This window comes from Balearica regulorum, chromosome 1 (assembly GCF_011004875.1).
Source record: "Balearica regulorum gibbericeps isolate bBalReg1 chromosome 1, bBalReg1.pri, whole genome shotgun sequence".
Classification (NCBI taxonomy): Eukaryota; Metazoa; Chordata; class Aves; order Gruiformes; family Gruidae; genus Balearica; species Balearica regulorum.
Window position 1 is genome coordinate 67,453,401 of NC_046184.1, and position 58,452 is coordinate 67,511,852.

Genomic DNA, 58,452 nt, shown 5'->3' on the forward strand with positions numbered 1-58,452 from the left:
ATAGACAACTGCTTCTGCTTTGGGCAGCATGCCTGCTTCACACTGTCCCAAATAAGTGCCAGGCAGGCATCTCTGCCCCCATTTGCTCACCTCTCCAGCACCTTTTGGGAGGCAGAAACCGTCCTTCATCCTGCCTTGTCCTCAGGGTGCTGAGCCCCTCAGCCCACATCCAACCCAGGTGCTCAGCAATGCTCCCTTCTCCTACCCCAGTGCTCACATCCCCAAAACCAGGCACTGCTGTCCCAGTGGACGCACCTACCTCACAGCGCTGGCCAGATGTGGGTCCTTGGGGTGCGCAGAGCTGCTCACGGAGACACCAGCCCAGGGAGGCACATACTGACCTGCTCCCACCCGCAGAGGGGAGCTATGAGCCCCCCCGCCTCACCCCATACAGTTCCTCATTGCCCATATTGACGAGCCCTTAATGAGCTTTGAGCTCATGTCCACTCAAATCAACACCCTGCATGTCGCGGGTGTGGGGCAGGGGTGCCCAGAGCCACTGGAAAAACACACGTCTCTGGGAGAGAAGAGGCTCCAAGGGCATGGACAGAAGGGAGGGTAGGAGTGTGGGCAGAGGGCCTGGCGCCAAAAAATGGAGGAGGAAGCAGGTGAGTGGGTTGCATGGGATTGGTTGCACCCATATTGCTGCAGCAGTTCCTGCAAGGATGGCTGCAGCAGTACGTAAGAGGCCATGCTAAAGGCACTGTGCATACCCCTTGCCCTCCATGTTTGCAGCTGGACAGTGGTCTCCATCTTCTCCACAAGTAGGGGTGGCTGCAGCTGTGCAGAGGATGCAGAGGTCCAGCACGCCATGCGTGGCAGGGAGGTTGTTGGGTCTCTGTCCATGAGCCTCTCCTGCTTTCACACAGCCCTGCCCCACACTGCCCTTGCACAGGGCCGGGCTTGCAACAGCGCAGCCCTGCGAAGGGGGAACAGGGCAGGCAGGGCTCAGGAGGAATTGTCCCAAAAGACACCACAGTGTCACCGGTCAGGTGCACTACTGGCTGTGGGTGAGGCTTTTGGGGTGGAGGGCGAAGGCAGAGGAAGAGGGATATTTCTCATTTCAAGTGTCAGGTATTGGCCACCAGCCAAGGAAAGGAGCCACATGTGAATGACCAGTAGCTTAGCGTGTAAATCCTCTCATTGGCTCTCAAAGGGGTCACGTGGAGCCTTTATTTCCCTTTTCTTTTTCTTTCTGTGGCCCAAGACAATTTGCATCCACTGGGAGCATGGAGAAGTCTCTCTCAAAGTCAACGTGTGGGAGCTGCCAGCTCTGTGAGCATTGCCTTGTTAGCGGCAGCATTTTCAGAGGTGCAGTGGAAGGATCCCAAGTGAATTAGAGTATAATTCTGCCCAGAGATCACCGGCAAAAATGACAGCTTCTCACTTACCAGCTCCTCTCTTTGTGTGAGAACAGAGCTAGGTATGCTTAAATTAGCGATAAAAGTACACTTAGTGGCTTTCAGCACTGTGGAAACAACATGACCAGTGACCTGGCTTCCCCCCGTACGCCCCAGCCGGTACACAAGGGCTTGCTTCACCCCATCCATAACCCCGCACCAGCTCCCTGAGTGCTCAGGTGGGCTGAGAGTACCCCAGCAATCCCACACGTTTTATTCCTTGTTAGCAAAACTCACCTTCTTTAAAGGTCCCTCGTGTGTCTTTACAGCAGCCAATCACACCTATAACCCCTCACAGCTAAACCTAATGCAGCCCACCTGCCAGAGCCCTTAACCCAAACGGATTGGAGGGAAAACATGCTGCCTTATATCTTTGCTGAGGTTGCTGCTTGTGGTTCCATCTATGTCTGTGCTAATATCCTGCTAATGGGCTATGTTTAAAGATCATGTTTCAGGCTAAGCAGGCACTAGAGGAGCATGGAGGAAGGTGTAAGACCCCCACCAGAGTATTTTGGCCATTAAAGGAGAAAGATGGTGGCAGGAGGGCTGGCAAGAGGGAAAATGGAGAAAGAAAATGATTTTTGCTGGGTAAACCCAGGAGGGTTTGACGTATGAGTGGGAGGATCGCATGCAGGCTGGGGGCATCCTGACAAAAAGGCATCCTCTCTGAGCTGAAGGAAATGCTGTGAGTGGGAATCCCTTCTGAGAGTGAGCCATGGGTCTGACAGAGCACTCTGATCCCTCTCCTCTGCCAGGAAGCCCGTGTTCCCCACGCCGCTCTGTGAGCTTAAGTACCTCTTATTTAGCAGCTAATAAAGTTAAAGGAGAGGTAAACTACATCTGCCTCAGAAATCTTTCCTTTAGACTCCTGTTTGGGATAAAAAAAAGCCAGTGAAAATGTTGTGCTGCTCTCACTCCCTAGAAAACCCATTCTGCATTTATGCAATGAGCGCAGACTGCACTGGCCAGACCTGCAAGGACAGGGAGCATGTCGTGCAGAAGACAGAAATCACTATCGCCCGTCATGCCATGGGGCTCTGCTGCAACTGCTGCCAGCTGAGTCCCACAGGAGCGAGATCAAGTCCCTGCCCGGTGAGCGAAGGCTCACAGTGTTTCGGCGAGCTTCTCCACATGTCTCGGTGAAAGCGGGGCTGGCAGAGGTGCGCTTCCCCCGTCTCCTGGGCAGTGCGTGGGCACAGCCCTGGATGTGCTGGGCCACGTAGGAGGCTCAGCTCTCCCTCGTCGGCCAGGCTTGCTTTGCAGCCGCCACGGGGCCCAAGCTGGGAAAGGGTTTTTTGAATGTAATGCCGTGTTCCTGGGTCAGATTTGCTTTGGCCAAATGAACCACATTAGGGCAGGTACCTGCAGATGGTAGTTTCAGTGGGGAGCCAGCAGCAAAGCCCCTGGCCTCCTTTTGTCAAAAGGAATGAAACTTCAGCTACCCAGATATCATAACTCATCCTTTCCTGAGCACACCGTGCCTGGCGTTAGCCTGTCCATCATTGTTCCCTTTTGGTCTTCAATCTTTCCTCAAGCCCCATTGCTGATGTGACACCTCCTAAAATAAAAAGACAGAGCGAGATGGTAGCAGTTTGCTTGCAGGGTAGGTGCAGATCTCAAGCCTGAGGGAACCAGCCTCTTATACGCGTTTTCATAGCTCCACACACAGTCCTGGCTGAGGAACACCTAAGAACTGCAGCGAGTTGACTGGAAACACTAGGGTTTTTTGCCATAGGCAAAGACATTCACTCCTTTCACTGGAAGCACAGCAAACCATCTCCCCACCTCATGCACTGCTGGCCTGCAGAGAAAACAGGCCAGAAAGCAGCCATTGCCACTGAAAGGGAAAAACTGAATTTGAAAGCAACATGTGTTTTCTGTATAACTTTAGTTGTGCGAGTTAGAGACAGAAGAAACGGGTAGTGAGTGTTGAAGGCACTAGGGAGCATGAATGTCTCTCAGCATCAGTCTGAGCAACCCTTTCGTTTCCCAGAAGAAAGGGAGACCAAGAAAAGAAGAGAGTGCATGGATGTTTCACACTTGGCTAGAACTAGACATGGACTGGTAAGCCCAAATGAATTTGGGAACGTGCCTTAGGAGCGAAGCAGAATTTGTTTGGAAGGGTGGGATTTGGAGCTGTTCTCTTGGTTGTTGTCCATAAACATTCATGAGACTAAATTTTGATTCATGAGCGTGTTCCCAGAAAATGGGAACTTGGCAGATACTCAGGCAAATACTTGCTGGCTTGAATATTTGCATTTGAAGCATTTGGGCTGCCACCTCCAAAGCTTTTGGTGGCTTGGGAAGTATCCAGCAAAAGAGCCCAACCTCACCATATAATCTAGGTGAGTAAACACAAGTGCAAAGAGTGTTTTCTGAATAACAGCTATTGGATGCGATGACAGCAGTAAAAGCAGCCAAATAATCAGGATAGCCATCTCTTCATTTAAAATTCATTTGCAAAAATCATTAGCACAATCATTATAAAATAAGCAGAAGTATAATCACCCGAGGATAATTTGCAAAGAGGAATAGGGTTGCACTCACTGAAAAGAGCTGCTACTAGCTGTGAGGCTGCCTGACTCTGACTAAGCCCACCAAGTCCACCACCTCCAAAGGGAAGCAAAGGTGGCCAGCACAGCAGGTGATGGCAGGCATTGCTTTTTTGAGCCCAGTCTAAGGCATCGTCTCCTCTGCAACCTCAGCGATCCTGCCAGCCTGTGGTGGGGACCAAGCTGGCTTGCCTCCTTCCTCCATCAGCAGGCTCAGAGCTCAGGTCTGGTCTGACTCCCGCCACCCAAGCCCTCCTCCCCCAAACAGTGGGTATAGACAGGGAAAATGTGTAAGACCAGAGTAAGTAAGGCAGGACAATTCCTGTGCTCAGTCCTCCCAGCTTCCACCCACAGGTGCTATACAGGACTCCCAACACAGGTGGCCTGTTGAAAACTCCCCTGGTGGGGTCTAGGGTTGCTTCGTCAGCAGTGACTGGGCTGTTAATACCCGGTAACGTAATCACCGCCCAGCATCGCTGGCCTCTTCTCCCCAGGAAAGCTGCCAGAACCTGAGCTCCTCCTGATCTTGGGCACCTTGTGCAATCACTCCCAGTCAAGGTGGGATGAGCCAGTCCTACAGCATAGGGAGAGGTCTTGCCCCACACATTGGTAGTTCTCCACAGGCTGCCAGCCATACTCCCAGGACACACAACTTCCTTTCCTTCCCCCGGAAACCTGTTCAATACTTTCCACAGCTAGCATTTTTATTTACAGTTACCTTCACCCACTGGTTTTAAATCTACATTTATGCCACTTGCCATGCAGCTGCTAGGAGCCCTTGGGAGCAATTTCATCTGGAGATCACTTGTTTCAAAGACTGGGCATTTTTAAATCACTTTCACTGCCAGCAGCAGAAACAAAGCAGAATGTGGTGGAGGAACAAAAAATGTAAAAGAAATATAGTAAGAACAAAACTGAAAATAAGTACAAGAAACGAAGAGGAATTTCCACCCTGGAGGAGATTAAAGGTGACCTGCAAAAGAAAAATAGATTGGGTTGGAGCACTTTTGTTCAGGACTCACCTATTCATTTTTTCCCCCCCTGGAATACTCTGGAGACAGGAAGAATTAGCGAGATAATGTCACTGGAGATACTGGCAGTAAAACAGCCAAGTTCTGTTAAGCTCAGTGTTCTTTCTGTTGTTTGTCCTGTGCACTTCACCTTAACTCATGTGGTTGAGAAACACCTGGGAGAAAAGCTTCCTCTGCTAAAGGTTTACTAGCACTGAGCTTTCGGTCAGCAAGTGAGACCTGAAGGACCAAGAGTCCTCCACCACAAAATGAAAAAGATCGATGTGACAAGTCCTGAGATGTGTTATGGGAGGAGGGGGGATATTAGGTAGAAGAGAAAGAAAAGACCACTAAAATAAAATCCATGTATTCAAAGAGGTCACAAAGCCATTTTCCCTACTCTTTCTTTCAATGAAGAGCCTTCACTTCCAATTTGTTTGGGTAGAGTACTTCCAGGTGTGTGACCAATTTTTTCATTTGATTGAAATAAATAGAGCTGTGTATATGGAAGTTTCTGAGAGGAGACACACTGCTTCACACTGGATAGCATGCCTATGGCTTTCGTTAACAACAAAAGCACAGTGAAAGCTCAGGCTTCTGCACCATCATAATGTCTCCTTCCCTGGCCGCAGCAAAGCTAGCAATGGTCCTTGAGGATGGCCCGTGCCCGTGGGTAGCCCAGCCCATTTGTCTGATCGTGCTGACAGCTACAGCATCTCACTGCGACACAGATTCAGCTTTCTGCTGGGCAAAGCCAGACCTGAGTTGCCCTTCTAAAGTGTGAGGTTTAATTACCAACGCCTGCCTCCCAGGAGCTTCCAGAAAGCTCTCGAGCTGATTGCTGGTTAGTCTCTAAGCACTGGCAAGGGTATGGCACCTGCCTGTGGGCTTTTGGCTTTCTCCAGAGATGATCCAAAAACTGGAGTCCTCAGTGTGCAAGCATGTCCAGGTGACACAGGGACACTGGTGTTCTCAGGGGGCCCAGGAGGACATGTACCACTGGAGTCCATGGTGGGATTTGGGAGCAGACTCTGAGCACGACAGAGTCGCCCCTTGTCCCCATCTTGCCAGCTATCTATCTCCCCTGCTGCAGGGGTACCTGGGTGAAGCTGGATGACCAATCAATGTCCCTCTGATGTGGACCTCCTGGCCAGCACATCAACAAGGGGCACGAGGCCCCGGGAATCAGAAGCGAGAGCTATCATGGACACGAGCCACAGGATTTCTGCAGGGAGAAGGACTTCTGGCAGGACTTGTGTAACAGCAGGGTTACAGTACTCACTGCTGGGAGGTCTCTTAGGTCTTGTCTACGTATAAGCAACCAGTGTTGCCCCACCTAAATCAAAACCAGTTAGGCTAAATTAAACCAGAGCAGCCCATTTTGCAAGCATGATTATCCCAGTTTAAAGACCATTTGGGTGATAGGTGGACATGGCCACGTTGTTGAAAGTGTGCCTGTGTCTGCAGGTTGTTTTGATAAATGTAGTTTAAAAACCTGAGCATCTTTCTATCAGTGAAATTGTTCTCACAAGGGACTGTGATGATTTAGCTCTATTGCTTCTAATCCATCCAAGGCAGTGTGAAAAGTAACACTGTGTTCAACTTAGCTCAAACCTCATCCTGGTGGACTTAATATAAATTAAAATTAGTGCAAATGGAACATAAATAGAAGTGTCCTCACATACTTTGGAAGATTTAACTGAAATCACATACTGTGTTAAACTAACCCACTTTAAAGTAAATGTGCCCTTAGGTCTAGTTACATCATTGGTATAGCTCTGCCAGGAGAGCATATGATTTTTTCCCTCTTTATTAAGAGGCTTATGCTGATAAAAGCTCTGAGGTAGATATTTTAAACCAGCATAAGTTATAATGATAGAGCTTATGCCACTTCCCAGTACAACTGTATGTCAAAGCTCTCCTACAGGGAGAAGAAGCCTTATTGCGTGGCTGTGTTTGACCTCAAAAGCACAGGGGTGTGCGGAAAAATGTGATAGGTGTGGAGGAAAAAGATGACAGATTTGGGTATGAGATGTAAGTCAGGGCAAGTTAACAACAGAGGCAATATAACAACTGCCCACCACAGGTACTCCATCATGATAAGTACGCGGGCCTTGGGGACCAGAGGGAGGAGGAAGAGCAAAGGCTCCTCTGTGAAGTGCTGCGCAATCTCATTTATCTCCATGTAGGAAGGGACGGTGCCTGCACCATAAGGGAAAATGTCTCCAGCCTGCAGCCTTGCTGCTGCTTGCCCATGTGATGTGCACAGCCAAAACAAGCCCTTGTTTGCAGCAATCGCGTTTCACACCCCCCCAGGGAATTTGCCTCTATCGATAGAATTGGATGGTGGGAAATTGCTTTGCCGTCATTCGATGAGCCGTACGTCAGCCTGTCCCAGGGACTTTGGCCAGAACAACCAGAAGGTGCTGCTGACACCTCTGCCCAGGGTCAGTGAAGCACCCTTCCCTTCCTTCCAGAGAGGGAAGAAATTTTGGAAAGTTTTACCAAGATTACAAGTTACTTCTACTTATAGTTGATGTCCAGAGGCTCACAAACTCAAAACGCCATCAGCAACATATTTACTCATCAGTATCTGTCACAACGTGGATACCAATGGTGTGTTTAAGTCACAAAAAATACCAAAGCGCAATTCTCCTCCAGATGCCCTGACACACATGCACCCATGTGGAGATGCGCAACATCTCAGATCAGTATCTCTAACTTTCTGAAAGGGACTGGCCCCCTTTCGCCTTTCTCCTCTTCACATGAAGCCTCGCAGGAGCCCGAGGACTGAACAGCAAAGGTTTTACTGCTGCCTCCCCTGACCACAGGCTTGAAGAGACCCCTCAGAAGTAACCACACAGGTCAGCAGCCCCCTGCCCTACTAAAGCCCAGCTCCAACTGCCTGGTGACCAGGGCAGCAGGACAGTGGGATTGAGCTTGACCACCCCCAAATGCAAGGAAAATGCCACCCCTGTCTTGAACTGAAAAAGAGGCTGGGGTGGGGGGTCATAATTATATTATGTAAAATTTTAGGTACCAAATAACTTTTAAAAGCTGCACCTTTTAACTGCTGGCCAGGGCAGGTAACTCATTTAAAAAAAAAAAAAAAAAGGAAATGAAATTAATTCCTGCCATTTTCCCAACTTGTCACTGTAAAATCAATATGTTCTTCAAGCGTTCCAATATCCTCCACCCACAGGCTGTGAAAAAAACTAACTGTGCCTGATCACACTGCTCACCCACGTAGAGACACACACTCCTGCGCTTGGGCTCCTGGACAAGGAGGTTTATGGGACAGGACAACTGGAGGCTGCCCCGGGCTCCAGTTTTACTTAGCTGGTAGCTTACACTTTAGCTAAGCAGCAGGTGTAAAGCTGAGCCCTACAAAAGCAGCCAGGAATGGGAGAACCTGGTGTTGGTGACAGGACAGACACCCATGGGACAGGACTTTTTACTGTGAAGATGACTGAGCACTGGAACAAGCTGCCCAGAGAGGCTGTGGAGTCTCCTTCTCTGGAGATATTCAAAACCCGCCTGGACATGATCCTGTGCAACCTGCTGTAGGTGATCCTGCTTTAGCAGGGGGGTTGGACTAGATGATCTCCAGAGGTCCCTTCCAACCCCTACCAGTCTGTGATTCTGTGACCGCATGGGACATGGGAGAGAGGATGCCACTGCCGTCTCCCTGTTACACGACTGACGCACACATCACACTGGTGCCAGTGGGAGCCACAGTCCCTCGGCCTGTCTGGGGAATCCATACCTCATCTGAAAGCGCAACACAGAAAACTAATTCTGCCTGGACATGTTTTCCCCAAAGTTATGAGATTAAGCCTCAGCACCGAGCCAGTTCCCATTGCCAGGCTGCCTCCCACCATCCTGAAGAGGCTAACCCAGGGTTTCTGATTTACACCGCTGTGCCTTGCCACTGGTGGGATTTCTCTTCAGCAGCTCTTGGGCCCAGCTTGCAGCATCCCAGCACAAAGCCCTCTGCTCCTGGAGAGCCTGGTCAAGAAACACCAGACTCCAGCTCTCAGGTCATCCCCACTTCAAAGCTAGTGTGTGGGGAGGAAGGTTCATGTTGCACAACGTGGCAATGGCCCTTCTCCAGGATATGGGGAAGTGACAGGTTGCTTTTTTGTTTGGGGGTGGGTTTATTCCTCCAGGAGAAAAAGAAGCTTGTTTCAGTTCCTGTTGAAATACGAGGTCGAGAAAGGCACCGGACTGCCTGTAATCACTCATCCTTCTCCAGAGACCAGCATGTACGCCATGGCATAACAAAAGCCTCACACTCGATAAAGCATATTTTGGAAAAGTCTAGTGGCCACTGGCAAATAACAAATGACCGTGAGCACGCCTCTGGTCCAGAGCAGGCATCCTAGACAGCTAGCGGGGTAAAGCTCCCCATCCTGACTGTAACCCAGGCTGGGCAGGAAACTATTCAACAGCCTATTAAAAAAAAAAAAAAAAAAAAAAAGGAGAAAAAAAATCAAGAGACCGTTTCACGGCATGGTCTTGGCATGTCACCAAAAGCAAGACAGGACAGAGTTGCCCACAACCGGCTTTGCACAGCCATTGAAAGCATTTCTCCCTGGGAATCCCGTTCCTTTCCACATAGCTTTCCAAACACAGGCTTGACAAACCAGAACAGACAGCTCCAAAAATACATGTCCTCCTTTGCAGAGGCAGTCGTGGGTCAGGGACTCAAAACAGAGCCACAATCCAGCTCCAAGAGCAGTTGTGGGGGCAGGGCTCATTCTGGGTTTAAAAACAAAACAAAGCAAAACAAACACCACCACCACCACCACCACCACCCAAGTGCTGTTAGACACATTTCTTCTCTTCCCTTGGCCCCAGCAAGAGATGCAGGAATAAAGTCTTTGACTTTAATGCCCCAGTCCTTCCCTGCAGCGCTGCGGAGGGAACTGGATGGCAGCATATACACATCTCCTCAGCCTCTCAGGTCTTAAATTTTAATCCTTACTTTTTGAAATCTTATCTTATCTTCTCCTTTGATGACCATTACTCCCCTCTTACCCTGTTCAAACCCAGTGTAGCTAATTAGTAAGAGGTTACCATACGGAAGCGCATGTAAACCAATAAAGCAAAGAACAGCAAGAACGGTCTCTACACCCTCATGACTGCAGACTGCCTCTTTCCTAGCCCTTGTTTGCTGTGCACCGACATCACTTGGCTACTGTCTCTTATTTCTACCTGGGCAAGGCCCACTTCCCTTCAAGACTGGGAAAGCACCTCACCAAGCCCCTCCTGCCAAACACCAGGGAAGCAAAAACTCAGGAAAGTCCCCAGATGGAAGCACAAACCACACAGCCACTGCAGAGCACCCGTAATTTGCACAATGCAAACGTGACATAAGATCTGAGAAACCAGTCTCCCCTGCTCTTCTAAGGGTTTTCACAAACGAAAATGCCCTGTTTCCTCCAGCCCAATCCCTACTGCTCTTTGTCCTTTCCTGGCCCCTGGCAAGGTGCAATACATCACAGGATTGAGGGAAAATCAAGAGCTTTGCTCAGGATGGGGCTGTGGCTGCAGTCCTTGGTAGCTAACTGTGCACTAGGGCTATCGTGGACATAGCTTCTCTCCACCCAAAAAGCTAAGATGAGGGCTGGAGGGAGGGCACAGCTGCATCTCCAGCTCATTGGGAGCTACAGCAGATCACTGTCCTTTGCCTGAGGGCTACCATGGTCACCTGGGTCAGGAGAAGTTTTGAGAGCCAAGCTCCAACCAAGATGAAATGTCACTGCAATTCTCCTCCCTGCAAAAAGCTGTCTTGACGGCCGGAGTCATGAAAATTGAAGATATCCTGAAGATGAGAAGAAATACTTATTACTTCATGCTGAACCAAGGTAGAAGTGCAAGAATTGCTGAGTCGTCCAGAGCCTGGATGGACCCTCCAGGGCCAGGATGGAAAGGGCTCCCCAGTTAGCTGCAGCCGCTGGGACGTGCAAGGGACACCAAGTGCAGGGGACAGCAGTCCAGCCAGACCAGGAATCGTAGAATCAAGTAGAATCAATAAGATCATAGAGTCCAACTGTTAACCTACCACTGCCAAGTCCACCACTAAACCATGTCCCTAAACACCACATCTACACATCTTTTAAATACCTCCAGGGATGGTGACTCAACCACTTCCCTGGGCAGCCTGTTCCAGTGCTTGACAACCCTTTCCATGAAGGAATTTTTCCTAATATCCAATCTAAACCTCCCCTGGTGCAACTCAAGACCATTTCCTCTTGTCCTATCACTTGTTACTTGGGAAAAAAGACCGACACCCACCTGGCTACAGCCTCCTTTCAGGTAGTTGTAGACAGCAATAAGGTCTCCCCTCAGCCTCCTTTTCTCCAGGCTAAACAACCACAATTCCCTCACCTTCATTCAGATGAGGATCTGAGGGAAGAGGCTCAAGAATGACACATTTCTCTTTGGGAAAAAGAAACTTGGCAGAAAAGCAAGGGAAGTGGCTTGTTTGGTGCACACAGCGATGGACACAACCTCTCTGCTGGGAGAGTGGACAAGCAGTGGGGGGATTGTGGCAAGCAGGTAACTCTTAACAACCTGTTTGGGTTGTTTGCCATTTGTTTTATCTTTCTTCAAATTTTGTCCAGGACAAGTTTTCACCTATCATTTCCTTCTTTTTTTTTTTTTTTTTTTTTTTTCCTTTTGCCACTGCTGAAGGAAGAAGGGAGGGAAGGCTGAAAGGAAAGGAATAGGAAAATTTGGAAGGAAAGAAACAGAGAATGAAGAAAGGAGGAGGAAAATACAGACCTTTTGGCTTGATTTCTTCTTTTACAAACTATTTTCCTGGCTTTCTCTTCTGGAGAGAGGGGTGAAAATGGCCTTTTTAATGAAAAAGCCCTGAAAACCCAGAAGTGGTAATTAGGTGATTAATGGATGTCTGACCTTTCTTTTATATTCAGTGTTTTTCCTCCAACCAGGAGGAGCAGCACAGTATGGCCACCTCATAACTTCCCTTGAACTTCAGCTTCAAATGCATCATATCTTGGCATGTTATCAACAATTTCAGGGGAAAAAGTCTATCCCTCCACTCCATACCATCCCTTCGATATTGTATTTACACCCTTTTGGTGTGCAGGAAGGGAGCAGTTTCCCATCAGACTCACAGGCCTCCAGAAATGCCCGTTTCCAGGGGCTGATGGAGACCTGTCAGATCTGTCATACGCACGCAGCAATGACTGAGATGTTTGCATAAGTTTGGCAAACCTTTACTTGGTCTCTAACTATGCCTGCATGCTGGGGGGGGTCTCATAGGAAAAGACAGATGTTGGTGGCATTTTCCCCTGTTCCCCCAGCTGGGTGTACCTGCGTCACTGAGCTTTCCCTTAAACTTCCTGAGACTCTGCCAATCCCATCCAAAGCATCGGGATTAATTTCCTCATCCTAGGAATTTTGTAATTGCTTTCAATGGGGACAGCAGTACCTCCTTTGACTTTATTAAAATATGCTGCTTCCTGGCAGAGGTGGGATGCTACTATCAGATTATACATAAGCAACAGAGGAACTCGTTCATGCAGTATTTATTTTCAATAACACAGCTCCACGTTCATGCTCAAACCTGAAAAGTGATTTATTTCTCTAGGATTTTTGCAGTGTTATCCAACTACCTCAGAAAAAGGAGTGAACACATTCCACGACTTCCCCGGCAGTACGACACTACCTTACACCTAAAAGGCATGGCAGCAGGAGCAAAGGGGTTAAATGCCCTAGAAAGGGTCATACAAGAAACCCACGCTAATGCCTAAGACTGAATCTGAATGGCAAGTCCCAGTCCTTTAACTTTCCTGTCTCTTGCTTGAAGAAGAGAAGGCAGGTTTCCTTCTCATACCAATACCACCATTTTGACGGTGGGTACTGCCAAGGCAGTTGCAGCCTGTGCCTAAAATCAAACCTCTCGTGCACAGCCCTGCCGCAGCTCCGAGCATGGGGAGGCAGCCGCAGAGCAAGCATCCGGCGCACACCCGGTGCACACCCGGCACCCTCCCAAGACTGGTGGTTCCCCCAGCTGATCGGGCTGTGCCACCCTGGCACTGCTGCTCCTTGGTGGCAGCTGCATGTAGAGACCCGCTGCAGGGAGCTGCCCCCCCCACCAAATCGTGAGCAGCACCGCTGGGAGGGAGAGGAAAAAACCACCAAAATACTTACCACGAGGCCTGACTGCAAGCCTGTGGATGTTAAGCACTTCCTACGACTACTGCTGCAATGTAACATTCAGCTCTTTACAAAAATAAAAATAAAAATAAAATAAATGGCATTTTATGTGGTATTGCAGTCCTTTGCAGGGAACAAGAATGAGGTTTGCCAGCTATCTCTACCTTTTACAGTAAATCATCTCCAATCAAATGATAATGTCCCAGAGAGGTACAAATTTTGATACTTGACTTTCAGTGTTCATTTCACCAACAGTTTTTAGTTTTTAGGTTTTAAAGGAAAGGAAATTAAATGGGGAAAAGATTGCCCTATGCTAATTCACCAGTTAAACTCACAGGAAGCTGCAAAAGATAAGGTTCCCATAGCAATTGGAATAGGTACTGCATTGCACAGATGAGGCCCGATTTTCCCGCTTACTTTCAGTGCTGGTGGTTTATCTCCACATAGCACAGGGAAAAGCAATTACTTGGAACGAGGAACAAGGGAAAGGAGCCTGTGGCATCTCTGATTCTTTTTAATGGCCATTCTCTGGTGTGGTGTGATGCGCCACTATTGCAGCACAGCCGTGCACTGGCACGTATGCCCTCAACCACAGCAAAGCTCCTGCGGGGATCCTGCCGCTGTCTTTTCCTGTGGTTTTAACTGTGAAATCCTGATAGGCATTCAAGCAGGCTTTGGCAGGGAGTTTTACAACCCCAGCCTCCGCAGGACAGAGCTGTGTGGCATTGCACCAAACACCGCACCTGAGTGCAATCCCTCCCAGCCATCGCCTAACATTCATGACTACGCTGGCAACGACAGACCTTTAATTTGATACAATCTGGTTCCAATGAACCCATCTTACCTATTAATTATCAATTTATCTTGCCTGAGCTTATGATTATTGCACCCAATTATGTCTTCCCCATCCCCTGAGCAGTCATCTGCAGCAAAGTTGAGGGAGCACAATCCTTCTCCCCACCCTTGCCCTAAAGCTACTCTGCAGCACAGAATCAGGCCCATCAACTCCTTCATTAATTCCTCTACAAAATGCCCCAGCAGTGCAGTTAAATTTGTGGGCGTGCAGTCCCCAGGGTCTCATTTCTCCCTGCTGTGTTGCAGCTCTTTTTTTTTTACCAACTGCTCTGGGACTTTTCCTGCACTCCATGAATTTTCTGAAAGACTTGTCAAACATTCATCTATTTCACTCTCGACTGTGTTTTCACTGGTCATGTAGTTTTGACCATGAGCGAGTCCCCTAGATAGCTATTCCTCACCCCTTTTCCATCCTGACACTGCCTTGAGATCCATCATCAGTAACTATGATTGCATTGAGCACTGTGTCACTCTTTTCCCTTTCAGTGACAACTGAAGCCATAACTACTAACACTGAAGCTCCTTTTATCATTGCCTATGATGCGTTTCTGGCTCCCTCTCCCTCATACGTAGGTGACCTAGCAATGCACCTTCCCTTGTCATCCTCCAGCTTCTTATGTACTTCTGAGACAACTTACTTATTCCCTGCATTAACGCCCCGTCCTTTTGTGCCTTTGCATCCCCAACTTTGTTCCTGCACAATGTTACTCTCTGCTCTGTCACCACTGTGGTTTCCCACTCAGCCACTTTTTTTTCTTCCTTTTTCTTCTTTTCTTTTTTTGTTAATACACTGTTTTTCTCTTCCCCACCAGTGTCAGTACTGGAGCATACTTCTAACAAAAGTGTGTTGCTCTCTCCCCAGCTGCTGACAGGGAGAGTTGTCCCCAGGGTGTCAAAAGAAACGCTGTCCCTGGCGGGTGCAACCAGCTGGCTGGAAAGAGAGAGTGTCCCAGATGCTTCTGTCTCACACGTGAAGAAGAGAAGGGAAGAGCCCAGGAGAGAACAAAAAAAAACCACTTTGGGAAGGAGAGAGCAAATCAGTCTGGGGTATGGAGGAGACATCCCTTGTGCCTTAGAAGTGGGTTTCTCTCTCTGTGATGCTGAGCACCTCCTGGACCGGGGGACACCATCCCTCGCGCTTCAGTTCAGACGAACTCGCCACGTGCTTCTTGGGCTGCGGCAGATCCTCCGCTGGGGAAATCAGCTGTGTTAGCCGCTGCGGAGAGGAAGTCTCTGTTAATTAAGCTGACAAACAGACACCCAATAGTGATCCAAAACCATTGCTGGGGGCAAAGGCATCTAGAGAGCTAATGCTCCCAGCTACCCACTCCTCTCCCGCCAAATGGCTGTGAAAGGGAGAAGAAGGAGAGCAGGCTCACTTTAACTGCTCTTAATGACAATTATTCCACCTCTGGGCTGTGGACTGACAACCCAACATACAGGGCTCCTCACAGACATGTTTCCAGGAGGAAGGATGGTAGCAATTAGCCCCACAGACATTTTCTGTGGTCATGGAAAAAACACCATAAAGCTTTTTTTGCCTTTTTTTTTTTTTTTTTTTGTCTCCCTGTGCCAAGCAGCTGTGCCTCCTGTTGACTTTGGTGGGAGCTGTGGGGCCTTCCAAATGGTCTGACCATCACAAAGTGCTGGGCATCTCCTGCTATAGTGTGAAACAGGGTGGCAGGTGATGCCTATTTCAGGGGCACTTCCCTGTTAAGGCAGTCCCTCTGCAGACTGGTTCCTGCCCCCAAACCATCCCAGCTCGCCTCTCGCAGCCAGACCGACCATGACGGTGCAGGCAGGGGCTGTGGGGCAGCTGCCTGCCCTTAGCTGCCCCTGTCCTCTGCAATGCAGCCAGTGCTGCAGGCTGTTCCACACACACGTATGCTAGCGTGCTCTCAGCTTTGGGGCAATTTTTCCTTAAAAAAAATGCAAAGAACTTGGAGCTCTTTGTGCAAAAGGTGCTGGCCTGCCAAGACAGCTGCTGTGAATTTCTCATCTTTCTCATCTCAATTTTGAAGCCCCTCTGGTACCTTCCTGAGTACCTAGGCTCCTCCAAAAGCCAAGTAACATGTGGTGTCCTGCAGCCACCTGCCTGGCTCCGTGGGCCAGTGTATCACATCCCTGCTGAATACCGACTTTCACAGTTACTAACTTTTTCCATCACAAGCTGTTCAGGCCAGTGCACACTCCTCCCTTGCAGAGTACAAGCAGAGCAGGCAATTCATCCATGACTCGTTGGATTAATTTCAGTACTTCCACTCCTTGTGAAGTGCCTGCCAGAATCCCAGATTTTGCTCATTTATTCAAAACTATTTGCCCCATGATTTCTGAAACTGGCCTTGGCCTGCAGCTACTCTGTGAGCAGTTCATTGCGAGTTTTCAGTCTTTGGAGCTTGAGCTGTCTTAATCAGACACGTTAGGAAACAACATTTTTGTTTCTTGGTCAGTCAAGTGTAACAAGGGGAATCAGTTTGTTGCAGTGACTGATCATAATTACCAATTACAAAGTTGTTTTCAGTGAATGGTTTGCAATATTCAGTTGAAAGGCACTGTTCCTGGAAGCATCTGTGTCAGGAAATTAATTCACTACATTTCTGGGATGTGACTGGAAAAAGGGAACAGGTATATTTTGAGAAAACCTGTTTCCAAAACAGGTGCAACTATTCCAGAAGGTATTGTGTGGTTGGCTTTGATTCTCCCATGAATCAAACCAGGTTTAGCAGCCGATTCCTTCCTGCATGCCTAAACCACATCCATGGAAGTTTCTTCATATTAATGTAACTGAGAACTCCCTGGAAATTACAACTAATATCATTTAAACCAGGGCAAATAGAAAAACCCTCCATCTGAAATTGACCAAATCAATTCCTTGGATGTGCTGTAAAATAAGCATTAACACTACCCACAGCAGTGTTTCAGTTCAAGGGCTCAAAGCACTTTGCAACAGGTAAGAAATATTGCTTGTTGAGCAGGCAGGACATTTGTGCAATTACTTCACTGATAGCTCCAAGTCCTCATTTAGACATATGAAACCTCTGAGCTATGGGGAGTCAGACGTGTTGTCAGCCACCCAGTCAAACTCTTCAAAGCAGCCATGGAAAAGGCGAGATGCATTACCGCTAAATGGCCTGGAGCACAGGAGAGGGCTGTAAGAGGCAGGGCTCAAGGTCTGAACTTGGAGCAAATCATATCACAGCACCTCGGCACAAGATTCACCTGGAGTTCCTCGTACTGGGAGGTGTACAGCTCCCAGCACTCTCCCAACCTTGTCATCTCTTCATGGCCACCAACGGCAACCAGGAGGCCCAAGGGCCAAAGACAGCTAAACAGGAGCTATTTCATCGTGTTATACTTCTCCTCCACCTTCCTGCCTGCATGGCTTATGCCCCTCTCACTGCTTCACTGAAGACTTTCTTAGCTACCACTTCCATCTGGACATTGCACTCAATCTTCTCCTGAGCCTGAGATGGGCATTAGCCAGCTCTGCCACAACTCCTGTCACTCCCTATTAAGTCACATCTCCCAGCCAGTAAATAAGAGCCTCCACGGGCACAGATTCACCTTCCCTGAGGCAATGGAGCCAATGGGGACATCCTGCCACTGGCTGTGTTGGCAACGCAGGGTCCTCTTCCCCATGACCCCACAACGTGAATGTCAGACCTACACCATGGCCACAGAGATGTTCCCATCCCCTGTTCACCTGCTCCCCTCCCCAAACAGCCGCAGATGAGCCCGCAGCCAGTCAGAATGGGGAAAGACCAGAAGAGAAATTGTGCAGAAATTTACATGCACTGTACATCACTCAGTTACTTCTTCTGGGTGAGGTGGGGTGTCATCTCTGTGACACCATCTTCCTAAATGCAGCTCTTCCTAGGACAAGGACAAGGCGCCTACATTGAAAGAGGACAGGCTTGGGCATGGCACAGGGTAGCCCATTGCAGTTCTGTGAGCATGTCCTCTTTAATAACTATGGGTAATTTCTTCAGAGAAAATAACACAGTCCTGACCCAGGATTAAAAGGGGAGCAAGGACAAGGGACAAGAAGTAAAGGCAAAACAGATCCTGGTTTTGTACCTGGTTTGCACTGACAGCAGTCAGTAACAGAAGAGGACGCAAAGGTGGTGGCATGCCATCTTTACTTACATGAGCAGTGGCACCACCTGAACCATAAACCAAACCAATCACTGTGGGCTCGAGTAGCCCATGCTGAGGTGGTCCTCTGCCATCCAGTGGAGCTAGTGTTAGAGATGCTCTGCGTATGTCTACATATTGCACCAAGCATGATGGTGCAATATCTCATGGAAGACTCTGGACGTTGGATGAACACCCTGGGAGCTGTGCTGAAACTCTTCAAGCCCTCCAAATTGCCAACAAGAGCTACAGGACATTCTGGGGAAGGGTCATCCTTACCCTCCCCTGCATTCTCAGAGGAGAAATGTGCCACGTGCATCTTCCCTGGGGCCCTTCCCATGAGCTGTCTGGGGGAAGCAGCAGCAACCCGCCCGGTGACCACAATCTCAGTACCTGCTTCAGGGGTCCTTTGGTTTTCAGGAGAATGAAGATGGCGTAGAGAGGAATGCAGACCATGGAGGAGAGTGCCATCAACCAGCCCACCACGTAGCCCCAGAGTGGGTAGACGTAGGAATTGTTGTATTTCAAGGGTGTGTACTTGATCAGGGAAAACAAGAAGACGGCCTGAGGAGCAGAAGACACAGACATAGCCAGAGCAAAGGGAGCAGCCAAGCCGTGCAGCCTGGTCACCTTGCAAGCACTAACAGGGTGGCAATGAGTGTGTTGTCTTGCATGAGCTAGCATGGACCTTGCTCGCTACAGTGAGGCAGAGTTTGCACAAGGAGTTATCTCAGAGCCCTCCAGAAGTACCACATGGGTACAGATTTACCACTCTTGGGGCTGTCTAGCCACAGAGCTCTCAGATAATTTGGGCTGGATCAGGCTTGCTTTGAAAATTTTCCTGATATTCAACTCCTGCTGGAGCCCGAGGACATAGGACTAGAAAACTTTTGTGTGCTGTAGCTATAGATTCCATCTGTGTTCCCACTGAGGTCAAAGAAAACAACTTTCAACGTCAGATGCAGGAGCAGAATCTGGCTCAGAAATCATGCAAAAGTCAGTGGAGCAAGACTGGACATGAACTCAAAACGTGCAAGAACTTGCCTGACTTAGGGTGCATTTTCTTTAAACACGGTTTTCACAGAATTTGTAACAGAGATTTAATAACATAGAAAGCAAATGGCTATGGAAAGATATTTCTGAACCATGGGAGGTCACAAGAACACAGGCTGAAGCAAGTATTTCAGAACAGGGCAATTCTCACTGGTCTTCTATTCAAAAGTAATTTGAGCCAACCTCTCTAGGCTTTGAGGATACATTTCCCTTTGCCTTCACAGTTAGCAAGTGGCTTTTCAGGCTCAATTAATTTTCCAGGCAAATATAAGGCTTTACAAAGGAAATAAATTGCCACCTTAGCTATGGATAACCTTCTGCTTCTCTGTAGCAGTTTGGAAAAAATTACAGCAACACCTTGAAGACAAATCAGCCTTTTCTACTGAGAACCCAGGGACCCATAATAATATGCCATGTTGTCATAATTGCACTTACCAAGCACAGACCCGGGGTGAACACCAGCCAGCATATCTTGATCAAGGGCCACGGCCGGAAACCAATCATGTCCTCAACGTTGTCGTAGAAGCGGTTGGCACCTTGGCCACCAGCCAGCATAGAGACAAAGTCAGAGAGGTAAGATCATTGTTGTTTCCTTCAACCACTATTCACATCAGATCCCAACTTTCTTCATCCTCAGTGTTTACTCCTGGCAAAAACACAGCTATCCTAATAATATGGCAGCAGGTAATGGGCTTTTCTGGCATTGAAAAAGGCCCATCTCTGGCTAAATACAGATGGAGGTTTTTTACTTCAGCCATAAGTTATCAGAAAGCTTAACACAGAAGAAATGCCCTGTCCCTCAGACAGCAGCAGCTGTGAGAGGATGCAGCCCATGTGCCACTAAGAGCTAGTACGGACCAGCAAGGCAAGGAGGGGTGCCTGGTTTATAGGTCAGCAAGGGAAAGCTCTTGCAGGTTGAACACATGGGATGGTGTGAGCACAGAGTGCTACAAGGAACAGAGTGGGGGGACACCAAACAAAACCCTCTCTTTGTAACCAGATCGACATACCAGGGAAGCCGTGTCAAGAATCCACACTGAGCATTTCTCCTGTCATCAAGAGCCTGCTTTCCACAGAATATTTTATTTCTGGCATAAACCTGGAAGACCTGACAATCCAAAATCTGCTGGAAACCAAGTATTCTATCTGCAAGTGCTGCTGTACTGTCCAATGGGAGCTGTCCTGTGGATGCCTGATCTCCTTCTTCTCCTCTCATTAGTTTCACTTATTAGATCGTGTTGTTCACAGTATGTGGGAACCACCTGAATCTCATGATGCACCTGAGTGGGATATACCTCTGAAAAGTATCATCTAAAAGTCCCGCCACTATCCATTGACTCATCCCAACCCAAAGCACAAAGAGGAAATGCATGCAATGGTATACAGAGGAAACAGCATAATGCAGATGGACTTCAGCAGACCTTGTAGTAAGCTGTAAGATGTCTTCAAGGAACAAGAGTCTAATGTTGGCCAAAAAGAGATGTAAAATGAAGAAGAATCAAAGTTTTTCATAAGAAGCCCTAACTTCTTCCTAACTAGAGCTAACCTGAGGTGCTATGTCAGACTGCCTCAAGTAAAATAGAGTAACAATATTAGACAAGAAAATGGAGCTAGATTGTCCATGGATTACCAGTTAAGCACCTCTGGGATGAAATAATACCATATTTGTCTTACTGAAGTTTAATCACAGTGCTTAGCTGATAAAGAAGGGCTCTGCCTTTAGGGATGTTCATCCTACTGTGAATTCAAGGTCATGCCACAGTTCCCACCTGCAAGCATGATAAGACCTCACTTCTTTGCATCTTAACACTGGAAGACTGGGCAAAATATGTTTATATATCCTAGAGGACTGGCCAGACTTGCGAGTGTTTGGGGTTTGGTGAGTTTTATTTTGGTTTGTGTTTTTTATGTCTTAGAATTTAATTGCCGTATTATGTTTCCTTTAAATATATGAATTCTAGAAAAGGACATTATGTGTACTTTTCTTTTTTGTAATTCTTTGCATTATTTTCTATATCCTATGACTAATGTTGCAGGAAATCTCTTTTAAACCCAGCTGTTTGAAGTATTTAGGCTGGGGAGGGCAGGTTGGTTTAACACCTCATGGTTCCCACCTTGAGTTGGCAAGTTAACAAGTAGCCTCAAGCAAAGATAACAAGCAGTGGCATATCAAGGGACACGTAGCCTTGTATGGGAGCCCAGCCTACACCAGAGAACAGAACCCTAAAACTCCAAGCTGTAAATACCATGAGGCTTCAGATAGCATTTCTGAAAAGATACTGGGGATGAAAGGGAGATGGTGTAAAAACTTATTTTGCCAAAAAAGCCAAAATCTTCAACAGGGTGAAAAAAAGGGAGAGAGATATAAATGATGCGACTTGCAGTTTAGAATATGAGCATAGCACAGTCTCTTATACCATACAGTGTTTCCACAGAAACACAGTGTGATGTTAGACATGTGATGGATAAATTCATTCATAATACAATTTTGTGGAAGCCAAAGTTTTGCTGCAAATTTGGCTCTAGGATCTAGTGGAAGAGACATAGCAATTAAAGAAATGCAAAGATGCCAAACAGAAAGAAAGACAACAGACACCCATCCTCCACCAAGAAAACAACCCAAAACTTTTGTTGTTAGTTATGGTGTGCCTCCACCTGTCCTTATCCCTATTCTCTGCAGTACAACCGTCAGGTCCTGCATTTCCACAGCCATTGCGGCAGTCAGCAGGTGATGTGATGAAACACAATGGAGATTGACATGAATGTCCTTAGAGAGTATATAAACGGGAGGTTTTACACGTTCTACAGTTCACAGGCAGATGAAAAAGTAATCAAGCTTAAGAAGCCATCAGTTCAATCACTCAACATTGGCTTTTTGAGCAAATTAGCAGCTGGAGGGCCTGTGCAGTCCCTCTTCCTTCCAAGCACATTAGAAGGATTAGATAAAGCTCCTGCAGAGAAAACCATATAAGATTTCCCCAAAGATATTTTTATTGGAAAGAACAAAGATGTTTGCTCTTATCCCCAGTCTTCCAAGACAAGGAAGAATGGTAATGCAGGCACAGGGCAGTTATCCACATGTGCTGGTACCACTTCTTTTGTGCTGACCAATCCCATATACCTTCAAACCTTTTGCATGTTTTTCTGACAAATAATTTAATTTTGCTACGTAAATTCATGGGAATAAATTTCACATGAACCCAACCAGAGATTTGCTTACATCCTTATGTCTTGACCTTATGGAGCCCTTCTCATTTTATGTAGCTTATAACAACTGCAAGTGATACCTAAACTGAAAGGGACAAAGACTTTATTTTGTTTTTACAATATCCAGAAACACTGAGTTTCACAGATCTGCTAGTTTGGAATCTATGAAAAAGCCCTCCTGTTTAAATCTTTTCTCCCAAGCTGCATTTATTTGCATTCATCTACATCAAATTTCATCCACAGGATTTCAATAGGTGATGATCCCGGCTGCATGCCATAGTGCTAATCTTGTATCTGCTCCCTCTCTCTCTCAAACCCGCAGCATCGACACCTGCACCAAACCTGTGCAAAATGCCAGCAGCAGAGGCGTTGTGGCACTGCAACAACTGTGCACCCCTTGGGTACCAGGTGCACAGAGCAGGCCCCTTATGGTCCATAAATAAGCATATAAAATTGCCTGTAGCCGGTGCATCCGAGAGGATAAAGCACACGCAGCCTGAGAAAGCCCAACAGGCAGGATCCAGGCAGAAGGAGGCTGCTGCTTCTGGTAGCCTCATTGCATGTGAGCAAGAGAGCGAGAGAAAGACTTATAGCAGCACAACATGGATTCACCCTAGGGCCACCCACAGGTACCCGCTGGCATCAGTTTGCCTTAGCTTTGTAAACAGTCCTAATGGTTTCAGCCCTGGCTCTCCTGCGGTGATGGAGGCACTCGCTTTCTCCTGGAACAGCTAATCCTAATGTGCATGCTGTGACTGCCTGAAAGACATCCTCCCTGCAGCACGTTTCGGTGACATCATGTTGTGAATCCCAGTGCTCAAAACCCATGCCTGCTTATATGAGGGCTGCCTGTCCCAAAGTGGAAGAGAGAGAAGAAAGGAGGGGGGAAAAAAAACCCCAAAAGCCCTCCAGCACTCCTCTCTAGGGAACGTGACCAGCAGGTCTGATGCTGCACGATCCTTTTGCAGAGAGCAGTACGTGAGGAAGTTCTCAGGTTTTTGCGAGAGCAGCTGCCTGGCAGCAGAGGGAAGCTGCCAAGTGGTGGGTGGTTGGCGTATGTGCTGGGAGAGGGGAAACTCAGAACGCATATTTGTGTTAGCGAAAATGCTGTAATTCTTCACAGTGTAAGCAAGAGGCTCAGCCCTGCCAATTCTGAGGCTGGGAAAAAAAACCACATTAATTGGCACCAGGCACTTTTTTTCCACTAAGATGCCCCACCTTGGCCCTCTGACTACATCTCAGACCAGAATCAGTCCATGGATGCAAAGCAGACCATCAAGAGGGTAAAATCCCGCTGTGTGGAGTGGGGCAAATGAACCCATGGTGGTGGGGGAAAGGGCCATTCCTCAGTCCCCAGCTGCTCCATCCCCCCTTCCAGGCTGCTGGGGCAGCATCACCACTCCTGCTGCTCATTGTCTGCCGTTGCTCCTCTCCATGGGTTGTCAGAAAAGGCACATGGCCTGTGTGACCGTAAAAATGCCAGGGGTGTTCTATACATTAAAGCATAATTCAGCTTAATATAACTGAGCATGGTGATGACGAAGCCCTGTCACAGATGGATGGGAATCTCCATTCCCCTGGAAATCCCACAGGGACTGGGTAGAAGGCAACTCCAGATTAAAATCTGGCCAAGATTTGGTATTGCAAGCTCCCAGGTGAGCTTCCCTTGCAAGACATCTCTCTAGAATAAATCTGTCTTATAGATCTGCTTGTCTTGTATTCCCCCAAGGTCAAGCCCAAGCAGCTTGACCATCACATTTCAGTAAAAGAAGAGTCCATCCAGACTAGCAGATTGGCTCCTGCTATACATAAAGCATTGGGAGAAGCTGATAGGCCCTTCATCAGCAAATGCACTACAGAAAATGTAACCTCTATAAAACTGTAAGCACCAAAGACAGCACACAGGGACTGACTGTTCACTGTTGCTTCTAAAATAAGGCACAGGTGGCACCAAATGAAATTAGCAGGTGGCAGATTCAAAACAAGGAAAAGAGAGTGGCTTCTCACATAATACCTGACCAAGCCATGGAGCTCCTTGCTGCAGGATTTTGTGGATGATAAATTCTTACCTGAGTCAACTGGAAAAATTAATGGAAGATAAATAAACAAATTTTACTTCTGGTTCTGGAAATCCCTGAGCAACAAGCTGAGTATTGCATCTGGCTCTGGGACAGCACAAGAAGGACATGGACCTGTTAGAGTGGGTCCAGAGGAGGACCACAGAAATGATCAGAGGGCTGGAGCACCTCTCCTGCGAAGACAGGCTGAGAGAGTTGGGGTTGTTCAGCCTGGAGAAGAGGAGGCTCTGGGAAGACCTTATTGCAACCTTTAGATATATAAAGAGGGCTTGTAAGAAAGACAGAGTATTTTTACCAGGACTTGTAGTGTCAGGGCAAGGGGTAACAGTTTTAAACTGAAAGAGGGTAGATTTAGATTAGATATTAGGAAGAAATTAATCACTATGAGGGTGGTGAGACACTGGGACAAGTTGCCCAGAGAGGCTGTGAATGCACCATCATTGGAAGTGTTCAAGACCAGGTTGGATGGGGCTTTGAGCAACCTGGTCCAGTGGAGGGTCCCTGCCCATGGCCGGGGGAGTGGACTAGAGGGTCTTTAAAGGTCCCTTCTCACCCAAACCATTCTACAGTTCTATAATAAGTTGTTAGAAGCTGGAAGAATATTCACCGAAAGTAATATTGCTAACTTTTCTGCTATTATACTCTTCCCTGAGCATCCACTTCTGACCATTGACAGAGACACAACATGATGCTCGTGCCTGCAATCTTTTCCTTAGGTGAGGATGGCCACACTGCTTGGTGTAGCTAGGAGCCAGCAGGTGCGTGATTGTGGGATGTTGAGGGTCTGGTCTAAGCCGGCATCTACTATAGCTTTGCATGAGCCTTACAGGTACTGAGTTCCTGTAGCTCCATGAAGTTAAGGAGAGAGAGCAGCTGCTCTGCATCACACACAACTGGACCCTTTGCCTGAAAACCACCAGCCTCAACACGAGCTTCAGGGAGATGAGCTGCAGCCTGTGCGCTCAGGCACCATTCAGCAGGGAAGAGATCTCCCGTAGGATATCACAGGATACTCTTCTTACTGCGCAGACTAACAAGCAGTTGGTTTCCTTCTGATGGTTTGTGGAACTCAGTTTAATCCTGCTCCTGAGTAGTTTAGTTACAGACTTCACTGAAAACCAACGCAGTCCCTCCCGTTTCTTTTTAGGAGTGCCATCACAGCCCGTGCAAACAGGAAGTGTGTATGGTCACAGAAGTAACACACAGCAAGTCTGCATCCCAGCATTTTCTGTTAAATTAACTGACAGGACTAAACTAAAGGCACAATGTAAGCAGACAGTAACAGAGACCAAAGAACAGCAGTCACTACTCTACAGCTGATTTTCTAATTCAAAAGGCAGATGGGAAGAGCAGCAAGGTAGTTCAACATGAGGAACCTTCAGACAGGGAAAAAAACATTCCTACTCTAAATGTGGAACAATTAAGACACATGGTGAGGAAACACAGTGGAAACCAGACAAGAAAGAAGGTAATTACAGCATTTCTTTGCCACCTAAGTATCTTTTCTATCCACTCCCACTTCTTAACCACCCATCCTTGCCTTGAGAAAGAGCAACACAGGGTTTTGTCCTCCACTTACCATACACCCATCCTACACATATGACTTCAAAAATGGCCAGGAAGAGCAGGCACGTGCCGCTGGCAGCATAGTAGTCAAAGAGCTGGAAGATGTACATCCCACCCTGTTGGAAAGGTAGAGAAGAAAGAGTCATGGCAGGACTATTCCATGCGAGGGAAAAATGACTGAGGCGAGGAGAAGAATGGCAGCAGAAACACTACACCTAGGGCAGGTGGGAGAAGGAGAAGAGCCTTCTCTTGAGGCTGCCCCCACTCTGTCCCCAAAAGACAGTCAGGCGTGGTGGCAGGAGAACATTTCATGCCCATTTTATGATGCTGCTGGATTAGGCTGGTTTCTGTGTTCATAGGAGCAGGAGCCAGTTTGCTTGTATGGCAAATCAGTTAGCAAGTTTCCAGCATCATTTCAAAATGCCATGTAGCAGTGCAGAACTCTGCACCCAAGAAATTTGGATCCTGAGGATCAGGACATTCAGATACCTCATTTTAGCTGTATCCATCTTTACATATTGCTCAAGGTCCAAGCCCTGCAATGGCAGAGGCATATGGCTTCCCTGCTGCCTCTGCCGTTGAGCTGAGCCCTGCATAGTTGCCATCAGCTACCTCTACAGGTCAGTGAATGACTCCTCTCTCATACTTTCATGTGCTTTCTCAAAGAGAAAGCCCCTCCAATACAAGTCAAGCAGATGCTTTCAAATAGTGCTGAAGGGCTCTAGACACTGCCGGAGTAGCAGAGCAGTTACCCCTTCATCCCACCACGCATGAGGTGACATCCTGCAATGATGGGAGTAGATGCCTCCATGTAAGGGCCATGCAAAAACCATGGGAACCCTTAACGAAGTTTCACTCAAAGGTCTCTCGATCGCAGTGGGAGCTGACTTCAGCAAATCCCTAGCCAGGATCCTGTTGGAGGATCATTCAACGGTGCCTAAGAGGTTTAGCAGGAATTAGCTGTCACTACACAGCACATGGAGGCAACACAGAGGGGTGCTAAGGCCCCCACCCAAGCATGTGGTATGCACGCACAGCGCAGCACAGCACACTGCTGTGCAGGGAGAGGTGCTTGGCTATGAGCTGCAGAGCAGGGCAAACACCATGCGCATAGCATCGCACCAGCACAGCTCTGCTGCTTCTTGTCCCGGGGATCACAGGCTCCCCATGGGATCAGGCAGGGTTATGGTGCAGCCATTATCCCCCACCTTCCCTCCCACTGCTCTGCTTCTTGTGGAAAGCAGCCAGCAAACGATCGCTGCCCTTAGAAGAGCTTCTGCTTGTGCAGCTCGGCTTGTTTTAGCCACCAGGCCTGGTATTTGCACAAAGCTGTATGTCAGGCAGACTCTCTGGGCTGCAGGACCATCTCTCTGTAAGGCTCAGTTATGCAGCAAGTACAGTAGCATCACGTAGGGTAAAAGCAGCACCAGCTGTGAGAGACACCAGCGAATGCATTAGAAATGAAGGATAATTAACAGCATCAAGTATGAACTTGCTGTCTCTCCCCACTCCTCCAGAGCAGTCTAGCAGGGTTTCTGGTGCTCAGCTGTACCCTAGCTACTCTTTTCTTACCTCAGTGATCAGCAATAAGCCCAGCAGGTAGCATATGACTGCAATGGCCAGGATCAGCAACTCCCGACGTCCCTTCCTCCGAAACGCTCCCGGGAACATGTCAATAAGAGCTGTCACCATGCTTTCCACACAGACAAACTGCAGAAGACGACAGGTTAGAAAAAACAGTGTCTCCCTTTCCCCAAACACACATTCCCTTTCACTATCCTTTTTCCCTCCAGCCACCAAAATCCTTATTTTTTCGTTTTCTCTCTTTGTCTGTCTTGCTTCCACCAAGGCTCAGCTGCAACTTCTAGGGACCCAAACACAGCTCATTTAGATCAGTGAGGCCACCTCTGGAGCTGCCAACTGAAGAGGTTTAAAGTAAAGCCCCATGTTGGGGGGATGAACTGTGAGGTGTACAAGGAATTGCCTCAAATCCAACACACCAATGAGCAGAACACACAGGGAATTCTCTGTTGAGATGCAGCTGGGAGAAAATAGCCCCATTCCCCTTCCCAGACTGCCCTGCTCTGTGCCGGGCTTCACCCTGAGGTGTGCAAGGTTTTGGTGCTGGCACAGAGGTGGGAGGGGGTGCAGCTGTGACACCGTCACATACACACGGGGAGAAGGATGACAAACAAACAGAGGTGCCAGCACACATAACCACTGGCCTCCTGTCGGCCCTGGCTCTGAGCTCCCACAGTGTGAAAGTGCTGCAAACGACGTGGAGAATGTATTTGAGGTACCAGCAAACTTGGTACATAACCACCTTATGAGGTACATGACCACCTTATCCTTTCCCATGGCCTTGGGGAGTGCTCAGGGTGGGGACAGGCACTTGGGTGCTAGATAAGCATGGGGCATTTTCTGTACCTGGCTGTCCAGTCCCAAGAAGATCAGCATGAGGAAGAAGAGGCAGGACCAGAGCTGAGACACAGGCATCATTGTTACTGCCGTTGGATATGCTATGAAAGCCAGGCCAGGACCTGCCAAACAGACCACAGACCACAACATGGTGACACATGGTGGCTGCCACCACCACCCTACAGCACAGAGTGAGCCCACATACTGCTTCAAAGCTCATCTCACCACAGCTCCCTGCCCACGCTGGGCTGAAAGTTATGTCGGGGGGCACTGGTCCTGCAGACCTCACTGCAGACACCCATAGCAATAGAGGATGTAGATAACATCCTGGGCTTCACTTCAGAAAAGTCCCCTCCCCTTCAGGCTTTCTGTTTTGCCTTGGCTCTGAAGTCTCCTAGAAAAACCTACCTGATTCAGCCACTTCAGCAATGGGCACACCCTGCTCTTGAGCCATGAAGCCCAGCACCGAGAAAATGGCAAAGCCAGCAACAAAACTGGTGGCACTGTTCAGGAAGCAGAGCATGATGCAGTCCCTGCAGGGAGGAGAACAAAGAGAAATCAGTGTTTCCTGCTACAGAATGGATCCACTTGGGTTCGTGTCTGTACTCAGCTTCCCCAGTTAGACAGCATGGACCAAGGAACAGCAATGCTGCTCTTGAACTGCCTCAGAAGTAAAAAGCTCAGAACAGAGCCAAAAATCAGCCTACCTACCTTGTAACCCACTGTTCAAGAGTTATAGGACTATATGTGGCACAGAGAGAGACATAGGGCACCACCAGCGGCTTGTGAATAAGATGCCACAATGATATATGTAGGGACATGGCAACAGAAAAGTTGACAGGAGTCAAGAGAATAAGAAAAACAATAGAGAAAATGAGGAAAACAGCAAATTAGAAAAGGGAAGAGGTTGCAAAAGTAAACATAGTCAAGAAAGAGAAGCATCTGAATGCATGAACACGTACAGGTTCAGCAAGTCTAGTAAAACAAGGACTAATGGGTTAACAAAAATCCCCACGTGACAAGGGTTCTGTCTACACTGTCTTTATTAACTGCGCTCATATGGAGGCTGGAGTGAGCTATGCCACTTGTCCTGAAATGTTTGTGCACTTGCTTTCTGTGAAAATGGGGCACCAGTCTGAGCTGCTATGGGGCTGTAACCCCCACACCCCGGGATCCTGCCTGGGCAGGTGCCAGAGCTGACCCACAGTGTCAGCTGCTCTGGGGCAGTGTGGCCGCCCAGCACATTTGGGCCACTGAGAGCTAAGCTGCCGGTCCAAGGCACTTAAGGCATTACAGGAAGGCACCAGCACACAGCTGCATTGGTGACAGATACATTTTGGGAGAGCCAGGGGAAAGTGTTAATTGCCTGACCAACAGCCATAGCGGCATTTATTTGAGAACAGAAGAGGAGAGATGATTGATGTCTCTTGAGTACCATTACATTTTCTCATCCAGGCTGGAGCAATACATGAAGGAATAACAAAGCCCCTGCTCTTCGTGGCTCTGTGTAAGGTGTCAGAAATGGTCCTGATGGCTTCACTGAGCTCTGTGTCAGGCCATGGATAAAATAGATCTGTAATCCAAGGGCAAGGAGGAGGCCAGACAGACTTGATTAATCTCTTTGGTAGGATCAAAATGCCACTGGCAGTACATAATCCTGATGGCAGTAAAGCACTGAAGACAGAGGGCCCAACCATCATCTTTGTACCATCTCCCCTGCCTAGCAAGTGACAGCAGAGCTGGCCATGCCACCCCTGCTCACCCACCCTGTCAAAATGGCACGTGGGGTCTCCACAGTGGCTAGAGACACTCTCCATTTTTATTCCTCCCCCTCCTACAATCTCTCCCACTTCCAATCTGACTCTCGTGGGAGAGCACTGCTAAAGCCACTTTCTGGAGCTCCTGTGTTCCCTCAGCCACTCTCCATCCCTACCCTGAGTCCTCTGCTGCTTCCACACTCTCAACAGCTCATTAGTCAAAGCAGCATGACCTAAGGTCTCCCCTGGGGGCAGACCCTGCCTCAGATGCAGCTCTGTGCTGTTTGTCTCCGAGCAAATTTCCAGAAGGATGCGAGGAGTCCAGGCTCCTCTTACCTGTAACAGTTGTTGGTATATTTGTTGTAGCTGCCCAGAGCTGTCAGGCACCCCTGGCAAATGGCATAAGAGAAGAGGATCTGAGTGCCTGCATCCATCCAGACCTGGAACAGAGAAGGTTAGTGGTCTCCAGATCTGACAACAAAATAAACAAATGGCTGTGCCCTGTCTAGCAACAACCCCTCCATTCATGCAGAACAAACTGCATAAGTCAAAGAGGGGCTCAGTGAATGTAGAAACTGGGATACCTCTCTGAGAAAACTAAGCTATAGGACGGAAAGTCCTCTAGGAAGAGGGTCCTGCAGGGACTGTGTTTTCACACCCCACTCAAAGCAACACAGGGCACTGATCGATGCCTGACACGATTCCTCCATCCCTCACCTTTGCTTTCTGAGTGGAGATGGCATCCCTGATAGCGTGGCTCCGGCTGAAGTTGGCACTGCCGGTGTCTGTGGTCCCTACGTGGCTCAGTGTTCACAGAGCCTCTGGTGAGTCGTACCAAGAGAGGGCCAGTGCGTCCTCTGCATGATCAATGTACTCCCCTCCCTGCTCCCAAATCTGGTTTCCCACATCTCTGAGGCCATGGTGCAGGGTGAAAGGGACAAAATCACTGGGCTGAGAGACATCGTGGACCCAGGTTCCCCTTTGCTCTGGCATTGCATGGGAAAAGCTGAGTGGCCTTGTTCACCGCTGCTCCAGCCCTCTCCCCTGCGGAGGAGTCCCTTGTTCACTTGGTGCGTTGTGGGCTGAAGGGCAGCACCACTCTCACACCCTCCCAGGGAAAGCCCTGAGCTGCGAGTTAGCAGGCGGGCAGGAAAACAACCCACCTTTCTGTTTGTCTGTGTGTCCCCTCTCGCTCTCTTTTTCCTCTAAGCAGCCCTCAGCTGTGAACATACAGGCAGCTGCAATTTGGCGGCCTTCAAAAAATCCCATTTTAAGCATTGCTGCTTAAATTCACATGGATCTCCCACAGATAGGTGTGTACACGGGAGCCCTTCAGGCACGGCCACACATCCCGCTTTACACCAAAGCCCCACGTTCTACCTAAACTCAGCAGCAGGATCTCTCGCTCCTGCTATGCTGGGTGGCAGCAGCCTGGAAAGACCATGTCAGCTTTAGTTAGGCTGTGAAAGATAGGGAGGTTTTCAGTGAATAAGCTCTGACCATGAATAAAACACACTCAGCTCCAGTCACCCCCTTGTTATTTATTTTGATATTAAAATGCCATTTACGTTCAGTTGGCTCTTTGCATTCAGCGCACCACAGATTTTGTATTGACAACACATAATTGCATCTGAAAGCCATTTGGGGGAAGACTGTGTTTGGCAGCTGGTTTGGGAGCAGTTGGGGCTTTGGCCATCTGGGAAGATGCGGGAGGTAAGCTGAGACTGTGGGCTAAGCATATTGCTTGGCTGCCTCTGTGAAAAGATCCGGCAGTGGAATAATTACCAGCAGCATCATTTAAATGCTCTTTTGGGGGGGGAGGGTCTGCATTAACACCTCCCTGGGATGGCAGAGGCAGCCTGCACAGCGTTGCTGAGCCCACGTGGGGAAGGGAAACAACCTGCTGCTACAGAAAGGTGCCTGAGCAGACATGCAGGGGGAATCCTCCAAGGGGTGGTCCTGCTGCCTGCCCTGTGCAGCCCCCAAGCGTGCTGCCCACCTCCTGCCCACTTGGGCTATGTTGCAGGTCCTGGGTTTGGCTGCACCCTCTGCCCTAATCTGGACTTGCCCCCCCGGGTACGCAGCATGCTCCCTGCCGGGGGGGGGAGTTTCCATGAGCTCCAATGAGTGGTGGCAGGGGCTGACCAGCCCCAGGACAAGTGACGGGAACCTGCTGCCCAACTGGGACACAGCCCGCGTTACCTGTGTGAATTTGGTCTCTGCAAGCACAGGGGCCCTGTACTCCCTGGGAGGGCCCTGCTGGAGCCAAACAAAGTGCTAACCAGGCCAGAAGAAAATGAAAAGCAGTAGATTATTTCCCCCCTTCTTCCTTAATTATTTGCATTTAGGACCCAGCAAAACCATCTGTTATGTGCTGAATATTTCATATACTCTTCTGGTTTTGCTGAGCCCATGAGTGGAAATGACCTAATATGCCCATATGCTGCAGACGCACGAGCAAAAACGCTGTGCTGTGCAGAGGCACTGGACCCCTCTCAGCTCTTTTAAGGAGGTCTCACTGGTTCGCTGGTCTCCTTTCAGAGAAGACAGCTAGATCCTCAGCCAGCAGCAGCTCCAAGGGCCAGGGCGCTGGAAACCTTCCCATGGCCAGCACTTGCCTGACCCCCACCCACCTGGGGGTCTGCCAGCCTGGAAATGTCCGGTTTCAGGTAGAAGATGATCCCCTCGGCAGCACCTGGCAGCGTGACGCCTCGCACCAGCAGAATGATAAGCATCACGTACGGGAAGGTGGCAGTGAAGTAAACAACCTGTGGGTACAGGGAAACAAGAGGAGAGAGGGTCAGCGGGGAGGGGGTACAGGCACCATCTCATCTCATCTGCAGGCCCCCACCCCAGCAAACATCCCTGGATTCTGCTGTTGGCTATAGCTGCTATTGGTAGTGTAGAAGAAGGGTTGGGAAGAAATTAATCAAGGTTACATCTCACCAGTGATTTAGTTAATCTACATTTTGTTCCTCACCCAAGGCTCTGCCACTGGTTGCTCTGCTTTATTTTCTCTTTCCAGTCAGTGTAATTTCCCTGCTTTGCTCTCCAGCTGTTCTCTTCATCTTTCTAGAGCTGCAGAAGAAACCCAGATCTCTTTCTGTCACCGAGTTTTAATGAGGAGTTATTAAAATGGTCCTATTCCCAGCAAGAGTTTTCCAAATTAAATAGCGACTTTTGCTGCCCAATTTGAGACACCTCTGAGGGGTCTCATTCCCAGAGGGTGCTCATGTGACACTCTCATCCCTTCAATGCTCTGAGCTCACAGGTAAAAAATGGGGGAACCTCAAAGCCTTTAAAGAAAATGTAGACCATTATTTTTGTAAAACCTTGTTTTCACTTCTTCTTGTGTGTGATGTAAATAAATATTACAGTGGAATTAATCACCTCTAATCCATTGCATAATGTAACCTTTTTTTTTTTTTATTTGCAAAATATCCATGAGCAAGTTGCAACTTCCTAATATTTATTCATTATTAAAATTCATCCAAGTAATGTGAAGGCTTGTTTACTCTATGGATTCATAGTGGGGGGCCTAAAATGATGTTTTTTCTGCTTAGTGATAATTGGTTGAATAAGTCACAGTACGTGACACTTTTGCTGTTCCTCAATTGAATGAGAATGCAAGCACTTTTGGCACAACTACTAAAATCTACCTTCAGAAATCACTTCTGGGGAACATTTATACACATCAGCTGAATGCATAAGGAAAGGAAACATGGAAATAGCAAAAGAGTGGGCAAAATGAATTAGAGAAAAAGGCTTTTAAAGAAAATGAGTCTTCATGGAGTTATTTGAAATTATTTTCCTGAGGTCGCTATTGTTTCTTTCAGTTTGGACTCCTTAAATCACAGAAGAATAAGAGCAAGGGTCTGGCAGGGTTATCCGATTAGAGCAGCCTCCCAGTCAAGCGCAACATCCTGTTTATTCTGCAGCTGTTAAACAAAATTATGCACCTACTCAGAATTCCTGGGACCTCCCTACGGCTTAACCTAATATGTAGTCAGTGAGGAAAAAGAAGGAAGGAGCCGGTTTTTTTGACAGTGCCCTGTAAAACTCAAAATGACTACCTGCAGAGAAGATGACTGGTCTGTCTGACCTGTGGTATGTCTTGGGACAGAAAAACCCGCCCTGTATTGCTGCACCGTGTCCATAACATCTGGCTGGTAAAAAGTAAGCCCTGTATCCTAAAACTTGTGATGGAAAAAATCTTCTGCGGGCCCAGGAAAACCATTGCAGCTACTACCAGCACTCACTGTTTCCTCTCACTTTCTGGTCAGACTTTGCCAAACCCAATTGGCCCAACCAGCCCGAATGAACTTCTTTAGCTTTCCCCTTGTGCAGGCAAGCTCTGCACACCACGGCAGCACCAGCCAAAGGAAAGACTTGGTGGAGAGGGCTGAGAGCTGAAGGGAACCTGGGATGACTTAATTACACTTCCATGAGGATCAAACAACCTCTCAGACCCAATCTCCCAAGATCAGAATGAAACCTCTTGGTAAGATGGCACTGTGGTATTCAAATCAGGGAGCATTAGTGATTTAAGATTTTAAATGTGGAGCATCCCCTCTCCCCATAGATGTGGAGTCTGGCAGCAGGTCAGCACCAGTGAGAGCCAGAGTCATCAGCAAAGACTGGGAGAAACCTAGCAAGCAGAGCAAGCTATTGTCTTGCTCTGTTAAAATGGGTGCCCAGTGTGGTTTCAAGGTGGGAGATGGGATTTAACACTGAAATACGGGTGTCCAGTACTACAGGGAATATCTGTCAATACTAGGGATAGTGATTTGGAGGAAGAAGTCTGTTGCAGAAATTAGTTCCCCTCCCTTTGCGATTGGGACATCCCCTGGATGCCCACAAGACCCAACCGTCATTAACAACCCACCCATCTCATGGCAGCTCCAGGAAGGAAAGATGTCCTGAACAAGTCAAGGCCATAGCAGTGCACCTAACACCCATCCCAAGGCATCATACGCTCATTCACTCCAGAGGATAACCAGTCCACCTGATCTACAGAATCGACATCAGGAGGGAGCATTGGCTCCAGCCGCACTAGCAAAATGAAGAAAGTGAATAGCTGAGCCAAAAATCACAGAGCTGGGGAGAGTACAAAGGAGAGCACAAAGACACCTTTCCCACCCCAAGTATTTTGCAGGAGATCCATTATCTATTCACTGAGCTGGTTACAGGCAGCAGCTTGTCTGTTTTGCTCAAGTGTTTAATTATTGCTAGGGACAGGAAATTTGCCACTGCAGAGGATCTCGTTAAAAACATCAGCAAGCCACGCCGGGAAAACACAGTGAGTAGATGATTCCCAAGGGCACTTGGGGAGTTTCCATCAGTGGGTATCTGCAAGGGAAAAGGTGACCCAAGACTCCCCTTAGTTAGAATAGAATAGAATTCTATATAGTTCTCAGGTCTCTCCCTGTTCTCCCCTCCCTGTTTGACCTACTCTTTTATTCTTCCTCTTATGTGTCAGACACAATCAGCGTAAATCTGTATAGCCCCACCAGATTTTAGGTTTGACTTTTGTGCTGTGTGTCTCCCGCCTCTACTTCATGAAGAGGGAAAAGAAACTGGGGAAGAAACATAAGATGGGTACAAGGAGGCTTATGGACCAGGAGGACAATCTCCATTCCTACTTTGCCTGTGGACTTGACCCCTTTCCAGATGCAGAAGTAGCAGATGATCCACGCCAGCAGGAGACACAGAGCCAGCTCCCAGCGCACAGTGCCCAGTTTGTGAATACCATCCGTGAGCCCCAGGACTCGCTTCCTGCCGGTGTCCAGGGACAGGGAGAGAAGCATTAACACTCCAGACCCCACTCATCCATACAGACCTTTCCCATATTACCCCATCCAAAGACTTAACAGACTACCCACAAAGCATCTGCCCAGGGCTCCCATCCATGTGAATCACCCCAGCTCTGCCTAGGGCTCCCCTCTCTGTTATTCCTGCTGATGCTGCTCCACCGTGCCCTGCAGCTGGCCCGAGTCCTCCCACTCTCCAAGCCCATGGCGCTGTGCCCATCAGACCCACGCAACACAAAATCACCACCTGTCCCACATTGCTCCCCCACCCTGGAAGCTACCCAGCCAACACTGCACCATCCAAAGCAGGACACAAATGCCATCATCACCCCATGGCCATCACTCTTCCTCTGGTGTCCCCATATACTATGGACACCCTACATATAAGCATAAATTGCCTTTATGATTCCCATGCCCTTCCTTCAGCCTCGTTCCTTGAAGACTCGCCATCATGAAGGTGGGCCACACGAGACCTCAGCGCTGCAGCTCATGCAAGTCCCCAGAAGCCCAACCCTACACTTACGATTACTCTGCACACCCTTCTCCAAAGCAGTCACCTCAGGGTCCCCTTGCCCTTGCAACCTCTGCAGAAAACCTGAACAATCATTTCAGAGGGGTCACAGCTCTCGCTAAACAGTATGTGCAGAGAATAGGGCAGGAGAGGGGGTCCAGCACTATGCAAACTCTTTCTGCACCCATGGGCACTTATAATTTCTACATGCCCTGTGGTGGCTGCAAGGGACAAAGGACACTCAACCCTCTCAGAAACACTAGGAGCCATAAATGGGAAAAAAAAAATACTACTGAGCCCCTGGCACCCCTCTTCTTTATGAGACCTTCCTCAGTTGAGTGTGGAGAGGTAGTTTGGCCCTGGCAGCCATTTCAATCTCTCCAGGCTGCAGTGAAGACTCTCTCTGGGACACTGTCTGGTCTGCTGCAGGATCCCTCCCTCAGAGCTGTTTTATTGCCTCCAGCCCTATGGCCAAACCTCCCTGAGCCCCACTCTGGCATCTCACGCACGCATTTCAGATCCCTGCTCTCCCGGGATGAGCCTGAGCAGCCTGATGGACCACTTCCCTTAGGTACCAAGCAATACGTGGTCAGAAGAAAGGAAAAGGCAGTTTTGTCCCTTTCTGTTTCACTGTAGAGGACAGTTCAGTCTGCCCTGGCCTCTCATGCTTGCCTGCCAACAGTAGCCTGCAACACCCAAGACAAGAACCCCCCGCTTACAACAAGTCCTCATCTTCTTTTGGTGCCTCTTTCTGTGGCCGCACTCACCCAGGCACCTCAGTGCCAGAGAGGGAACATGCCAGTGCGTGTGCACACACGAGCACGCCTGGGCAGGCACACTGCGAGCGTGCCCCTGGTCTCTGTGCTGATCTCCTTGGCGGCTTGGCACATTGAGCTCCCCATGTTCGGGTCTGAAATATGGCACCTCACTTGGTCCTACAGAGATGCATGGCCCTCCACCCAGATACTCCTACAGCTGCAGCCTTTGGATGAGAGAAAAGCCTGAACAGAGAGAAAGTGATCACGTACTCCCAAAACTCAATCATTGAGGAGGTGGCATTTGCAGGCAAGGTCCTGTTGTCCAGGCTGGAGCTATTCAGAATGTCCACACAGAGATCTACCAAAAGAAAAGGAAGCTGATGAGCCAGAGAAATTCTCCAAGGCTCCTCCATGAGGGATGCTCCTTCCCCTCTGCACCCTCACTCTGGCAGCACACAGACCCTTCACCCTGTGCTATAGAGCATCTCATTAAACTCTTGCATCTCACTAAGCATCTCATTAAACCGTGGCTCTCCTCAGCTACAAACCCCAATCCAGCAGTAGCCAGAGGGCTTCGGGAAGGGGAGCAGGAAAGGAGAGAGCAATTCCCTGCCAAATGGAAACCAGATGGCTGTAAAATATAGATTATTGAGGGATAGCCACTATGAGTAGCCAGGAGAGAAAATCCCATTTTCCTCCCACACCACGCAGCATTCTCTGTCCGCACATCCATGCATATGTTCACACACACCACAGATGCCTTCATGTTCCACTCTACCATCCCCAACCCTGTCACATAGCGTGAAATTACTAAAAACAGAGGAGATGCCACGCATCCAGGAAATGCACCTTATCTTGCACTTGGCAAGCAAATACAATCCACCGGAAAATCGAGGAAACCCAGTTCTGGCTGGGAAGCTTCTGCTTGTTAAGAGAACATCTGTGGCTTTCCTCGCAAACAAACCCATGCTGGGGGAGCTGAAGCAATCAGATCCACTCTTTAAAAGCCTGGTTACCTCTGCTGGGATGAAGGGGCAGAGGAAGCTGTGAGTGAACGGCCCATAGGGTGGAAAAATTTTCACATCACAGAAACGAATCATCTGACCCAAGAGAAAAAGGAAGGGAACCAAACTACTGCCAAAGCTCTTTCCAGCCTGGCTTTCCACTGAAAGCAAAAAAACCTGTTCAACATGGTAAAAAAGCCTGTCAAGGACATCAGATCTATGAAGATTACCTTATATCTAACCCATCTTCCTGGGCACAGCCCAAGTGCCTTGAATAAAACCAAAGCCAGGTCTTCTCTGCTGGGCACAGTTACGTGAATTGTGGGCATGAGGAGACAAGACCCATGGCCAATGTAATGGTATAGAGGCTTGTATGGATGTGATTAGACCAGAAAAACAGTGCGTTTATAGTTTTGTGTTACTGGTTCCTGCATTAGGATACCTATACTGGCAAAATGCTCCACTGCAGGCTTTGCCTGATTTAGCCAAAAGCTGAGTGCACAAAGGAAACTGTTCAGTATGTGGCAGCAACTGTCCCAGTAACTCTGAAGCAGTGGGGTAGAGTAAGGGAACTGTAAGGTAAATTATTGTACCAGAGCTAATGAAAAGCTCCTGCCACTTGAGGAGGACTCTAGATTGGCTTGAAAACTCTCCCAATGCACCTACATCTCCCACTTGCCAGAAAATTCAGATTTCTCTGTGAAATCTCAATGCCCAAAACATCTCCATGTGGAAATAGTTTTACTGTCCCCTTCTGCTAGGCATAGGGCCATACCACTCACCCTTCCTGACACTTGCCCACGGTGAATGAAGACAGTTGCCTTTGAAGGAGTGCCTAGCCACAGTGCAGCTCCTGAGGGCTTTTCATGTGAATAAAAAATATTTTCTACAAAACTCAGATAATTTCTGGGAATTGGGAAGGAACTAGAAGCTGACCAAGAGAAGGTGTACCTGAGTTCCAGGGGTTATTGCAGCTGGCCCACGGTAGCACCGTGGTGAAGGAGCTGAACAGGTAGAAGAGTGCCCAGGACAAGATGATGATGTAGTAGATATTCAGATAGCACTCGATGACTTGTGAGGCATATCCAATTCCTGTGAAGGAAAGAAAAGGAGGGGAGGATGGGGCTGCCAACCAACTCCCAACATGTCAGGCTTAACCCCAAACAAAGATATAGACCATGCCATGGTAAGAAGGGTGCAACACCAACCACATGGCTCACTGGAGAATAGGGCGAGACCAGCCTCAGAGAAAGAGAAAGGATTTTGTGACTGTGCATGCAGACAGGAAACGTTGCTGGTATCTCTAGACAGGTCTATGGTGGAACAGAGAGAAAATCTTTTGCTGATGGGAAAACTCTTTTTCTGATCACTACCATGCCACTGCATTACCCTGCCTCTCCTGCAGGAAAGCCAGCTCTAGCTTTTAAAGAAAAGACACACAAGTGAGTTTCTTCCTTCTGGAAAGACTCAGACAATAAAGAAGTTCTTACTGCTGATATACATCATACATAAAATATGGTGTTGGGGCAAAAGTACAGACTTAGGAGATGAGCTCTGGTCTTGGGTCCTGCATGTCCCTATTGCTCACTGAGACATCAGAACAGTAATCGGGTCAGAAAGGCACAATTCATTTGTTTAAAACTGGCTGTCAGGGCCCTTCGAGATGCCACTGCTGTCCACTTCCAGGCCTCATGCCGGAGTACAGGGGTCTCCAGCGCAGGATGTCATGTTGATTTCAAATAGCACTGCGCAGCCGTGCTTCAGCAAACTAACCAGGCCTTTAATCTGCCTGAGCACAGGTTTCTCTGTCTGCAAAATGTGGGTAGTAAGCTCTTCTCCGGACAGGAGAATTGTGGCCGTTAGATTCATTAACATATTAATGAATAACCTTCCCCAGGGCCCCAGGAATCCTGGCTGTTATACGTGTGCCTTGACCACAGCCCCAGCCCGTCCCCGGGCTGTCAGCGCAGTGCGTGCAGTGTGATTCCCCGCAGCGTGCAGGACGCCAGCCTGCCACAGCAGCCCCGGGCATAGTGATGGGCAGGGAAAGCGCCATAAGCCAGCCAGCCTTCCTTATCCTCTTCTCTCTTCAGTATTTGTCCTGGACTACATGCAGGTGTTTGTGTTTTGACACTTCCATCCTCTTCCTCTTCCTGCTTGCTGGCCATCCTGTTTCTCCTCTCTCCTGGGCTCTGAGCATCTCAAAGCAGAGACCGTGGCTCGGCTGGACCAGCACAGACCCCAGCCAGCACCAAACACACAGCAGTCACCAGGAGGGATAACAAGGCTTGGAGAGAGGAGAAGGGAGGGAGAATAAAGGAGAAACAAAAAAAACCAGAATAACATTTCCAAAAAAGGCTCTGAGTCACTAATTGTTAGAAAGTGCTGCCAACAATTTCTGTAATTTGACAGACCTTCAAAGATGGGACAGATCTTCCTCCAGGCAGTGACCCCTCCTTGGCTGGTGTACTGCCCCAGCGCCGTCTCCAGGAAGAACAGGGGGATCCCGCAGGTGAAGAGGAAGATGAGGTAAGGGATGAGGAAGGCTCCTGCAAAGAGGGGTAAGATGCTACTTGAGAAACCTCTTTAAAACCTTTTCCCCACCACCCCTTGCCAGGTACCTGAGGCCGCAGCTGGAATCAGCTAGATAAACACAAATATTTCTCTGAATTAACTGTGCAACCTCTGCTAAAAAACTAAGGTCTCCAACACCATCATTTCTTGGAAAAAAAATACAAGCATGCTCTGTCTCGTGCTATTGCAGTACTTACGCATTTGGTCTTGGCCAAAACCTAGAGGTAAGGAGTAGCCAGGCAAGGGGCTAAAAAAAGACAGCACTGGAGAAGCTCTCCCTGCTTCACCCTCCTGATCTCATTCTAGCTTTCAGCAGGAGCCAGGCGAAGCAAAAGGAGTCCTTGTTCCACATAACCACATTTGTTCTGCCTTTCCCAGGAGTCACAGCAAAACTCCCACTTGCCCAGAGGATACGAACCTGGAGGCTGGTGACATTTCTTGGTAAGTAATAAATTTGCCAGGATATAAATTTGCTTGAGACATATTTCACATCAAATTTGAGAAGCAGTTTACACCAAAAGAATCGAAATAGGGGAAGGGCAACAGAGTATATTTCCAGCGTATTCAAAATGAAAAAGTTTAACTTCTCTCTTCAAATTGTTTTTTTTATTAAAATATAGAGAAATGTCTGAAGATAAATTAGCCTGAAATAGCCCTCAGATTAACCCTTGAAAAAATGGAAGAGGAAGGGGAGAGATAGCAGAGTTTTTTCCAGAAACAATGACCAACAAAAACAAAGCATCAGAAACAACAAACAAATCTAATGCCCTATTCAGCTGCCCAAACCCTTTTTTCCTTCTTTTCAGTTCTGCTGCCAAACCGAAACACCCAATATTTTTGCTGTTGTGCTCAAAACTGCTCCTGAGATCACATTTTCACTGCTGACCTTCCTGCTATCACCTCACAGTTTTTCTCCCCATCATTAGTGTAGGTTTTCACACTTCTGCTCTCCTCCAAACAGGCCAAGGCCCCTGCCTTCCTCGCCGGAACAATTGTCGAGGTCTTGCCATCCCATACAGTAAACTTTTGGCCAAGAGTATCTCCCACTGCCCGTGCCTGGAGAGCATCTCTGGTGTTTGCAGCCGAGATGCGGGCCCCTTTCTCAGCAGAGCCAGACGTTGTCCCCCAGGCCCTCTCCTCCCCTGCCAGCACAGGCACTCGTACTGAAATTCCTTCCCATGACAGTTAGCAACTAGGAACACTTCCCCTTGTTTTTAAGCCAACCATGTTACAATAACAAGCAACATCCAAATTTCTCCTAAGCACAGCTGTGCGGTAGCTGCAGGGGACCTGGGGCCAGAGGGAGGGAGGCTGGTTCACGGCGCCAGGCCAGGTTTGCAGAGCAGGGAACGGGAATTGCGTGCTCTGAACTAGAGACAGCTGCCGCTTTCGGTGCTGCAAGACATTGATCTGTATGCCAAATCTGCAAGGCAGTTTTATTATCCCGCACACAGATGAGCCTTTCAGCAGGTCCCAGACCTTCTCTTCTGATACCTTTTCTCCCAGAGGTTGTTCCATTTTGGTCTTTGAGTGATGAGGGCTTTCTTACACCTCTACCGTATTGTCTTTCTCAGCCTTCCCAGAGCAGTTGCCAGCTGAAACTCCAGTTGTGATCTCCTCCCTAGTTTGCTGCTCCACTGGAGGAGACTCAGCCCTGAGAGGGGCCCCCAAAACCAGACCTTCTTTCCTTATGAGTCAATAACAAGTTCAGGATGCTGAGCAATTAGATCAAATTTGAAAGTGCAGCCACAGACAAGTTTACACTTGGTTGCTTTACAACAAGTTAGCACAATTGTTTTTATGACATCCGTCTTTACAGCTTTATAACCATCTCACTACATCCCAAGGTGGAGAAAGGTGACAGGACAGCAGTCTCCGGTTTGGGGGGGGTGGGAAGGCGGGATGGGGATGAAGCATTTATAGGTGGAAAATGTCTTTTTTTGTAATTTCAAGGCCTTTTCCAATGTTGAGAGTATCTTTGAGTGTCACAGGAATGGCAGTGCCTTGCTCCATACTAGTTTGTCGGACATCTGGTTCCCTAAAGCCCTAAAGAGAGAAAAATGTACCTTCTACAGTAGTAGCATACTTTCTGCAAAGGTAGTGTGAGAGCTGTGAGGGAAGGACACTCCCATCCTAATCTTTCCCAAGCCTAGCCATGTTGGCTTCTGAATCACAGCCTTAGATATTCCAGAGTAGTGTAATGTAACAAAAAAAACCCAAACCAAACCAAAACAAAAAGTTATTCAATAGATCTCTAAAATGAACTCACTTACACTAATTAGTGTACAAATTGCAAGGACTACTGAACTGGATACCATAGGCATAAACTATGCAAAGATATCATCTGAGCTCAGGAAGAAATCTTCCATGCAAAAACCATGACTTCTCTCTCAAAGCATCACTGCAGAATGAGCTGTTCAATCAGATGCACCACTAGTGTTTACTAACCCGTGCTGGTCTGACTTGCTTTTGGTGCCTCCAGTACCTGCCATCAAAACCTCAGAGAAAGAGACTGGAGGATCTGTTAAAAACTATCCCAGGTTCAAGAAAAACTCAATTCCATTTTCTTTAACCAACCTCTTATGCAACCCCCATTTGGTTCAGAGGAGACATTCTATTGACTCCTCCTTGATTTGGGTAAACTCCAGTAACAGCACATGGGACAGGAATTTGGTAGTCCTGGGCTGAACTACAGCTGAATCATTCATCCATTGGTGAAAGCTCACAGCACCTTGGGAAAGAAAGGCCTTTGTGCAGAGAAAGGAAGTTTAAATTGGGGGGAACATGCAAGTCCCAAAGTGTTATTTCAAGGTGTCTCTAGAGAACAAGAACAAAAGAGACGTTATTGCTGTATTTGACATGTAATTTATTATTCCTCCTTTTCTTTTATAAAGTCAGATTTTGATTCACCAAGAAAAGTTAGTGACAGTCAATTATTCCCTTCCTCTTTCCCAGTTTCATTTTATTGTTATGAGAAAGTTTAATTTTTAATCAGGTAATGATCTTGTTGCAGTGTTATCAGAAAAGGAGCGTCATGCAAGAAACAAAAGGGAAGGGGAACAGACTCTTCCTGGGGATGGGTTTCCCTATTAGTGGGTTGACTGGAGAACTGTTCCGGGGGAAGAGGCAGCAATGTCTTTCTAGGGGGTATCAGGCCTTGGCAAGGATACCAGCACCATCAAAGCCTTTCATCCTCTATAACAAAGGCCTGAGAGGGGTGGGGGTGACACCAAGAGTGGTAAAAGGGAATTGTATAGGAGATCGCTTTTGGCTTTCTGACCACTCACAGCATTTATGGTTTTGGAAGACCACCTGTTACTCAAGATGTCCAAGAGCCTTAAAGAGTTACTAAAGTTCAATTCAGCATCCAAACTTGGGAGAGCTGCTTTGAGAAACCATACCTGCTGGGGAGATGGATTCACCCCGCAGGTTTTATTCCTCCTGGATTTGGCAGGAGCTAACTTGCTGGAGGAGAGAATAAGGGAGTGCATGTGGGGGCACATGAGGCGTAGGAGAAATGGATCCAGGCACACACATATCTCTTGTTGTGCCTACAGACCTAGGACAACTTGTGCATGCTGTGAACTTACCACCACCGTTCTTGTAGCAGAGGTATGGGAACCTCCACACGTTACCCAGACCAATGATCTCCCCAGCCACAGATAGCACAAATTCCATTTTGCTACTCCACTGTCCTCTCTCTTCCATTTCCTCCTCTTTTATCTCTTCTGGAGCTGCGATGGCCCCATTGGGCTCTCCTTCCTGGGCCACAACTCTTGTCATGGTTCTGTAGGACAGAGGAAAAAGAAAGCATGGGACATAGAAAGCTGCTGCAGGACATGCTGATGGGAAGAGGAGGGAGAGGACCAGTCACCACAGCAGATGTGTTCCTAATATCGCTGTGAGGTTCCCTCATCCTCTGGGAAATGGCTTCTTTAGTGTCAGCACAAAGCATTTTCCCCAAGTTCTGTCTGTTGGACAGAAAGTCTGTGCTGAAGGGACAGAGGAAAGGTCACTGGTCAGGTGAGATGGGACCACCTGCACCACCCCTTCATTGGATTCACCCCCAAATTCACCAATCCCCCCCACAGCCCCTTTCCTCATCCTTCCCAGACCACCAGCCTTAGTGTACCTCCACCCACCCCCCTGCACCCTAAATGCTCTGCATCTCCATCGTTGCTGGAAACTTGGACTGGACTTTGGAAACAGCAGTTCAGAGGAAGAGAAAAGGAGCTGGAGCTGAAGCAGGGCATGGGGGCAAAGTCCTTTAATTGGCTAGTTAATTTAAATACAACCAAAATTGACACAGACTAGACTGAATCTTCTTCTTGACAACATTTTCATACTGTTTACAGGCATTTCATTATGAGAAGAAACTAAAGTGTGAAGAGAGAAAGCTCCCTTTGATTTTGCTAAAAAAATTCTCCTCAAAACCTTGCTCTAAGGAGTTACCTGAGGTAGGGATGCAGATGAGAGTCCAGCCAGAAAGCACAGACCTAACACGAGCAGGGTAGCTGATGAACTCTGCCAGGGAAGTCCTAACTCTAGTGACATCTCACTGGTGGCATTACTGTGTAGAAGTTAGTCTTTGAAGGGGTGACTAGCATTAGGAAGGGATATACATTCCCATGTTGGGATTAGGAAACTACACTGGAAACAAGCCTCTCCAAAGCAGCATCAGCATCTCTGCTTCCATTCCCACCAGCTGAGAGCACTAACAAATCAGGGCTTTGTTCCTTCACATTAATTTACAGATTCTGTTTGCTGGTAGTTTATCAGGGTTTTTTAATAGCATATCTATCATTCCTTCTGTGCCTCCTAAGGGGACATCTCCAGGGAGCAGCAGGGACAGCAATCTGCATCACCCACACTACTTAACTCTTCCGCAGCCCCCAGATCTGCTCTGGACCACTTCAGCTTGCTCTCTCCCAGGCAAAGTCCAAGTACAGCTCTGGAGGCAGCTCAGGCTAAGGACCTCTCCCAGTCAGCAAGTCAGTGGTGAGGAAGACCTCATCATCCTTGATGTCCTCTACCTGATAGGACCACCAAATCTACCCATCAACCTTTTGCACCAGGATGGTGAGCCAGAACCATGACAGCAAACTATTCCCTCCCTCCTTGTGCCTAGTGTCCCTCCAGTCCAGCATCGGGGTATGAGCCATTTCATGGGGAGTAGGGACTACCAGGGAGTCTGACCTAACTGGGAAGTGTAGTCCTAACATCAAATTGGCCCAGCAGCCTCAAAACACCATGGCACTTGTTTCAGTGTAGTTTTCAATGAGGCAAGGGGGGAAGCAGAAGCAGGAACTGGTTGACTATGCACTTACTCCACACAAGACAGCATCATTATCACGGTATCTCATTTGCTGCTGTAGGTTGCCCAGTACAAATGAAAAGATTTCCTAAATGCTAACCCTCTGGATATATCAGGCCCTGGGGAAAAGAAAGATGCTTGCATATGAAAAGACAACTTCTACTGAATGTTCATAGCAAAACATGCCTTTTTTTGGCTCCCTCTGTCATTCAAGTAAAGAAAGGAAAACAGATCTCACAATTGCACCAATTGCTCTTTAAATGCCCAGGGCAACAACAGTCTTTGTTCTCCCCCATCTGCCTTCGTGCTGAAGGGCTCGTCTTATTCCCTTTGAAATCAGCAGCAGATTTCCATGGACTCTGAATGCAGAGGGCTGAATCCCATGCAAAGCATTAACACCGCCTTTAGTAAGAGAGGCTGCAGCAAGAACAGGGGAGCATAAACCATGAAGGAGGGGAGTCAGGGGTCAGTGAAGACCATCCTCCGGGCTATATAGCTGCCTTTTCAAAAATATTGCAGAAAGATTCTGATCCCCTATTGAATTTGAGAGGGTTTTAGAGCTATTTCCAGTAAGGGCTTATATATGGGCAGTACCACAGTGGGCACAACCAGTTTCAGTGCCAGAGGCACCAAAGCACCCAGAAAGCAACCACCCTTTTTCCCCCAGCCCTTGCCCTTTATGGTCCACGTGCTGGAAAGCCACTGCTATGGCTTGCACTGCCCCAAACCCACCAAGTACTACAACACGTGTGGATCGACACTGGAGCGTGAAGCTGAATCAGTCCTCTAACAACAGACTCATACAAACCTCTAACCCCACATTTAAAGAAGGTGGTACAACCCAGAAATCAAGGCACACACTCTAAACGCTGTCTGGTGCAGAGCTGGCAGCTCTGCAGCTCACCAGCATGGAGGTCCTCCCAGTCCCAGACTTGCCCCCTTCGCTTAAGTTGCCTCCTGGGTTGGATCAGGAGGTGGAAACATCAGGTCCTCCCACTAGTCTTTTCTCAGCTTCTGAAGCCCAGGCAAGGTCCCTTTCCCCACTGCCTGCTTGCAGCAAGGCCTGCCAACTGGCTAATCAGTTCATTCAGATGCTGCAGCACAGCCTCCTCATCTTTGAGAGGAGCAGAGCTCCACGCACTGTCAAATGTGAGAGAAAAAATAACACATACTTAATGAAACGTGTTTGATCTGTCACAGTCCTTGGCACGTTCCAATTTGCTGCAGTCCAGGGCACATTATCAAGCACAATGATGCTTAAGTCTGGGCTTATTGAGGATGTCATGAGAAGCTGACAGGAGAGGACTTAGCTAATTCTTTGCTTTTATTCTTTTAATGCAAGGTGGCTCCAAGAGCCAGCCTATTTCTACTAATATTTGTGTTTTCCATGTTTTTGTGTTAGACCTCTTTCACACATGGGGGCAGGGAGAAGATCACAATCAGGGAGTCACCTCCACTCACCTAACCTCAGGAAGGGAATGCCCTGAGTGCCAGCCCACAGCCTCAACCCTGTCACCAGCCTCCACCTCAGGGATGCTTGGACCAGGGATTTGACTCTGCATCTGTCCTCTGACTCCTGAATAGGCCAACACGAAGGACAGAAGCTGGGACGCTGCAATGGGGTACAGGGATGGGAGAAACACAGACCAGCAGGGTAAATGCAAGATTGTGGCTTCATTTTCCACCTTTTTAAAATAAAGGGGGAAAGCACCCTGGTTATGGAATCAAACCTTTTCAACTGGGAGCAGGTGGTAGATTAAACTGGTGCCCAAAGTTTTGGCCCTTTGTGCCACGAGCTTCAGCTTCTCCCTTCCCAGACAAAGTGACGCACAGCATTCCACATCCCCACTGCTTCCCTCTCTGCTTTGCCTGCTGTTTCTATGAGAAAGCCTATTCACACACCTCCTGGCTCTTTTCCTGAACATCTAATCCTACTGTGCCCCTGCCCTATATATTCTCAGGCCAGATGGGAACTCAAATAACTTCTTGTTTCCAGCTAGGAACAATTTGGCTCTCCCACAGCAGCCACAGCAACCCACTGTGTTACATCCTCCCTGACAGGCAGATGCGTTTTCTTCTCCCTTTGGATGTCCCTCTCCTTAATACACAAGTTTGGAGAAAGGACTTTGCCCCTTGCTGCCTGCCTGCACTTCTTCTACTGTTCCTTCATCAAAGTTTGGAGAAAAATCCTCTAAATCCTTCATTCCCAGCCTCTTTTTTCCCTCTGCCATAAAGTTTTTCCAGCTGTTAAGATGATACCTGATGCAGTCCATAGTCTACCCCTCTCCTGGTCCCACTCAGCCACCACCACCTTCCTCCCTCAGCTCCCTCTGACCTCGCCAGTCTCTTCTAGAGGTGCCCTGCTGTATTTTCAACCCTCAGTACTTTGAGGAGGTGCCTTCTTCCAGGCCTGGAGTACCCTTTGCAGATATGACCCCCAGCCTGTCATCTTCCCACAGAGAGGAGGGGACTCCCTCTGTGCCCAGTGCAACAGGCAGCTCTGTATGAAATGGTACTGGACTTGGTGCTGGGCTTGGTGCATGGAGGCAGCCACTTTTTTCCCCACAAGATCTATTGCTGAGAAAATAAGAATACACTTGGATTCCCCCAGGGACTGGGAAGAGAGCAGGCAGTACGCAGGCAGCCATACACATGGACCACACCAACACGTTCCCTTCTTCGAATATTGAATGAGGTAGCCCGGTCTCCTCTTGGTCACAAATTTTGGGCTGTGTTTGTCCCACACCTCCCACCATGGGATCCTTTAAGTATGGCCACAGAAGGCAAGAAAAGCCAAGGACACCTCTGAAGTGTGTGAAGACCCAACACCATTTGGGTCCGATGTACCGAACACATGATGCAGAGATGCAGGAGAACAGCATTTGTTGGCTTTATTTGGGAACAAGCTGTGACTAAAGGGGGGGAGGCAGGAATCAGAAAAAGAGGAGAATTAAAGTGTCCTTCGAAAGCAAAACATGGTGGTATCCTCAGCCTCTCCCAGAGCAAAAAGGGCTTATTCAGGGCTTCTCAGGTGAGACAAGGAACAAGAAAGACATGAGAGAGAGGAGAAAGAAACCACCTGGGGTTTTGGCACCAGAGGAAGAAGCTGTTAGAGATTTTCCTAAAGCTTTTCTTCCTGCAAACTTACTGCCTGTTCCCGACTGCCATCATACAGGAGCTCCTACTGCTGGGAAGTTAACATCCTCTGTCTGACCTCTTCTGCTGTTTTATCTTAAGGCAAATGAGAGGAGGACAATCTCAAGAGCAAACAGCGAGACAGAATGAACAGAGATGTCATTAAAAAGCAGCTGATAACACTTATTAGAGGAAGCACAGTTTTAAAGAACCTTTGGACACTTGTGAGTGCTGCCTGAGCTGCAGAAGGCAGAATTGCAGGTGATGCTGCAGATAGCTGCACTGAATTTATATTTCTTGGTTTCCTTTTGAAACAAGTAGCAATCAAGCACATCGGCTGCAATTTAAGGTGGTGAGGGAGGAATCAGAAGGCAAGCAGGCTGGGCTGTGCTACAAAAGGAGGAGCAGGACGACACAGAAAATTCTCTGGTTGCACAATATGAGCCAGCAGTTAGTTGGCAGCTGAAATCCCGCGTTGCATTTCGATGGCAGAAGTTGGGGGCGGCTGTGGGAGCAGAGACAGAAAATCAGGGCTCAGTGAGGAACAGCAGTGCCAAAGTATGGCTTAAGGAACAAACCCGCTTAGATTAGTGCGCGGGGGCTGCTTCTGGAATAGGTAATATCTGCAAGATGGACAGGAAAATATTAGCAGAAGTGCTTTCCAGCCAATCTAAGAGCAGCTACGTGAGCAGGGATGGCTGCTTCAACCACAGCTGCTTCCAAACTCGAATGCTGCTGGAGAACGGCTCACTCCAGCTGCAAAGAAGGAGAAAGACAAGGAAAGATATAGCAAGAGAAAAACTGATCAACTCCAGGACAGCAGTCAAAATTAAAATGCCCTTCATTTCAAGCTGTTGAAAGCTAGTTGGCTTCTTTACACCTTCTAATTAACTTCCAGGTTGTGTGGGCTGCAGGGCATTCTCAAAGCATCTGTTCAGCAAGGTTCATGGGGCACAGGAGGCTGTCACAAGGATCAGATCCTGCTTACATTTTCTCCAACGTGAAATAAGAGCAACGCTTCTGCAGTCAGTGAGTTTGCTGCTTACCGACACCAGCAAGAGTGAGATAAGCAACTGTGAGTTTACTAATGACATGTACATCTGTGATACAAGCTGCAAGGATTATAGAGCATCACCCTTTAGAGCACACACCCCCAGCTCAGGAGGGGACCAAATGGCTCCTGCCCTGTCCTCTGCTGCCAAGACAGGGGAGCCTCCCAAACACCTAATGGTGGCTGGACTTTCCTGAGGATCAGTGGCAAATCCCTTGCTAAAAGCAGTGTAGGCTGTTGTTCTCAGTGTCAGTTCAGTCCCTGGCAGTGTCTGTGGCTCACCATCCCTGCTCTGGGCTACAGAGACACAGAGGTTTCTTACTTCAGCCCAGGAAAAAAAATCAAGACTAACTGATGATGTCCATAAATGGGATGTAAATATGACCAGAAACCAGCCTTTGCATCAAACCAGACACTCCCAAGACCTCCACTCAGCCCGTAGTCTGGTTGTATCCACTGCCACACAGCAGGAGGCCCAGCAGCATACAACCACGGCAGGATCCATCTTTCTTACAGAGCACCGCAGTGACAGGTCTCCCACAGACACAGAGCCAGGCTGGCCACAGTGGAGCCCCTAGAGCCACCCCACCCGCTGGCCAGAGGTGTCTGGCCAAAGTCCTGCAGGTGCATGAGGCTTGCTCAGAGGTCCTTGTGCACAGCCAAAGCGTGGGGACAGCATGGCTCCTGTCACTGGCTGGAGGAGCGGAGCAGGTGAATGGCACAGAGGGTGAAAGCCGCTCTGCTTCGGCACCCACTCTGCAAACAGGCACAGCCAGGGCACAGTGGGGCAACGACCTGTGGTGCAACCTGGAGGTGCCCTACAGGGACAGGACAGAGTCCGCAGGAGGGGACACAGCGGCTATAGGGCTGCCACCTCACCGGGGCACCAAATTGACGGAGCAAGGCACGCCACTCGGCAGTCCTGGGCAGGTGAGGTGAAGGGAGGGAGGCTGCTAGTCCCCAGGGCTGCAGCTTGGCTGCCTGCTGCTGACCCAGGTCAGCCTGAGGCTGGAGGCTGAGGGGTTGAGGAAGGGTGGGCAGCAAAGCAGCTACCCTCTGCAGGTGCATATGGGCCTGCACAAAAATCCTAACCTCTGCAGTGCCTAAAATCTGAACCTTGCAGTCGCTTCCCTGGAGTTGCTTCTTTGGGGCAGGAGAGCAGAGGAGCCAGCACCGTTGGTAACCAACGTCTCCAAAAGTCTGTGGTTCGGAAGTGGGAGAGCAGCACAGGGGATTTGGCATCGCACTGCTCTAGGGACTTCCAGCTAAACTCCCCCAGGCAGGCACACCCTTCCTAACCTCCCAAAAGCACAGTCTGGGGGCACTTGCTATCAGAGTGATGAGAAATGGGGAGCATGGGGGAAGAGTACTCAAGCAAAATTCTTCTGAAAGGCAGGTGAGGTTATGGCATGACACATTACCTTATGCCTCCCAGCAAGGAGGATGAGGGGAGCCAACAGTTTATTTGGCAGAGCCCAGTGCCTCGGCACAGATGCATGTACAGCTATCGCAGAGCAGCGGAGCAGCGCCACATGGGCTTCCCACCATGATCGTCCCCACACCGAGCTCCCTGTTCAGCCCTTCAGTGGGAGTCCAGCACCCCACATCCTGCTCAGGTGCAGGCTGGGGATCTACCTGGCTGACCCTGGGCAGGCTCAGCCATCTCCAGTTGGTGCACAGGACGAGGCACGTCAGGTGAAATTGGGACAGGCAGAGGCGCATACCGACTATGACTCCAGCAGTGCCGTAACCCCTTCCTAGCAGTGCCTGCTGTAACGCCGCGTTGCAATGGGACTGCATCCCACCTGCGCCCGCCAAGAGGCAAGGTATCCGGCTCTCTAACCTGGGGCATCAAAACTTTCCTATAGCCCTGCCCAGGCGCACGGGCAGGTAGAGATATGGCACAGGGCTCGTTAGCCTGCCCTCTGCAAGGACCACATCTGCACCCATGAATCCCAGCAAAGCTGGGCTGTTGCAGAGCTGCAAAGGTCAGGTCCGAGGTTCAGCCTCTTGTATCGGCATCTGTCACAGAGGAAAAACTGGGGCAATGACATTTCCAATGGCATTGGATGAAAGCCCTGATTAGTAGTGATTACTTTAAAAGCACTGTTGATTTAAGGAGACACAGATCAGGTGTTATGAAACCCCCATGTGTTCTGCCTGGGTTTGTTCACAAATATGCCCACAGATCCCCGGAGTTTAGCACGTGCACAAACCATGCTGTCTCTCTGCTTTACCCCTACACAGGAACAAATTTGATGAAGCCTCTGAGGCAAGAAGAACAAGGAGCACACTCCCAGGCACATCTTTTAGAGCTGCAGCCCCCAAGTCAATGCACCAGGGCCAGCACCTCTGCAGGGCAGCACAGGAGGAGAGGGAGTCACTGCCTCGTGTTTGCAGGAGCTGTAATGCCTACAGCCTACCTCACTCCCAGCATCTTTCCTCCTGTACCTATTATCACTTAGCCATCACTGCCCTTCATCCCCATCCCGGTCTGGCCCACTCTCATCTCCTCAATCTTTCTGCCATCTGAGTCCTTTTCTTTTTCTCTCTCTGCTGCTGCAACCTTCAGTACCCATCCTTCAGGCATCCCTTTGCTCTGCAGCTTCCCAGCAGCCCCCCAGCAGTATCGCTGCCTGTCCTCTCCTATAGGGACCATTGAAAGCAAAACCTCTTCCCTGTGTTGATCCAAACATTATTTGCTCCCCATCCTCCAGCTCGCTCTTCCTTTGCTTAATATTGGGAAGCTTTTCCCCTTGCGGATTTGCTGGCCCACTCCCGCAGAGCACGGCAGGCAGCTGGTGTGCGACAGCTGGCAACAGAAGGACCGGAGACACCGGCACTCCCGGCATGACACGCACATCCAGCTAGTTCAGCTCAATGAGCAAATGCCCAACTTACCTGAACCCAGGGCAGGTCTCCTCCAGGCAAGCCTGTCCTGTCCCGTCCCACTGGAGTCCAGACAGGGAATCCACTGAGTGCCAAAGAGATACAGCAAGAGTTAAGGCAAAGACTCCCCTCTCTCCTCCTCCTGTCCCTCCTCCTCCACCAGCTCCCCCCACCAAATTATCACCCAGCTCATGTGTGGGTGGTGGGACGGCAGGAAGGGAGGTGCATTGGGCGGGAGAACTTTCTGCCCAGCTGCCTTACAACATACACCTCTCCAGACCTTGAACTGCAGCCCCGACAGGAAAGCAAGAAAAGAAAGCAGCCATGGTCAAGCAGAGTAAAGGCCCAAAGTTTGCAAACATCAACTGCAGCAGTGAGTGGAGTGACTCCAGGTCCTCTCGACCTCAGCAGGAGGGAGTTCTTCCCTTGCAGACTGCGCAGCATGACCCAGGATGGCTGCCACACGCTCCCACTGCTCTGGGGCTCCAGCACTTTAGTGGGATAACGGTATCCCTTAAAATCATCCTGCAAATGTGCTGAACAAATTGTCTCCATCTCCAGGGACCACTGCACTAAACCTGCTTCAGCAGCCAAGCTTGAGGCTCCCCAACACCATCAGGCAGAAGGAGCAAAAGGCAGAAAGCAGGTGGAGGGGGGACGTTTGTCCTGGGCTTACACAGACCCCTCCGTGCCTGCTTGCACGCTGCGAGTGCAAACACAGCTCATAGGAAAGAGCTCTGTCAGCAGGGACAGATACTGCTGGAGTCTTTATTTCTATAGTGTCTGTGCTCACTGGAAGTGAGCAATCCCTCTGCGCCTTTGCCCTGGCAGCTTTCTTTTTATCTCCCTCAGCCCCAATGCACTTTTCCAGGGCTTCTCATGACCAACGCCAGCAGCAGGCGTTCCAGTTACGCCATTTTTCTCAAGATAGTTCAGCTCAGATGTTCTTTTTTAATATTATGTTTAATGCTATTACTGTTTTGTCTTTTGCTTTGTCTGGTAATGTGCCTGCCAAATTCCCATTGACCTTTTCATGAACCCATGTGGTCAAACCACAGCAGCACACGGGATGGAAGCTGGGGCACATCCAGCACATGCTCCAGTCTGCTCACCTGTGTCAGAGCTCACCAGGTGAGCATCCCCTGGCCCCTTTGGTGGAAAACCTGGGAGCTGACAAAAGCCCTCACCACTGCAGAGTGGGAAAGCGGTAGGTTTACGTGCCTGCACGCTCTATAGAGGTCATTTGTAATGTTGGCTCAAAAAAATCCTCCACAGGGGCCAGAAGCCGGTGAATCAGATCACAGTAGAGCATACCGGATTGCCCTGGGGACAAGCGATGCTGGAGATGTGCGTGAAGGGAATCACCCTTGTGCCTGGTGGGATCCTCAGGATAAACCGCTGAGACCAGCGCTGGAGGCAGGAGGGGAAAACGTCTCCTTCTACTTTGGGGGTGTTTGTTTATTACCTCAACTGACACTGGGGATAGCCGGTCTGAGCCCACGCTGCTGGGCAGTGCAAAGAAGGGGCAGAGCAGCTCTGGGTGAGCGCTGGGTGACATCCCCAGGGCTGGGGAGCTCTGAGCCAGCCCAGCCCTGTCCCAGAGGCCCCACTGAGAGCAGAGGGGGGGTGGCAGCTGGAGCAGGTGTTGCCTCTTCACAGGCAGCCAAAGGCAATGTGCAGTACCCTGTTTCCAGGATTAAACTGTCCAAGCGTGCCATTTTTCAAAGTCTTGACTTTTACCTACCATTTGGGCTGGTTGAGTGGCTTGGTCCCATACCCAAAGAAAAACAGGCTGATTCTCCCTTTGCATGGGCTGGTATCAACATCAGAGGGGCCAGGCTCCATCTTCTGCCTTTTGGGGGCTGTCTCTGAAGTCCTGAAAGACTGCAAGGTGAACGTCGTGTGCTGGCTACACAACACAGGCACTGCGCTGCCTCCGGCCCTACGAGTGAAGGACGGTGCTACTGCCCGTCCTGCTAGGGAGGACTGGGGTGACCCAGTGCAGCCGGGGAAAAGGTGCAGTAGAGGTTATCCAGATATGAAAAGGGGATTGAGATAAGCCTAGGTAAGCAGAGCTGACCTAAAAACTTGATTTATCCACACTGAAGTGTTTCACAGGAATATCACAGTTTTTTGCAAAACTGTAGATGAGAAATGACCTGTGACATTAAGGTAAAACAAGAAGAAAGTCAACCTAAATGAAAACTTTATCCAACAATGTCTGAAAATCATTCTCCAGCAGGAAAAAAGACTGCTATTTCTGCTTTCCAGCCCAGAAGGTACCAGAAGTTACATGCAGGCTTCAGAATTTCCTACCTGGCAATAATTCGCTGTAGTTTTAAATCCTACTACGGGTATGGGGCGCCTTTATCCCACTGCAACAGCCTCCACATGAGGGATTACACTAGTGTGACAGCCCAGACTGAAAAACAGAAATCCCCTTCTGACCAGCTCGGCTGTGGGGGTACAGGCTGTGCTCAGCTCCACGCTGGGAGAGGGCAAGGGAAGGGGTGACACACTCCCTGACCGCTAATTGCCACCTTTGCTGACAGACACAGCCCCTGTGCAGGCACCCTGGGTGGCATAGCTATGTAGGTAGGACAGGGCTGCTAAAGGATGCGGCAATCTGATTGCAGGCCTCCCCATCGCAGAGGTTCCTCCTCCGCCATCGCCACAGGCAGAGGCAGCTTCCCACAGGGGCTAGCAGAGGGATTATATGGCAGGATGGAAATTTCCAAGCAAGCCCAACGAGAGTAGCCACATCCAAGGTTCAGCTGGCACACGGGACAGACACTGTCAGGGATGAGCCCTGGGAGCTTCTGGGGGGGAATAAATGCCAATCCCAGGAAAGGTGTCTTAACACAGGGATACAGAGGGAGCTGGGGGGAGAAGCAGCAGCCCTGCTGGCAGTAGGGATGGGGAGAGCGTGGGTGAGGCTGCTCTTAAACACTCCATCCCCAAAAGGGAAGCACTGCTTGCAATAAATTCTGGAAACGTTCAAAGCACCCCCTCCCCAGCCCCTCCCCAGGCAGCATGAACCCCTCTCAGAGCTGGGACCACCCCTGCTGTGTGCAGCTCTGACACCGGCAGCACCCAGCTCTCCATAGCCCTCCCCATGGTACATCCTAAAGCACTTTGCAAAGGAAGGGATGGCAGCATCCGATTTTGCTGGCAGGAAAACCAAGACGAAGGAAGCCCCGTTGCTGTGCCCAAGGGGCAGCAGCCTTCTCGTTGGTATGTCCTGCATGCTCAAGCCTCAAGTATCCCACGCCTCAAGCCATGGGATACTCCCCTGCCTTGGAATCAATGTCCCACGCTGCCCAGTTACTGAGGTTTGGCTGCCTTTGCTGTTTTCAGCCATTTTGAAACAGCTGCCCGGAGGACCTAACTGATGGGGATGGGCTTCCCCACACCACTGAGCTCCCTGGGAGCCACCTCAGGTCAACAGGACCAAGTGGCCCACATAAGAGAGTGCTCCCCCATGTACACGCAGGGTGCACAGGAGGAATGGGAAAGCACTGCTGTCCCACGACACAGAGGGTCCTGCTCCCTCTGCAGCCGCCAGCCCAGAGCCTGCCGCACAGGTTTCCATCCCTTCCTGTCAGCAGAGGGGGAAACTCTCCTCGAAATGACCTGATTCCCTCAGCCTACCAGGTCCAGGGTGGCTGGAGACCAGGACTCAGCCTGCCGCACCAGCCTTTGCCGTGCGGACGGCTAACCCCAGCCCCAGAGACACCCTGCACCTCCACAAAAGTCTCCTCCTCCCCACCCCGCTCACTGCCTGCCAGCTGGCAGTGCACCCTTGCCTCACTTTTTACCTTCCCTTTCCTTTCCTCAGAGCGTGTGTTGGCTTTTCCCATTATTTGGGTCTCCCCACCCTTTCCTCCCTTTCGGCCGGCTCTGACATGCCTGCCAAAGAGCCAGCCCGGGGTGGCAGGTTGCCAATATCAGCCCACGCTCCCCGACAGCAGCGAGCCCCAAGCCCCACAATGCTTCCTTCCTCCACGAGCCAGCGAGATGCAAGGCTTCGAGCCAGAAGGACTCCCTTTCCCCCCAGCCCAGCTGCTAGAAGTCTGTCAGCACCCTACGGGTGCATCCAAAATGTGCTCCTGCTCTCCAAAAGTTAGAGGCTGGGGGAGATGGGCGCTGGTTTTTGTGTTGGAGACAGAGGAGCCTGCAGCCCTGGCTGCCCCTTCACAGGGCCACCTGTGGGAGGAGCCACCACTGTCCTCACTTGTCCAAACTAATCCCACCTTTTGACACCTTTGCTGACAAAATGGGAGAAATGCTGGTTCCCCTGTGGGCACAGTGTCGCTGCTTCTTTGGTCGGGAACTTTCCTAGTTGACTGAATGCTGTTTGCAGAGGAGTTTCCCCTAGGCATTCATATAATTTATTTTTTATGTTTATGGCTAATTTCTGCTTAAGTATGTCTGTGACTTCCTACAGCAGTTTCACCATAACTAATCACAAGTGAATATAACCAAAGTAACAAGTGCTAACGAGGCCCCACAGAGCCATGATAAGCTCCGGCAGCGGCAGCACTGCTCCAGCGCCAGGCTCCCTGAGAAGAGGAGGCTATCAGGAGCCTTCACCTTTGGAAGTATGGGCAGGGTGAGACATCGCCTATTTCACAGCATCCCTGGTAGGGGAGAGGATGAGGCAAGGGCAAACGGTTTAGGAGCCCAATGTCAGCAATAAAAGCGTTCAGGAGGGAGGATTAGCGATGCTGGGAAGACATCTGTGGTCTAACAGCCTCTCTGAGTCTAACAGCGATGCTCACTGTTGATCAGAGACCAAGGAGCACCACAGAAGAAAGGCAGGCAGAGGACACGTGGGTACACGGCCTGTTTGCTCCTGCTTTCCCTCGCTGCTTCCTCAGAGCAGCTGAGCCTGTGCTGGGATGTGTGTTGTGACAGCAAACACCTCTGATGCACAAGACACGAGGATGCAAAGGACAAGATCGGTCTGTGGGGACAGAGAAGCGCACGTTGCTGCCCAAGGTGATGTGACTCGGGACAGGTCAGATGGACCAAGTTGCCGGTAACTTCTCAGAAGTAACAACTTCCCTAATCCGTTTTTGTGCTCCCCCACGCACACTTCCCTTATCTGCGCCATGCAGATCCCCATCCTGCAGGCTGCTAACCACATTAGCAGACAAGGGCTCAGCCAAACACCCTGCTCTGAG

At 49.1% G+C, this 58,452-nt stretch overlaps 1 protein-coding gene across 2 annotated transcripts; it reads right to left on the minus strand.

Annotated features, from left to right (window-relative positions):
* Positions 1-12,990: 12,990 nt before the first annotated feature.
* Positions 12,991-55,059, minus strand: SLC6A12 (solute carrier family 6 member 12). Of its 2 annotated transcripts, XM_075756471.1 has the most exons (16): positions 55,011-55,059; positions 53,279-53,351; positions 44,468-44,664; positions 40,718-40,852; positions 39,255-39,395; positions 37,570-37,657; positions 35,863-35,995; positions 32,854-32,988; positions 30,557-30,660; positions 28,872-28,996; positions 28,473-28,585; positions 27,618-27,755; positions 26,059-26,161; positions 19,630-19,730; positions 18,535-18,705; positions 12,991-15,223 (listed from the first exon to the last, which is right to left on the minus strand). In XM_075756471.1, the coding sequence occupies exons 1-16, from the start codon at positions 55,039-55,041 to the stop codon at positions 15,080-15,082; spliced, it is 1,932 nt and encodes a 643-aa protein (XP_075612586.1). In that variant the 5' UTR covers positions 55,042-55,059; the 3' UTR covers positions 12,991-15,079. The 2 variants fall into 2 exon arrangements, with proteins under 2 accessions (XP_075612586.1, XP_075612597.1); XM_075756482.1 differs by lacking the exons at positions 40,718-40,852; positions 44,468-44,664; positions 53,279-53,351; positions 55,011-55,059 and adding an exon at positions 39,512-40,159.
* Positions 55,060-58,452: the final 3,393 nt, after the last annotated feature.

Coding starts and splice junctions, on each gene's coding strand:
- SLC6A12 (XM_075756471.1), bottom strand. CDS start 55,041: ATGGGACCAAGCCACTCAACCAGCCCAAATG. Junction 39,396..40,717: donor GATCTGTCCCATCTTTGAAG/GTCTGTCAAATT, acceptor TTTCCTTCACAG/GAATTGGATATGCCTCACAA. Junction 28,586..28,871: donor TGCTGAAGTGGCTGAATCAG/GTAGGTTTTTCT, acceptor TCTGTTTGGCAG/GTCCTGGCCTGGCTTTCATA.